This window comes from Brassica napus, chromosome C3 (genome assembly GCF_020379485.1).
Source record: "Brassica napus cultivar Da-Ae chromosome C3, Da-Ae, whole genome shotgun sequence".
Lineage (NCBI taxonomy): Eukaryota > Viridiplantae > Streptophyta > Magnoliopsida > Brassicales > Brassicaceae > Brassica > Brassica napus.
In genome coordinates, this window is record NC_063446.1 from 42,684,096 (window position 1) to 42,756,184 (window position 72,089).

General features: G+C 39.2%; 3 protein-coding genes and 1 non-coding gene across 4 annotated transcripts; 2 read left to right on the forward strand and 2 right to left on the reverse strand.

Moving 5' to 3' along the window:
- Positions 1 to 22,487: 22,487 nt before the first annotated feature.
- Positions 22,488 to 29,234, forward strand: LOC106436530 (wax ester synthase/diacylglycerol acyltransferase 5-like). The gene is made up of 7 exons (XM_048751652.1): positions 22,488 to 23,455; positions 26,832 to 27,392; positions 27,808 to 27,874; positions 27,980 to 28,077; positions 28,200 to 28,409; positions 28,749 to 28,886; positions 28,962 to 29,234. Exons 1-7 carry the CDS (start codon positions 23,243 to 23,245, stop codon positions 29,118 to 29,120), a joined length of 1,446 nt encoding a protein of 481 aa, XP_048607609.1. The 5' UTR covers positions 22,488 to 23,242; the 3' UTR covers positions 29,121 to 29,234.
- A 17,468-nt stretch (positions 29,235 to 46,702) lies between these two features.
- On the reverse strand, positions 46,703 to 47,220 carry LOC106436526. The gene is given in 3 exon segments (XM_048749652.1): positions 46,703 to 46,872; positions 46,875 to 47,049; positions 47,140 to 47,220. Coding segments are annotated over 3 exon segments (426 nt in total).
- Positions 47,221 to 49,332: 2,112 nt separating this feature from the next.
- LOC106436528 lies at positions 49,333 to 50,609 on the forward strand. The gene is made up of 2 exons (XM_013877491.1): positions 49,333 to 49,736; positions 49,799 to 50,609. Exons 1-2 carry the CDS (start codon positions 49,333 to 49,335, stop codon positions 50,607 to 50,609), a joined length of 1,215 nt encoding a protein of 404 aa, XP_013732945.1.
- Positions 50,610 to 59,190: 8,581 nt separating this feature from the next.
- On the reverse strand, positions 59,191 to 59,298 carry LOC125584839. Its single transcript, XR_007321746.1, has one exon. It is a non-coding gene; the product is annotated as a small nucleolar RNA R71 (small nucleolar RNA).
- Positions 59,299 to 72,089: the final 12,791 nt, after the last annotated feature.

The following is a 72,089-nucleotide window of genomic DNA, read 5'->3' on the forward strand; positions in this document are numbered from 1 at the left end:
TTAGCCGCTTGCAAACCCGATAGGAAGCAGACGCGTCTCGTCCCGTTCAGCTCGCATCCGACGACAGCCAGCTCGCGTCCATCCGTGTGCAGCTCGAGGTTCATCCGTTCTCTTTGGTGGTCCGGTTTCAACCCTACAAACAAAGGTATACCGATTAATCTAAGAACATAATGATCAAACCCTAAAACCCTAATCCATTATTATGGAAATCCAATGTTCTTGATAAACCCTAAAAATTGGTATAACCTAAAACTGATCATCTTAAAATCACTAGATTGAAATCGATTCCATTAGAACATGTTGATTGATTGTTCTGATCTGAATTATGAAAACCCTAAATCTTGGAATCGAAAACCCTAAAACCCTAAAGCTTGAAATCGATTTCAAATTGTTCTTGCTTGATTGAATGATTGATGATCTGAGTTTTAAGATTAATAGATTGATTGAATCTCGAAACTAAAATCTTAAGGCCTTGAAACCCTTAACCTCATGTTGATAAAATTGGCCACTTAAATGTTTAAAACCCTAAATCTCGTTTTAAATTCCTAAAGGCCTTGAAACCTTAATCTCACATTGCTTAAAATTTGAATGATTGATTTGAGGTTTAGGATTGATTACATATTGCATGAGAGTTAGGTTGCTAGATTACTCTGATTCTGAAACCCTAAAATCTAGCCGCATATTACCAACCTTGAAATTGGTAAACCCTAATTGATATGCAATTGAATGATAAGATTGAATGCATCTAAATTGATTATCCTTGTTTGCATTATATTCTGTTGTGGCCGTGTGATTTTGCTATGAACCATACCGAACGGCCGTGTGGCCTAACCATTCCGATGCATTGTTCATACTCGCGGCCTTGTGCCCTTGATAGATCACATTGTTTGCATCATGTGATTGAAAGTCGTGTGGCTTAATGCATCATAGCTTGGCCATGTGGCCTAGAGAGACATCATATCTGAATGGTCGTGTGACCTTGCTTGCATATCTCATGAACCGATCTCTAGGATCGTTGTATCACATTACATGGCCGTGTGGCCTAAGCATCACATATAGACCTAGCATTCTCGACTTGTTTCGCACCATGATCGAGTAGTAAAGTGTTTTGGTCGAGAGACTTATGAAATCATATGCACTGATTATTTTGAATTGGTTGCATCCTAAATCATGAATTGATTAATAATATGGTTTCAGATGCCGAGATTTGAGCCTTTGGATTATGCCATTCTAAATCCCTCTGGAGAAAATTATCTAGAATGGGCAATGCACACTTCAGTTGTCCTGAAATCAAGAGGACTTTGAAGGAGTATCATTCAGGGTGATTATGCAACTAAAAGTGAAAAGTTAAGAGCCATAACAATTATACGCCATCATCTCACTGAGGATCTAAGAAATCAGTACCTAAATATTGAGAATCCTCGTGACCTTTGGACAAAATTAAAATCCAGATACACAATGGTGTTATTACCAAAGGTCAGGCATGAATGGATGAGTCTCAGATTCCAGGACTTTGAGTCTGTGGATGAATATCATTTTGCTTTGTCCAAAATCGTTTACAAACTGAGACTATGTGGTGAAGTGGTAACAGAGGAGGATTTACTGGAAAAGACCTTCCTCACAGCCTATCCAAGAGATCTATTGTTACAACATATCTATAGAGAAAAAGGTTTCACCACCTATAATGATCTGCTCTCATGCCTATTACTAACTGAGCAGAGTAATCAGTTGCTCAAAAGAAATAGTGAGATGAGATATCCTGAAGCAAATTAGACTGATATGGATCTGGATGAATCCAAGACAGCCGTGTCCAATGTAACTGATGGTGTGGCCGACATGTCTATTGACTAAAGAAAGATCTCGACATGCTAATTGTGTTTTAAGTCTTTGATTTGTGTTTTACTTTAAACCTAATGGTTATTCACGATTTTATATATAATAATAGAATTGATTAGAGTTCATTACTATTATATCTTACCTGATCTTACTTGATAATGTGAATGATTGATAAGGAAATCGCCTAAAAGGCATTATGGTACGGTATAGTAGCCTAGTAAGAAATCTATGGCTAAGGCATTGCCTAAAGGGCATTATATACACCCAAGAATATATGACCCATTGAGTTAATATGGTTTCCAAATAGAAACAATGGGCAAAAGGAAACAAGTTCCTTCAGATTTAAGAAAGAAAGAAAACGCCTAAGACCCTTTTAAGAAAGTGGTCAAGACTATACCTATGTAATCTACTTATCAAAACTATGCTACAAATCAGTATGATAAGAGGACAAACTTGATGCAAAGATTGATATTGAGAAGGCACAAAGAGTTATCCCATAAGATCTCACGTTGTGAAACATGTACACAAAGGGAAACTCAATAGGCTTTATTGTCCTAAGCATCACAAAATTATAGTATGTTCATGAGTGAGAGAGAGGATAAACCCATGATACATGATCAATACTACAAATTCGTGAACACATTCGTGAACCATGGTCTATGACCATGATATAAACGGCTTGGCCGTGCAGTCCATTACCTATAAGGATCGGACATCCATCCTAAAGCTTAGGGACATCATGGATTTACATGTATATAAAGTAAAAATATATCAGGCCATATAAGTGAGCATAGATATTCCCATATCAGATTGAATACGGGTCATAAACCAGACATACACCATCTTAAAAGACTTTGAATAAACCACCACAAACATATGTGCCGTCTAAGATGGAACCTCAGAAGAGGATTGAAAATATATGTTGGATAAGAGTATGAATTTCTCCCACGAATTCTAAGAGACCTTGAGCCAAATATGGGTGATCAGAAAGTGGCCAGATACACTGATTGCATGGTCAATGAATCAGACTATCCAACATTAAAAGGAGAAAGCTATAAGCTGGTAAAGAGTAAAGAATGATAAGAAACAGAATGGTATCAACCATCATTGTCTTGGCAAAGATCCTCGGATTAGAATTATAGATGTCCAAAGAAAGAAAAGATTATACATAGCTAGCTAATCGAGATGCCAGACACTGACCCGAAAAGAAAAGAAAAGAATGACTAAGTCATAACCAGCTTAGCACCAAACGAAATCTGATGTCCTAGAAAGAGACACAGTCAAGTTGCTACAGAGTCTATACAAGATAGACCAAAGTGTTCCATAAGATAAGGAACCTCGGAAAGAAAAAGAAAAAGGTGCATAGAATACAAATCCGAGGTCATAAGGAAACAGACCAGACATTGAGAAAAGGCTGCACAACTAAACATCTAAGGTACCAAACCATGTAGTTTTGGACGCCAAGCTACTAGGTAACAAAGGTCTTGGATAATGAAATCTCAAATCGATTAGATCATGTCTGGAACACAATGGAACCACATATATAAGTGTCGACACATAAAGATATATTTGTACATAAGAGAGTAGCACTTGAACATAAAGATATAAACGAGGATCAGAACCCACGAAAGAGTACTCATAAAGAATAAAGATTAGATTGAAAAGATAAACGTGGGGTTTAAAAGTATCTACAGAGAAAGATAGGCGTATTGGCCACATACATATATACAGAAACACCATCTGATATAAACCAGTGAAATAGATGGGTCTTGTGAGGGAAAAGAAACCGTGAGATATGGTACATGATCACGAGATCTAAAGGTGTTCATGTTTCCTACTAACAACATTCGATCATAGCTTGTTACACAATGATACTCACAGAGACCATGGAACGGATTATAAGGAGATAAACTCCTATGTGGTGGATGGTGCTACACAATTTCGAAATTGACAAAGGTCTGGTCATAAGAATGAAATTAGATTGACATATAAAGATGTAGTAAGCAGCATATGGATCACTAGATAAAGGACAACATTGTTCCTAAGTTGTTCATGGACTGAAACAAAGCAGCTGCATATAGTATGTAATACTAGTAAAGGAGTTCTATAAGAACGATCAAATTCAGTCCATATGTAAACTAATAAAGAAATTTGAATTCCTTGTGTTTATACTAAACCAACCTAAAGAGAGGTTAAAAGGTTTATAGAGATCTGTGACACTAGCATGGACCGACTAGATTGTAGTACGGGCTAGTGGAAAAGAAAGATCAGCCCAAAGAAAGGTAATTCGGATTGCCTCAGCTTGCTACCTCGGATAGCATGTTCTCCGGATAGACCAATCCAACATCAGATCCCTTAGATAAGGATATGGCATAGCAGAACAGTCTGCTGCTGCTGTGAGGCTGAGAGGAGACATTTAATCTATCCTTCTCGATCGGATACCAATAGGTTGCAGTCCATAAGAATGTGTGATCGAAGTCCATGACCTAATGTATATTCAGTGTGTGATATGATCCACGGCAGAGAGGTCATGGGACGCCATCAAGATATGGATAAAGGACTGCAATGTCTGATATATATGGCATTACTGAATGCAAGAGAGATTGATAACCGAGGTCCACGAATGTATTTGGCCGCAGAGCCATAGTTTGATAAGACTGTAAAATCGTTGCAGCAATGATCTTGGACGCTCATGGAACGAGTTGCGGACATATATAGACAATGTCTATAATTCAAAACATGAATCGATCAAAATATAGTATGGTCGATGGTAGTCCGCACTTTATCATCATAACCAATCATAATAGCCAAGGTATTCGAGAGTTTATGTGGTTGAGATCTATGACTCAACATGATAATAGAGAAAGATTAATGGACAAGATATTAGTACACATCCGTGTAGAAGATACACCGGATCATAGGTTTACAACCTGAGATTATTAATTCATGCAACCATGCTCGGTATATTGTCTATATACACACGATTTGCAAAGACTCATGCACACATGAGTTTGCAAAGAACCGACAGTGATCTTCGAGTACAATGCAATCTGCATTGCTCAGCTTATCTACTTTACTAAGACACACGATGTCAAAGGACATGAGAAAAGGCCGAAGAGGTCGAAGTGGTCCAATTACGGTTCAGTAATAACCTGACCGATTTGTTTACTTCCCACCTGCACGTTCAGGAAGATCACGCATCAGATGCGTAGACTAAAGAACTTCCACTGAGGTTCACATCAGGGGGAGTAGTACGTGTTGTACTCTTTTTCCTTCATCATGGTTTTGTCCCACTGGGTTTTCCTGATAATGTTTTAATGAGGCAACGTGAAGCGTATTACAATCATGTATGGTTTTGGCATCCAAGGAGGAGTGTTATAAATCAAGTGATGAATGTCCATAACCGGCCCGGTCCATAACCGGCCTAAACCCTAGAAGAAAGAGACATAGCCGAAACCCTTGAGAGAGGAGAGAGATGCGGCCACCTGCCTTAGAGGAGAGAGAGAGGTGGCCACAAGCTTTAGAGGAAAGTAAACCCTATTTCCTTTTCTTGTATATGTAATATTTTCATTTATGTATTTAGTAGTTATCCTAAATCTAGTTGGATTAGAATTTGTACTTTTTCCTTTTATCTCTATCTTGTAACCCTTATATAAGGGATGTCTTATTCATTAATGAAATACACTGAACTATTCAGTCTTCAATCTTCTAATTACAACAAACGGGTTTAAACTATTACAACCGGGTGAATCTTTATCTGCTAATTTAATGGACTTATGGCTGATCTCTAAGTTTTGTTTCTTCTTTGTCTATCAGTTTTACCCAATTTTTTTACCATGTTAAGTGTTGGATGTTAACTAAAAATAAACATAATATAAGTAAACAATTTAAATGATAATAATATTTTAAAATATATTTATTAAATTTTTCTCTTTTTATATAATTTTCATTATCGTTTATTTTTGAAAAATGAACGCTATTCAATTTTTTTTTTTTTGATAACTTTGGTGTGATCCCAAAGGCTTTCTAGGCTCAAGGACAAATCACCAAGAGGCCCATAGAAATCCGGGTTTTCTTGCCACTTAAGACGTCTACGGGTGGCCAAGAGGAATCGAACCCCGGGCGGAAGCTCCAGCTGGAACCCTTTACCACTAGACCAAGACCACTTGGTTAACGCTTTTCAATTCATTGCATGTCATTTACACAAGGAAAATTCTTGGAATAAGACACATTCATTCTAAATTGACATTTAGGTCATGGAAGACCAAAAGAGAGATCATATTTTGAGCAGCATCAGTGGCGATCTACGAGTTAGCCCGCAAAACCGATTAGCCATACAAAATAGATATGGACATATTTTATATGAACTGCAACCTGCGGCATGTCAGCCTGCATGAGCCGTTTAGAAATAGAGTCCTTTATAGATTTTTTTTTTTGATGAAATGTTAAATTTATTGATCATCTCAAAAGAATAGTATATGTACAACTATAATGAGTTTTTAGAGACTTAAGAAAATGAACTAGCCAAAGCCTAAACTGCACTAGCATGAGTTTCAAACCAACGTATCATCAGTCTCTGTAGCTTGGGATTGAGGACATAGTTGGTGGAGGAGATACAATTCCTCACGGACTTGTCAATTAACCGTGCTAGCTGATCCACTGACTGGTTACTGGAGTTGTGCTTCCTCTCATTTCGGTCGCGCCAGATAAAATATACGGTGGCTTGCAGGGCCAGTCTCAAAAGAATGAAAGTCAAACGATCATACGAACCCGTAAGAAGCCTAGACAGCGTCGTCTCCCAATCCGGGTCAGGTTCCAAACCAAATAGATTTCCTGCCAACTTCAGCCAGACCATAAAAGTGTATGGGCAAGCAAAGAACAGGTGATCCCTAGTCTCATCAGGTTCACCACAGAAAATGTAGCACTGCGGTTGGCCCCAGCAACTCGTACGATGTCCTGTAGACAACCTATCCCGAATGGCAAGCCAGGTAATGAATGCATAGCAAGGAACCCCTTTGTGAGAACCATATCAGCTTACTCCATGCTACTCTATCTTTGGGCTGTCTGATTTGATTCCAAGTTGCAGATGACACAAACTTTGAACCAAAGTCATCAGCCCCGCGCTTCCATAACACCTCATCTCTTCCATCAGTTAATGTAAGATTGAAAGCTTCAATCTCGACAATCATTGAGCGAACCAGGGGGTCGCGACATCTTCGAAATCTCCACTCACCATCATGTAGTACCTCACGGATCCTCACATCTCTTCTAAGACCCAGCCTCTGCGTGCCAATTTCGCCAACAAATTCAATAAGCTTGCCCAACGGGTGCCATAGGTCCGTCCAGAACCTAGCTGTATTTCCATCCTTAACCTCAAAGTGTAAAAACTCTTGCGCCCTAGATCGAACACGCAATAGCTTACGCCACAGCCATGACCCTAGACCTGAGTCTCTTGCATCCCAGAGCGTCTCATCCCGAAGTAAGTACTGCTTGACCCACTGAACCCAAAGGAAAGAGGAATTGGCAAATAGACGCCAAATAAGCTTCAACTGGAAGACCTGACTTACATCTACCACCCGACGAATGCCCAAACCACCTTCATCATACGGACAACATACCTCCTCCCAAGAGACATTGGCCCTCGTTGTGATGTTTGGTGACCCACTCCAGAGAAAGGCAGAGCACATGCTCTCAATCTCGTCGATACAGCCTTGCGGAAGACAGAACGCAGCAAACCAGAAGTTAGTGATGCTGGCAATAACAGACTTTATAAGCACCAGTCTCCCTGCATAAGACAAGGCTTTACTAGACCAAGAGAGGAGCCGGTTCCTGATCTTCGCGATAAGTGGCTCATAATCACTTCTGGTCATGATTTTTGTTGTGAGGAGAAACCCAAGATACTTGATAGGTAGAGAAGAGACGGAGAGACCCGAGGTCGCTGCAACACCGTCTAGTACCTGCTTCCCTCTCCCAGCAGAGAAAACCGTAGACTTTGCTACATTTATCCGCAATCCTGACATTGTAGCAAAGTCATCGAAGACTTGAAGAGTGCCATGAAGAGACTCTGGTGTACCATCCGTAAAAACCACGATATCATCAGCGAAACTCAAGTGGGAAAGATTCACCTCCTTGCACTGAGGATGAAAACCAATTCTCCTTTCCACCATCGCTTTATTAAGGAGCTTTGAAAGCACATTACTAACAATGACATAGAGGTATGGGGACAGTGAGCAGCCCTGCCTTATGCCTCTGCTGCTAGTGAAGAAACCTTCTAATTCCCCATTGACGGAGACAGAGAAGGCTGCAGTACTAATACATGTCATTATCCAGGTGACAAACAGATCAGGTTAGTTCATAGCTCGCAAGGTGTTCTCAATGAAGGACCAGCTTCCTGTATCAAAAGCTTTTGAGATATCCAACTTCATGGCTGACCTTGAAGAGACTGAAGTCTTGCGGTAATCCTTAACAATCTCAGTAGCTAACAGAACATTTTCCAGCAACAGCCTACCCTCCACGAAAGCACACTGATTCATCTCGATTGCTTCCGAAAGTGTGGCTTTAAGCCTCCTCGCTAGTATCTTGGAGATAACCTTGTATATGACATTGCAGCAAGCAATTGGGCGAAAATCAAACATCTTCTCAGCATCCGTAGTCTTTGGAATCAAGGACAACAAGGTGGCGTTAATGCTAAGGGGCATGAACCCGAAGTGAAAGAAGGAATGTACTGCTGTAACGAAATCCTTCCTGATCACTGACCATGCCGCTCGATAAAATTCCATTGGATAACCATCTGGCCCTGGCGCTTTGTTGGCAGGCATAGAGAAGAGAGTTTCTGTGATTTCAGCCTCCTCCACCGGTTTCATAAGAAGTGCTTTGGCTTCATTTGAGCACCGGTGATCAACCAGTTCCGTTAGCTCCTCTAGCGGAATCTCAGAATAAACCTGAGGTTCAAGAAGTTTTCAAAATGAACAGCAACTTCAAGTTTTATGTCAGCAGGTGATGTGAGAATTCTACCATCTTCTGTCACAATGCGCCTTATGGTATTTTGCGCATTCCAGTCCTTTATAGATTGGTTATTTAGATGATGGTTGACCGTATGACATCTCTACTAACTAACATGAGAAAGGAATAAGAATAAAGGCCATACCTTTACACACAAAAAACTAGCAAATGAAAAACTCTTATCTGTAATCTGTCCCAAAGGTTTATCGAAAAAGAGTTGTGCACGTGCGCTCTCAAATGAGAATGGGCCGAGAGCGGATAAGCTAAGAGACGTATGTTTGGTAAATGGTAATCCCCTATATTTTATTTTATGGACAATTTTCCCAACTAGACATTTTTAAAAAAAAATTATCGCAAAAAACTTTCAAAAAAAAAGACCAAAGTATGCGTTTCATTAGTGACCAAAATACTCTTATAATATATATATATATATATATATATATATATATATATATATATATATATATAACAAATAAAAGAATAAAAAATAAAAAAATATATTTTTAATAGTTTCGAATTAGATGTTTCAAATTCAAATTTTTTTATAAATATTTTTTTCAATTTTTTTTTTTATTTTCAAATTTTCTTTTTAAAATTCGATAAATGCTTTTTGAAATTAATTTTAAAATTTTTATTTTTAAACTTTAATTTTTAATTTTGAAAATTTTAAACCCCACCCCAAAACCTCAAAACCCCAATCTTTAACTCTAGACCCTAAGATCTAGATTAGTTAACCCTAAATGTATAATTATATGTTTAATTTTTTAATGAAATATTTTGGTCATTTTAATTTTTAGGAGTTATATTTGTGACAAAAACTTTTTTAGAGCTATCTAAAGATATTTCTCTTATTTTATTTGTAAAACATTTAACAAATAAACTTTACTTTCATATGTTATTTTTCTTGTGTTACCTTAGATCTTTTCACAACATTTATCAGCAAGTCTTTATTCAATAGGAAAATTACAAAATGTCACTTACGATAATAAAGATTGTCATGCATTATTTTTTTCTTTTTTTGGAAAAAAGTCATGCACTAATTATAGCTAAGATATCCCACACCCCCAACCAAATACATTTTCTTTTCAGACACAATAATCTCCGGTATATTCGTCTATAATTTTAACCGTTGACTAACGTAATTACGTAACCATCATTAAGCATACTTGATAATTGATATACTAATTATTCATCATAGATAGTTTCTATTAATCAAAAATAATGGCAACCATGTTTACACATGATTTTCTTCTTTTGTTGTTCCATGTTCTTCATTGGCACAAATTTGAGAATATTCTCAATCATATCCGAAAGGATTTATTTCATTTTCATATGTTGTATATATATATATGTACTAATTATATATATATATATATATTTATCTTTTAGTTTGGCATAAAAATGTTAAAAGTAGTCGTTTTGAAGTAATCATAACCACTATATATTAGTAGAGGAAAAGCTGGTTCTGAGGGAAGGCGACATAATCAAGCGACATAATACAACTTGAAGAAAAAATTTTCATTTTTTTTATATGAAATTTTCTTATTAGTATTATCAATAAATATAATTAATATTTTTAATAGCAATATGTAAGAAATTTTATCATTGTTTATAAAAATTAATTAGTAAATATATTGAATTAGTGTATTATAAAATAATATTTTTTAAATGTAAAATTTGTATCAACAAATAATTTTAGTAAACTATGATTTGGTATAGTCAAAATTTTATGATTAACTAGCATTTCTATACATTTAATTTTGTTAAATTATTTTTTCTAGTCACTGATGAAGTTAAATTAGTTTATAAGGTTTCAATGTGATTTTATACTAAGATATATGTTATTATGTAATATTACTAGCTTAAGTGACTCGCGGTTAAATCTCTTTCTTCATCTATATCCTTTTGTGTTATTGGTGTTTCCTTTGTAGATGGTGGTCGAGCTCAGAGGGTGAGTGTTTGAGTTGGTTGCGTTTGAGTCATTTTGCTTTCTTCTAGCTTTTAATAGTGGTTGTGTTAATCGCGGGTGAGGTGTCAGAGCTAGTGGTGGCCGGTGCTTCGTCGTTTTCTCCCCTTCCTCTGTCGTCCTCTTATCAGATTTATTTGAGGGTGGTATGGCTCATGTGCGCCTGTTTTGAATCAAGTATGTTGGGGTCAAAATTGCCAATCTCGAAATCAACGGCTAGGAACGTTACTTATGTAAAACTTCTCCGGATATTTTCGAGAAGGTCGAAATTTACAAGGACGTTACTTCTTTAGAACAATCTCCGGGAAAGAAAGCAACGAAACGAGAAGAAGGATCTACCGGTGTCCCGATGCATTCCAGCCGTCCCAGCTAGTCAGTCCTGGTAAGTCTTTGATGCGCCCTTGAGTAGCACACCGGACAAAACAGACATGCATGGCTTGATCATGGAAAGCAGTAATGATATATGTTCATTGTTTGACTCATATCTTCCAACAAACGAGTCCTCTTCGCATGAAATTACTTGGAGAATGTTCTCAACTCAATTACGGAGCTCCTCGAAGAAGAATCAGATCAAACGGAGTTCAGATGTGGGAGTTATGCAATTTGCAAATCAGGAGACCTTCCGTTCTCGCGAATTTGGGCCGTATGGATCGTCCAGCCCACATCTTGATCCTTACCGCGAATGAACCACTTGGTTCAGACGAACCTGGACGTTAGCCGAAGAGTCTCTTTGACCAGATCTGAGATCCAAGAGTTTTAATACATTGTCTTTAAATTTCTCATCTAGATTCAATTTACTAAGTTTGTCTTTAATACATTCTTAAGTCTTTTTCTATTCCTAAAGTAGTATAAATATGTAAACACTTCTCATAATAAAATCAGTCTAAGTTTGAGTTTATTTTTGTTTTTCTTCTTTTCTCTGAGTGAGAGAGAGAGAGTTCTTTAGCTAGTTCATTGGTGTGAACCGGCTTGTTGATTTGGTGGTCAGCCAATTCATTTTTGTGTGTTGTTTGGTGGTTAGCCAACACATTCATTCATTCTTGGGTGGTTAGCCTTAGATCGTGGGTATATCAAGAGCCATTCCGCATCTCTTGACGTTTCTTTCAATCCATATCAGTTCCAGAAGTGCCGTTTGCCTTCTCGGATCATATCCAACATCCAGCTAAAGTGATCTTTCTCGATTTAGGGCGTATCAAGTGGTATCAGAGCCACTTTGGCTGGTTTGTTTTCTTTCCTCTTTCATCTTCTCATCTCTCCACGTTTTTCTTTTTCTTATTTCTTGGATCCGGGCTGTTCCTTTACTCCCTTGTGATCGCCTATTATATAAAAAAAAAAAAAAAAAAAAAAAATCGAGAAAAAAAAAAACAAAAAAAAAGAGTTTTGGTTTGAATCACTTCTGAAGAGAAATCCAGGGGGAGTGGTGGAAGAGAAACCCCGCTGGCTGAAGAGAAACCCAGCCTTAGGACAGTTAAAGCGGATCCATATCAAAATTCTCTTCATCTTTCTTTCTCTTTTCTTTTCCCACAAAAGTTTGTTTTGGGTTTTGATTACTGAATTTTGACTGCCTATCATCCTTTGAACCAGTGGAAAGAACTCTGAGTGATCACCTAAAAATCGTGAGCTAAACACTTTGAGAGTGTGAGGATTTTTTTTGCTAACTCTTTTGTTAAGTGTTTTCAGGATGTTTGGACTTCACAAGAAATCAAATCAGGCTTCAAAACTACAACAAGATGTTTATTATCCTTTTAAAACCGTGCTTGAAAAAAAGCAATTGATTTTTGGAGATAAGAAACATTTTTCTCCTAATGAGTTTGATTCTGTGCAGAAACAAAGAAACCAAAGAAAGAGGCAAAACAGGTTCGATGATGATGAGAAGAGGGTCAGAAATGGTGATCGTCCCTTCACCAAGGCCAAGAGAAGCAACTGTGATGTGCTTGACCGGAACGAGCTTCAGACTTATGCCAGCTTGGAAAAGATGTTGCATAAGGCGATTCATGTTGTCCGACAACTTAAAAAGAAGGGAAACACCAACACTTCTTCTGCACCAAAACAACAAAGTAATTCTTCCTCTCTTTCAAATTGTGATTTGAAAACTAATGTGTTGTCTTCTGATAAAAGCAAGGCTGTGAAACCCACAAGCAAAGCTCATTCTACCAGGTGCTTCAAATGCCATAGGATCGGTCATTATGCTAACAAGTGCCAAAACCAGAAACCGTTGGTGACTTTGGAGAATGAAAACGTTGAAACCGAGCCAGAAAAGGAAGAATTTTCAGATCCATTGCCAATTTTCGATGACTACACACATGAGCCAATGGCAGGTTTGAAATCTTGTGAACATAAGAAATTATTTTCTTCTCAATCTGAATCAGTTCCTGATGAATCTTGCTTGCATTTAACTGTTTTACAACCAGAGAATCCAAGTAATTTTGAATTAATTTATGAGTTTGAAAAGGATTCTGAAAACGTTTTGAACAAGGATGAATTTTCTGGTCCTTTGAATGCTCTTGGTATTGGTGCATATGACTTTGGTCTTGGAAGCTTTGTGTCAATGCAGGAATGGCCAGATGAAGAACAAAACTGTGGTCATCAAGCAAACCAAGAAAGCTCTTCTTCCATAAAAAATCGGACCAAACTCAAGGTGAGCAATGTTCTGATTATGATTCATTTGCTTATAACTCTTTTCCTTTTAATGTTCCAGATTTGAGGACAAATCTTTTTGAAGAGGAAGGGAATGATGCGCCCTTGAGTGGCATACCAGACAAAACAGACATGCATGGCTTGATCATGGAAAGCAGTAATGATATATGTTCATTGTTTGACTCATATCTTCCAACAAACGAGTCCTCTTCGTATGAAATCACTTGGAGAATGTTCTCAACTCAATTACGGAGCTCCTCGAAGAAGAATCAGATCAAACGGAGTTCAGATGTGGGAGTTATGCAATTTGCAAATCAGGAGACCTTCAGTTCTCGCGAATTTGGGCCGTATGGATCGTCCAGCCCACATCTTGATCCTTACCGCGAATGAACCACTTGGTTCAGACGAACCTGGACGTTAGCCGAAGAGTCTCTTTGACCAGATCTGAGATCCAAGAGTTTTAATACATTGTCTTTAAATTTCTCATCTAGATTCAATTTACTAAGTTTGTCTTTAATACATTCTTAAGTCTTTTTCTATTCCTAAAGTAGTATAAATATGTAAACACTTCTCATAATAAAATCAGTCTAAGTTTGAGTTTATTTTTGTTTTTCTTCTTTTCTCTGAGTGAGAGAGAGAGAGTTCTTTAGCTAGTTCATTGGTGTGAACCGGCTTGTTGATTTGGTGGTCAGCCAATTCATCTTTGTGTGTTGTTTGGTGGTTAGCCAACACATTCATTCATTCTTGGGTGGTTAGCCTTAGATCGTGGGTATATCAAGAGTCATTCCGCATCTCTTGACGATCCTTTCAATCCATATCAGTTCCAGAAGTGCCGTTTGCCTTCTCGGATCATATCCAACATCCAGCTAAAGTGATCCTTCTCGATTTAGGGCGTATCAGTCTTGGCCAGCCCGTCCCGGAGCAACTCGGCTAACCCGTCCTGGTGCGTCTCGGCCAGCCCATCCCGGAGCGACCCGGCCAATCCGTCTCGGTCCGTCCCGGCCCGCTCGCCGCGTCCGTCCTGACCCGCTCGCCATATGGCGAGCGCGTCCGTCCCGACCCGCTTGCCATATGGCGAGGGTGTCCTGTCACGGCCTGCTCGCCAATTGGTGATCGCGTCCCGTCCCGGCCCGCTCGCCAATTGGCGAGCGCGTCCCGTCCCTGCGCGTTCGCCATATGGCGAGCGCGTCCCGTCCCGGCCCGTTTGCCATATGGCGAGCGCGTCCTGTCCCGGCTCGATCCAAAACGTCAATGCCATGCACCCTCTTAGCTCTACCCTCTGAACCCGTGGTTTCCCTTGCTTCATCTCAATCGGAGTTACCGTTGAAACTTTACTAAAAAATCGCAAAAGCTTGTTTTCTCGTATAGGTCGAAATCGATCGTATAAAACGGCAACGGTTGACCAAAAACACTGATTGCCTCGTCTATATGATTGATTTGAATTCTTTTAAACCGTCATCATACCAAAAAGTGACGTCTCAAAGAAATTGTAAAACGGCCCAAATAGGCCTAGAGACGCAGCTAAAGAGCCCACAAGTGATTTTAGACGAGAATTAGCCCAAGACTACTATGACGGTTTATCTTTTACCAGCATGAGAGGATAAATGTCAAGATTCGAGGATAAATGTCAAGTTGCCGAAGATAACTACGAAGATGAGAGAAAAATGTGATATGTCCACAAAAGGATAAACTTGGGCCCAGAGGCAAAAAGGAAAGAGGCCACCGATCTTGGATATATAAGGAGAGCTGGAGCAAAGGCGCATGGATCCGAGATTTTGAGACCTAGAGAATTCTTGCTAGCTTAGAATACTTAGGATTTTGGTGGCTCGACTAACGAAGTGATACTTAGAACGTTTTTTCCGCTTTGTTCTAGGGTTCTATTGTTAGCAATTCTCTGTTCATCTTTTTGTCGGCGAAATTATGTAACTATACTCTTATTTATCAATAAAACGCCTCTGAGCGACATTCTACCGACATCTTGTTATTCATCTTTTTTCGATTTCGTGTGATTACGCAGATAGTCCGGACCTCCAAGGAAAATTAGGTTTACTTGACTTTTCTTCATTAACTAAATCTCGACGGTGTGATTTCGGTTCCCATAAAGTTCAGTTTTGTTTTAAAGGATTGAATTCTGTGATGAGTCTAGCGTCAGATGTCAGATTGATATCTGTTAACGGCAGAGGCGGACCCACATGCATTATTGGTGGGTCAGCTGACACCCTTTAAATTATAAAAAGCGGAACTTTAATATGTAATGTATTAGGATTCTGTAGTTCTGGTGGTTAAATTTGTTCATCTGACCCCCCTAAACCAGGCTTCAAAACCTACCTGACACCATCTTTTTTCTTTTTTTTTTTCTCAGACTAAAGCCCATTTAAAATTTGACCCATGTTAAAACTGAGTCTGGGTCCGCCACTGGTTAACGGTGCGATGTAGCTACTGAAGGTAGTGCAAGTGTTTTTGCGGATGTCGCCTTAGAGCTTTCTTCATCCCTAGTTTGTTTGCTTATAGCCCATTATTCAGAGTGCTTTATGCTTGGTTGTGTTGTTGGTTTGACTGTTTTTTTGTTGGCGCGGTCATAATGTCCTTTTCTCGAGTTAGGTGGCCCTCTTGTCGCCAATTGGTTTTGGTTCATTTTGGAGAGTTTGGTTTCTTGTTCTTTAATTAGCAACTGTGAATCGTCTCGAGGATTCTAAATTGTTATTGACTTCTTTTAGGTGAAAAGTGTGATATTGAAACATTATACTGGCTTCTCTTCATCCTGGCATGTTGTATGATAATCTTTCTATTTCTGCTTTTTGAATTGGTTATCAAACTTATCACTTTATCATGTGGTTTCTCCGTGTTAGATGCTCGTTCTCAAATCGTCTGGTTGTCCCTTCGTAAATCTCTGGTGAATTGTGGCTCATTAATCCTTTTCTTCTTCTTTTATAATTTAGAACTTCGCTGTTTATATTCGGGTTTAATTTCTGGAGATATCTTTATTTTCCACCAACTGATATATCCTTCGTTTTATTTCACTTCTAAATCAAGTATCTAATCAGATGCGGGAAAAAATAAACAATATCTCATCATGTGCTAATTACTACCTAGTAAAGAATTAAAACCCAGGTAGTCAACGTCATCTACTTTATTAAGTAGGACCCAATCCTCGTGTCATCTTCTGTTGCCCCATCTGATCACCCAAACGGCAGATAAATATATTTCTCCTGGGCGTTGAATTCGTCCAGACTTGTTTAAAAACGTGTCAGAAAAATATTTAAAATCCCCAATTCGTCATTTCTATAATTTTATTATTTTAATTATGTATTATAAAATAAATGTTTTCAACTCTTTACATAACAAAAATATTATTAATATATATAATGATAGATATATGTTCTTAATTATCTGTATATTATATAATTTACAATAATTATGTAGTCTTTGATCAAAACAATATCTAGTCTTATAGACTATTATAAACTATCATTTTATATATATAAAGATTTGTCAGTGATTACGGTTTTACCAATGTTTTCGACTACCATAAAACGTAATAAAGAAGTTGACATGTGTAATGGCATAATTTTGATAGAATTCAAAAAGAAACACAAAAAAATGCATTGAAAATCATGAGACAAGTTATATCACCATGTGAATGAAGGAGGACTAAAGTTTAAAGATCTAATAGATTTCAATACATCAATGTTGAGAAAACAATTTTGGCGTTTAATGGAGAAGCCTATAACCTTATTCTCTCAACTCTTCAAAAGACGACATTTAAAGAACACATCTCTCTTGGAACCGACTAGATTATACTCATTGTATATGGATGTCACAGTATTGTATCTGCTAGATCTCTAGTTAACAAATGGCTAATCAAAAAGGTGGGATTAAGATCATCTATTTCCGTATGAAATGATCCTTGGTTCCTAACCACTCCCCAGAGACCAGCAAACATTAATCAACAAAATCATTACCCTGATATTCTCTAATCAATGCAACATCACGAGCATGAAATTCACAGCCAATCTGGTCTTTGGTGAATCCATAGGATGCGAATATTATAGAAAGTATACCATTGAGTCAGAATCAGATGGTCGATAAAGATGGATGGCACTTCAATAATAGAAATGTACAATGAAATATGGTTATCAAGTGGTACGAATATATCCTGACAGAGAAAAAATGCTGCCAGTGTATGGACCCACTGTCCTTCCTTTAAAGGTTTATTGGAAAATACTATGTCCAAAAAAATAAAACATTCCTTATGGCAAATAGTGTTATGATGTATATCAGTGAAGAAACATTTACGAGTAAGAGGGATTCATGGTGATACACAATGCTAAAAATGTGGAGAAACCAAAGAATCAATGAACCATGTGTTTTTTGAACGTTCCCAAGGGGTCCAAATATGGGCTCTCTCACAGATTCCATCGAATCTAGATATTTTTCTTTGCAATCACTTTTCGACAATATGGATCATCTGTACTAGAGAGTTTTTTCCGTATACGGAAGATCATCAATTTACATGGATTTTATGGTACATTTGGAAATGACGCAACAATAAGATTTTCAGTAACCTAAATATTGATCCTATAGATACTCTAGATTGGTAGAAACTGAATCATTACTTTGGTCTGAGACATATGCTACAGTAACACAAAGGGTCAACCAATCTAGGAATCTGGAGGTAAGAAGCTTACCTTCCGTACCGGGAAGATGGTGTATTATGGATGGGTCATAGAAATATTAAGATGATCATTTGGGGCAATGATGGTATACTACGTTAGAAGGTTTAGATGGACTGATGGGGCAAGGAATACGAGAGCCAGCGTATCATCTTTCATACGAAAATAGAAGCGCCCATCTGGATACTGGAATATATGAGAACTTTACGACAGTTTCATGTTTTATTTTTAATGGATTTCTCCCAATTGATGAAGATGGTTTCAGAATTAGAAGAATGAGATGCTTTTGCAAGTTATTTGAAAAATATTAAAATCCTGAAAAGAAGTTTTAATCATTCAGAACTCATTCATATACTTCGAATACAGAATACAAGGGTGGAAAGTCTTGCATCCAATTCCAAGAAACAAATATCTTTTATCGTTCATTAGGAAGTTACCAATTTAGTTTGCAAAGTATTAGTTGAGTATGTTTATGTTGATGACAAAAAAAAATGTATTTATTTTCGATTATAAACTGAGTCGAATCCTCGCTTGCGGGTTATTTTAGCGAATACCTATTTTCTCACTATCTGTTTTTTTCTAAATCTCTTACGGGTACCAAAATAAATCTATTACTCATAAGAGTCGAACCAAAAATTAGATATCCCAAAAGTTTAAAGCACATACATATTTTTGTTGGTTAATATGTGTGTTTAACGTCCATACAAAAGCTAGGAATAAAAAACTCTTCAAGGGAATAGATAGAGATCCTTCGGAACTAGTTAGACATGCAGAGAGTGAATGCCAAGCCTGGTTTGATGCTAATGAAGTGGCACAAGCAGTGACACAAGATAATATAAATGATGAACCCCAAGTCGCAAGCTTGAGAAACCTTTGCTTGTTATATGGATCTTGGACATCTTCTGCTAACTTTAGTGGAAGCGGATGGGCATGGATGGATAGTTCTGGGAACACTCAACTTATGGGGACAAGAAACTTCCCCCGACGTGAATCCGCCTTGCACTCGGAAGTAGAAGCACTGCGGTGGGCGATGGAGAATATGCTGTAACATTCGACCTGCGAGAGCTTTGGGACAGACTGTAAGGAACTAATTGCAATGGTAAAGGACCCTCAGGCGTGGCCAAGCACTACAAGAAAACATAATCTTAACGAGGGCGGTTTTCCTCGTTATTTCGTCGTAAAAGAGGCTTTACGACGAATTAGCGAGGAAACGCGTTTGCCCGTTACACGTCCGTCGTAACACATATTTCCTTGCTAATTCGTCGTAACTTAGCGAAGAATATATTTCGTCGTAAAGACGAAGTAGAACGATTCGTCGTAAAGACGTCGCTACAATTCCTCGTAAGGACGTCGCTACAATTCCTCGTAAATAACTCGAAAACAGTTCCTCGTAATCTACACGTAAATACCTTGAAAGATTTTCCTCGCAAAATACACGTAACAACCACGAAATGATTTCCTCGTAAAATGGTCGTAAACATTTCCTCGTTATTTCCTCGTAAATACTTCCTCGTAAAATACTCGTAAACTGTTTCTCGTCATTTCCTCGTAAGATTTCCACGTAAAGAGGTCGTACATTAGCTACGAATTTACTTCGTTTTTATTATTTTACAGAATTTTAAAATATAATAAAAAATAATTAAAATTATTTAATTTAATAATAAATTAAAATTCAAAATAAAAATAAATTCATATGAAAATATTTTATAAATAAATAAGTTTTGAATTTATATAATACAACAACAAAAAAAACTAAGGGTCGTTCATCGCCCGGTAGAATTCATCACTCCTCCTCGTAACATCCGCCTCGTTATGTACGTCGCCGGATGACTCGCCATGAATGGGATGTTGTTGTCGCATGTTCCTCAACATGGACTCCCATTCCGGATTTGTGGCCGCAATAACGTCTAAGAAGCCCTCGACTCCACCCATACGAGATTTTGTCGCGGTCAACTCGTTACGCAGCTGAGCGGACTCTCTACGCAGCTCCGTGACTTCATCATCCCGTCGCTGACCATAAGACGATGTCGCTCTCGGAACATCGTTGACGGAACCAATACCCAATGTCCGTCCCTTTTTTTTAGGGACAACCTTAAAAACAAAAAAATAAATATTGTAAGTAAATATTTAAAGTTAAATTAAATGAATAATTAAAAATTAATTTTTTTGAAAATTTACCTCCTCGTAAATCTTATCCACTTCAAGTGTGGATAAGGTGACGGGTAATCCGTCGGTAGACTGCTGGGTCAGCTGAGTCTGGCGGTCTTCAACCCGAGCAACTACGTCGTTGTAGATTTGCTCGGACATGCCAATTACCACCCCAACGAACTGTTTCGTTAGCTCCGTAGTAGTCGATTTGCGCTTCAATTTGTTCTCCAGTTAGATATGGAGGAGGAGTGTCTCTCACAACCCTTTTGTGCCTAAACAAATTCTTGTTTCTTCGGTAAGGATGGCCAATGGGAAGAAATCGACGGTGACAATCAAACCAACTTGTCTTCCTACCATTCTTCAGTTGAAACGCATCTGTCGTTCCATTACAATATGGACAAGCTAATCTCCCATGTGTAGTCCATCCAGACAACATCCCATAGGCAGGGAAATCACTTATGGTCCACAAAAGCATCGCTCGCATCGTAAAATTCGTCTTCGTTGAACAGTCATACGTCCTCACCCCTGTTGACCACAAATCCTTCAACTCTTTTATCAGTGGTTGTAGGAAAACATCCAGGGACCTTTTTGGATGGTTCGGACCAGGTATTAATATGGTCAAGAATGGTAACTCTCGTTGCATGCACATCTCCGGTGGCAGGTTGTATGGAGTAAGAAAGACTGGCCACAATGAATATTGTCTCCCTGACATTCCGAACGGACTAAATCCATCTGTGCATAATCCGAGATACACATTCCGGATATTGCTAGCGAAATCTGGATGTACTTTGTTGAAATGTTTCCAGGCTCTTGCATCTGATGGATGAGTCATCTCACCATCCGTCTGAGTATGCTCGGCATGCCATCTCATCTTTCCAGCAGTCTGCTCTGATTGATACAATCTTTTCAATCTGTCTGTAATTGGTAGGTACCACATCCTTTGGTATGGTACCCTATTACGTCCCCGTCCTTGCGGCTTGAATCGTGGCTTCTTGCAGAATCGACATTCTTCTAGCTTCTCATCATCTCCCCAATAGATCATGCAGTTGTCGATGCAAACATCTATCATCTCAGAAGGTAACCCAAGACTATAAATCAGTTTCTGAATCTCATAATAAGAATCAGCAGACACATTGTCTTCCGGCAAATACTCTTTAAACAAGTCCGCCCATTCGTTCATGCAACATTCAGGTAGATTGTGATCAGTTTTAATATTCATCATTCTAGCAGCTAACGACAATTTAGAGAGACCTTCTCTACAACCACTGTAAAGTGGTTGATTCGCCGCGTTTAACATTTCGTAAAACTTTTTTGCATCTATATTAGGTTCTTCATCTCCATCATGAGCTACGAATGCATCAGCTACCATATCATGAACCCTATCATAATCTACCATCTCCTCTTGCTGGTAACTATGTTTATTATGCAAATGATGATCAACCGGTTCTTTTTCCTGAAAATTGCTATTACTACTACTAGCTTCATTCTGATCATAATTAAAACCTTCTCCATGTTGAAACCAGATATAGTAATTTGCCGTGAAACCTCTATTTATTAAATGCTTCCAAACATTTTCACGGTTTGCCAGTTTCGAATTGTTGCATTTCCGACAAGGACAGAACATCTTACCACTTTCTTGGGCGAGCGGTGTTGAATCTGCTTGATGCATAAATGTCTCCAGACCCGCAAGGTATTCTTTCGTCACTCTCCCGTTAGCATCTATATGCATATACATCCACTTCCGCAACTCGTAAATATTCCCGGAGCCAGCCATTTTTTTTTCTTTCACGTTTTTTGTTGTTGGTGTGTTTAAAATGATGTTTAAACATCCATATTTATAGGAAAATTCGAATCTGGTAGTTGTAATTTTGCTATGAATTTACGACGAAAATTAATTAGGTGGGCAAAAAAAACGTGTAACACCTATAAAGTTGGTGGATTCAAAAATTTCCTCGCTAAATACACGTAAACTATTCCCTCGTAAATACCACGCAAAGTTTACGTCGTATTTACGAGGAAATAGTTTTTCCTCGTAAAATACTCGTAAAGTTACATCCACTTTACGACGAAACAGTTTTGTCGTTACGTTACGAGGAAATAACGATGACTTTAGTTTTTCACGTAAATTCGTCGTAAACTCGACGCAAATTTACGAGGATTGTTTTTCCTCGTTAATTTTCGTCGTTAAGCATGTGTTTTCTTGTAGTGAAGATTTTCGACGGAATTGGAGAGGTTAAAGACGCTATAGATATGCTTCCCGAAGTTCAACATCACTCACGTTCCACGGGCGCACAATCAGATTGCTGATTTTTTGGCTAAGACTGCTAGATCTTTCCATATGGAGTTACATTTTGTTGGTTGTTTATTCCGGTTTGGTTACCTAGACCACCTCAAGTTTGAGTAATAGAATGTTTTTTTGACGTTAAAAAAAAAAAAAAACGTCCATATACACATTTAATGGACAGTTTCCGAGACGGGAGAAATAATAAATAATAAAACGTGAAAATTTCCAACGATTAATAAAAAAGTAGCACACACGATTGAAGGCTATGAAAATTGAGGATTAAGATATATATGAATGTTAATTTTGTTATTAAAATAAAGAACAAAGAGTGTTAAAAATTTACAAATATGCTTAGCTAATACTTTTTAACCTATATTTGCTTACCTAATTATTATCTACTACTAGATCAAATATATAAACTGTGGATAAGAAACTGAAAGTTTCAAACGATTAGAAAGGAAAATGTTGCACACACGCTATAACCTATGGAGAGGATAAAATTATTTATTGAGTCGAGATCCAAGACAAACGATTTTATAAAAAAATATTGAATATTTCCAACGATTATAAAGGATTTTAAAACTATCAATAAAAGAGAAAATGGCATGCACGATTGGAGGCGGCTATACACTATATATAAAGAGGATGAGCCATTTTAAAGTCGAGATTGAAAGAGTGAAAAACACAAACTAAACTATGAAGATTAAGACAGGAAGACAGGAACCAGCGGGAAACAAGGGAGAACATGATGATCAACCGCTTACTCCAACGGCGCGTTTGTTTACCGCGCCGGAGTTCAACTGCTACATCACTGCGGTGATTGGTTTAAAGAGCAAGATCAAACGAGATGTGTTTATCGAAGGATTAGAGCAAACTTTGCTTAAACATCCACGTTTCTCCAGCATACTGGTCAGAAATAATATGTATATGTCTATATAAAATGTTTCATTCACCAAATATATTGGTTTATTGGGGGTTTAGTTAAGTTGTGTCTTTACTTCATTTCATAGTAAAATGGATATTCTAGGCCATGACAAAAATATATTAGCAGAATTATATGCCATGTAATAAAAGAATGAATCTTCCACATAAATAATATGTCGATTTTATCCTTTAGTGTGTAAGGAAAACATGTTTGATAGTGCTTAGCACTAGCCCAAAACCGTAATACCCGAGAACCCGAAAGAAACAAGAAAACTTCCAAGTATGAAGAATAATATGGAAGAACTCTCAAAAAGATTTAGAAAATTTTGAGTAGAACACTCTTTCTTTAAGAAAACTTTCTTATACTTTACTTGTTCAACTTCTTGTGTTGTTACAAATGAAAGGATGAAGAGGTATTTATAGCCGTCTAAACTATCTTACAAATATCTAGATTATTTTACTATAACCTCCTTACTTCCTAGATATTTTTTTCATATTCTCTAGATTTTTCTACTACAATATCTAGATTTTTTCTTCTTGAGGAGATGATGATAATTCTAGAAAGATTCTAGAACTTGAGCTTAATTTTGGGTTCAGTCCAATAAGAGTTTATTGGCCCATAATTAAGCATAGCCCAAAATCAAGTTTAACTTCAATACTCCCCCTTAAACTTGATTTTGTCCACCATTCCGAGCTTGGAGCGGAGTATCTCGAACTGACCTTTAGGTAACGACTTGGTGAAGATATCAGCAATGTTGTCCTCGCTTCGAACCTCAAATACTTCAATTGTTCCATCAAGCACCTTCTCTCTTATGAAATGATGTTCCAATTCAATGTGCTTCGTTCTTCCATGGAACACTGGATTATTAGCCAGCTTGATAGCACTTTGATTATCTCCATAGATGGTAATCGATTTATTGATTGGCTCGAATAAGTCTTCAAAGAGTCTTCGAAGCCATATACATTCTTGGGCTGCGAGTGTTGAAGCTTTATACTCTGCTTCGGTAGTAGACATTGAAACCGTTGCTTGCTTCTTACTGCACCATGAAATGCTTGTGTCTCCACATAAGAACACAAAACCCGAAGTTGATTTTCGATCATCTAAATCTCCACCAAAGTCTCTGTGAAACCATGAAGAGAAACCTTGACATTATACTTGTACATCAGTCCAAGAGTTGTCTTCACATACTTCAGTATCTTCTTTGCCGCTTCTAGATGTGGCTTTCTTGGTTCCTGCATGAACCGGCTTACAGGACCAACCGCAAAGGCAATATCTGGCTTGTAATGGTTAAGTATAGAAGACTTCCAACAAGAGAGCGATAAGGTCGAGGATTGGCTAACAAGGATCGGCTAGCAAGGATCCTTCATCGCGTTTGAGCCTTATGTTAGTATCAAGTGGAGTAGAACGTACCTTTCCTTGGTGTACTCCAAACCTGTCAACAATCCTTTTTGCATAACCTTGTTGACCGATGAATATTCCATCCTTTACCCTCTCGACCTCTAGACCAAGAAAGTGATTCAGCTTGCCTAACTTCTTCATCTCAAACCTTACTGACATATCCTCTTGTAGACGAGCAATTTCAGCATCGTCATTTCCAGTAATGATCATATCATCCACATAGAGGAGAACTACTACATGAACTATTCCACTTCTCTTGAAGAATAGACTTGGATCAGCACTTGATGCCATATACCCGCAAAACTAAAGAAATGGAGCAAGCTTTCCATACCAAGCTCGTGGAGCTTGTTTTAATCCATACAAGGCCTTCTTTAGCTTGCACACATGGTTAGGATACTCTTGTGACTCAAAACCAGGTGGTTGCTCCATAAAAATTTCCTTATCAAGCTCGCCATAGAGAAAAGCATTCTTCACATCTAACTGCCATAATTTCCATCTAAAGCTTGCAGCTAGTGTTAAGAATGAGCGTACCGTAGTCATCTTTGCTACTGGACTGAAGGTCTCATCATAATCTTCTCCGTACTTCTGAGAGAATCCTCGAGCAACCAACCTTTCTTTGTATCTATCAATGCTCCCATCTGCCTTTCTCTTTAGTCGATACACCCATTTACAAGAAACATGTTGAGGATCCTTTGGTTTCGGAACCAAATCCCATGTTTCATTTTTCATGAGAGCATCAATCTCCTCTTTCACTGTGATCACCCACTCCTGAAGTCCTTTTGCTTCTTCATAAGATGATGGCTCATCTTCATCTAGAGGAGCTGCAAAATAACAAGAGTAAGTGGTGACAAACCCTTCATCTCTGAACCGAGCGGGTTTGACAATGTTCCTTTTTGGTCGTTGAACAGTTGATCTAAAGCTTGCCAAATGGAACTAGCGAAAGTACATCTTGAGACATGCTCAAATATGCTTGAAGATATGGATCTCTTTAAAGCAAACTCCGCCTTGGCATTCTTCCGTGTCCACTCCTTTTTTGCTTCCGTGGTTGCAGCATTTCCCCTTGGTGGTGTTGTGCTATTACCACCGACGACATCCCATAAGTCCTCACTCACCAAGTATGACTCCATGCATGACTTCCATAACCGATAGTTAGATTGGTTTAAGATTTCCATTCCCAATCCAACAACACGACCCATTGATTCCATACTTAGAATAAACCCGAGCTCTTTTTAAAACCCGATCTTGATGAGCAAAAGATTAGAATAGCTCTGATACCATGTAAGGAAAACACCCTTGATAGTGCTTAGCACTAGCCCAAGACCGTAATACCCTAGAACCCGAAAGAAACAAGAAAACTTCCAAGTACGAAGAATAATATGGAAAAACTCTCAAAGAGATTTAGAGAACTTTGCGTAGAACACTCTTTCTTTAAGAAAATTTTCTTATACTTTACTTGTTCACCTTCTTGTGTTGTTACAAATGAAAGGATGAAGAGGTATCTATAGCCTTCTAAACTATCTTACAAATATCTAGATTATTCTATTATAACCTCCTTCCTTCCTAGATTTTTTTTTCATATTCTCTAGATTTTTCTACTAAATATCTAGATTTTTTCTTCTTGAGGAAGTGATAGGTGATGATAATTCTAGAAAGATTCTAGAACTTGAGCTTAATTTTGGGTTTAGTCCAATAAGAATTTATTGGCCCATAATTAAACATAGCCTAAAATCAAGTTTAACTTCAATATAGTGGAAAGATTCATTTTATTATTAAATTATATATGTTGATTTTATCGTTAAGGAAAAATATTTTGAGAATCGACATATAATTTTGTATAATTATTTTCAGATTGACATATTCTTAGAAGGTTTTTATATAGTTTTAGTTAGCAATTTCAAGAAAAATAGGTTTAGTATTTTAACATTTTATCTTAATATTTCTATTTAAACAAAATTAATGAAGATGAACGACAATAGCCAAGAACAAAAATGGGTTCGAACGAAGGTGGTGGCCGAGGATCACGTCATCATTCCCAAAATCGAACTAGAGAACGCAAACGCAGACGCTTTTCTGGAGAGTTATGTCTCTGACCTCACTACAATCCCGTTGGATACCTCGAAGCCTTTATGGGAAGTTCACTTAGTTGACTTAAAAACATCAGACGCTCAAAATGTCGTCGTTTTAAAGATTCATCACTCGGTCGGTGATGGTATGTCTCTAATGTCTCTAGTCCACGCTTGTACGCGAAAAACATCAAACCACGAAGAGCTCCCGAGTTTACCGAACGAGAACCGGCTGTCATCAAAATCAATGGCCGGTTATTCCCGGTTAATATGGATGGTTATGTTGGTTTGGAATACCCTTTGTGATGCATTGAAGTTTATTGCTACGACAATGTTTCTTAAGGACACTGACACACCCATCAAAGGCGATTTCCGGTTAAGTAAGAGTAAGCGGATGTGTTTGGTTCATCGTACCGTAGATCTTGAAGACATTAAGCTCATCAAGAACGCCATGAAGATGGTAAACTTTCGACCATAAAATTCCCTAGGATAGACCTAAAAAGTTTTTGTCACAAATATAGATCTCAAAAATACAAAAATAAAAATGATCAAAAATAGACTTAAATGTTTTATCAAAAGAAGTAAATATATACTTATACCCTTAGAGTTAATTAATCTAGACATTAGGATTTAGAGTTAAGGAGGTGGGGTTTAGGGTTTAGGGTTTAAAAATAAAAAAAAAAGTTAAAATTTTCAAAATAAAAAATACTATTTTGGTCATTTTAGTTTTTGAGATCTATTTTTGTGACAAAAACTTAAAAATGTCTAGTTAAGAGAATTGCCTAAACTTTATATTAGTGATATTAATTATTATACTCTACCATATTACGTTTTCATATTTGATCTTATTTTTATTTATTTATCTGTTCTGGCAGACCGTCAACGATGTATTACTTGGAGTAGCTCAAGCTGCTCTCTCGGAGTACTTAGAAAGAAGATACGGTAAATTGTTATGATTTGTCTTTTAAGGAGCAATAGTTATGATTATAACATGTGAAATTTAATAATATTATAACAAGATTGTAGGTGAGAAGGAGAAGAAAGCAGGAGAACACGAATCTAAAAGGAATTCAAGTAATATGCTTAAAGAAATAAGGCTAAGGGCATGTCTGCTTGTAAACATAAGACCTACTACTGGAGTTCAGGCAAATTAAGCTTTTATTCTTACAAAACTATATAACTATATATATATATATACACTACACAAATTATATCTTGACTACAAACAGATTTTCAATATTGTCATTTTCTTGATTAAGAAGTGCAGGATCTAGCTAATATGATGGCTAAAGGATCTAAGTGTAAATGGGGAAACTGGATTGGCTATATGCTCTTTCCATTGTCTCTTGCGTTACACGATGACCCGTTGGAACATCTTCGACGAGTCAAGTCGATCATTCACAGGAAGAAGAACTCGTTAGAAGCTTTGCTAACCTTCACCTCTACTAAAATCCTAATAAAAATGCTTGGAGTTGTGGTCAGTCTAATGATACATAACTCCTCTTTGTTTTAGTTAAAATATCAACCATAGTCATATCTGAAAATTTTATTAACCATTGTCATATCTGAAAATTTTATTATAAGTAGCTAGATAATAATTTTTCGCCTAACAAAATCACAATATATAACCTAGTGGGTTGTATTAATATTATTGTTAAGTCAGTCGCCACGGTGTATAAATACATGTTTTATATGTTGTTGACAAAGAAAAAAAAACTACAAAAGTTCCATCAAACAAACATTAAAAGACTAACCCCGTTCATTTATTGTTTTAAATTAGTATAACAATTAATCTTATGAATTTAAAATATTGCAGTGGGCGGCTAGTTTAACAAGCAGAACAATATCAAACACAACGATGTCGTTTTCAAACTTGGTGGGTCCTACTGAAGAAGTTAGCTTATATGGGCATCCCATCACCTACATAGCCCCGAGTGCTTATGGACACCCCCACGTAAAATCGTTAGCCATGATCTATTTCATATTAACTAGTGATTACTATTTGACGATATCATTGGTCTTTGATCAGGCTTTGACGATGCATTTTCAAAGTTATATGAACAAGATGACTATTTCTTTAACCGTGGATCCAACGGCCATTTGTGATCCTCATCAGCTATGTGACGATTTGGAGGAATCTCTAAGAAGCATCAAAGCTGCTGTCCAAGAAAGAAATGCTACTCAATAGTTTGAAATATTTTCTTCTGATTCAGGTCAAGAAATAATAATCAAAACTTGAAATGAGACAAAGAAACCATTAGAAAATTTCTAAAAATGAAGGCTATAAAGGGTGCTTTATCAACTTTGTTTTGGCTCTTTTGTTCAGAAAAAGTTATGTACAAACTTTTTTCCAAAGAAAAAAAAAAATCTTTAGCCAAGAATAAAACATGTAAAAAATGGACCTTAGTCAGTAACTTTAGAAGGTGGAAGACGAGTCTATTACAATGAAGGTTTATCTTTACATAGATAAATTGCTTACTAGCTCCCTTCCGAGTTGACTAACATGTCACAATTAGACAAAGACACCAGTCTAACACGTTTCTAGATCTACTCAATCCAAGAATCCCTCTAATCCCTTCATGACCCCTAGCCCTTATGTTTCTGTGTCTACTCTCATTAGACACCAAAACCCTTCTACTTACGGTCTTCTCTTGAGGTGGTACCTAATTCTAGGCACGTCTTTCACTACTTATACTTGTATATTTCGTGACTTGCCTTAGCCAGCTTCCCAAGAAATGATATTACCATATCTTCTTTTATGGAATATTTCCAAACCTTCTTCAAAATCTTTTAGAAACCTTCCCTTGATGATTTACCTTTTCTCCGAGATAAATCATAGCTTGCTTAGCCTCTAAGTAGTCTTACTCCAACTCTAAGTCGACTCCAGTTCCAGTCTTCAAGTTAGCTACACAGCTTCACTCCAGCTTCAATTCACGGAGCACTTCTTGTACAACTTCATGTAGTACTTTATAACTGGTACATGGACACCTTAAGGAGTTGTTTTTTCTTCAGTTTCTATAACTCAGTCATCGCTGCACTAACAATCTCCCAATTATCGCTACATTTTTTAAGGTTTGCTATCCAAAATCATTTTAAGAATTACGTCAGTTGGAAGAAACTAGACGTGAATATGCTTATAAAAAGTAGAAGATGGCTCAATGAAGATCTAACATAAATAAAGTTCACTGCCTCAATGGCAGAAAGAGAGCTATAAAACCTTGCAGAATAGGAGAAAGCAAGAGACTAATAAACAGAAAAAAAAAACAAGAGAATAAAATATAGAAAAAGAAAAATTAACCTCCATAGATAAGTGAGCTTGGGTCTCCAACTTAAGTTCCTTCCTTTTTTTGTTCTCGTCTTTGTTATTTGTTTTGTCCAGATCTTATACCTGAAACATAAAGAAAGCGCGGGTTAGAGCATTATGTAAATCTTTGATTGATATTGGATTTTTGTGTGAGAAGGTTCCCAGAAAAGATGTATCCTCACAGAAGAGAAGTCGTTAATTCTTGTTGTCAAATTTACTTTTAAAGTGTGCTTGATCCATGAAGAATCAACTTGGTAAAGTATGATTCAAATTTAAGATCCTAACAACTCAGGCGATACACTGTATCAGTGGAGGTAAGCTCAAGGAAGAGGAAGGTTCTTTCGTGCAACTAACCGTGAGATTCGTTTTGTGATGGAATATATTACAAGGTCTTAGAGCGGTCTCTTATAAAGTAACACATGAGTCGTATGTTATTTATTTTGCCAACGGCGTGTTAATCTTTCACCAACCGCTTGTGTTATAAAACGATTATAGTGTGTTACACACTAGTACGACAGAAAGAATAAGATAAACGTTTCAGGCTTATTCCAGAACAGTTTCGACTTTACTAACATGTCTGAAATTACTTTGATATTATTGAGATTCTTAGATATTGTTTACATTTTATAATTGATATTTATATAGATATTGAAACATTACAAGTATAAGAGACACAACTTCATACTAAAATACACACATGAAGAGTTACAATTCTTTGTGTAATAACAAACTATTGTGAATGCATTAAGGAGAGATTAGATTATATAGTTTAACACTCCTCCTTAATCATATCTCGACTTCACTCCAAGCTGCTTCCTGAATTATTCAAACCTTAAACTGCCTAATGCCTTTGTGAGAATGTCTGCGAGTTGATCATCCCCTTTGCAGTACTCCAGTTCAATGATTCTTTTTTTTTCTCAGCTTCCCTCACGAAATGGTATTTGATCTTTATGTGCTTTGTTCTTCTGTGTTGCACCGGATTCTTTCCAATTGATATTGCTGATTTGTTGTCACATAAGATCAGAATTCCTCCTTCAAACTTTTGACCAAAATCTTCAAACAGTCTTTGTAACCACACAGTTTGATTTGCTGCTGCACACACGGCTATGTACTCTGCCTCAGCCGTTGAATGTGCCAATGTGTGTTGATTGCTTGACTGCCAACAAAACATGGCTGAACCAAAAGTAAACACATAACCTGAAGTGCTTCTCTTGTCTTCCTTAGAATCACCCCAATCGCTTTCCGAGTAGCCTACAAGTCTTGGTTCTTTCACACTTGTAAAGTACTCTCCAAAGCTTGATGTTCCTTTAACATATCTTAACACCCTTTTGGCTTCTTGGTAATGCTTCATGCGAGGTGATGAAGCACACAAGTATAAAAGCCCTCCAACAATGCTTCTATACTTATTTGGATCTCCATACTCCTTGTAATCCTCAACTCCTTTTCCTCGTGGTGTAAATGGAGTGCTTACACTCTTGCTGTCTCGCATCCTAAACTTATAAACAAGTTTGTTTGCATATTTTTTTGTGAAAGAAATATGCCTTCCTTGTCTTGAATTACTTCCATTCCAAAAAAGTAATTCAACAATCCAAGATCCACCATCTCGGATTCTTTCTTCATATTCTCCTTGAATGTGTTGATGATCTGAATGTTGCTTCGTGTGATGATTATATCAGCCACATATAGACTCACGATCAACACATCTCCTCCTTGCTTCATGATGTATAAGACCACATCATTGATACTCCTCTCAAAACCGTTTTGAAGAAAGTATGAATCTATCCTTCCATACCATGACATTGAGGCTTGCTTTAAACCGTATAAAGCCTTGTGTAGCCTTAACACCTTTTGTTCATTTCCTTGTGTTACATTCCCAGGCGGTTATGTGACATACACTTCTTCCTTTCGTTCTCCATTGAGAAAGACTGACTTCAGATCCATCTGATACAAACACCACCTCATCTGAGCCTCATATGCGAGTATGGCTCTTATTGTATCATGTCTTGAGACAGGGGAAAACGTCTCAAAGTATCCAACACCATATTATTGAGAGAATCCTCTTGCAACTAGCTGCACCTTATGCTTGATGTGATTATGTTTGCATCAGATTTGATCTTGTAGATCTACTTCACACTTATCACATTCTTCTTCTCTGACTTGTCCACTAGTTCATATGTCTTGTTCTTCTCAATCATGGCTATTTCCTCATTCATCGCCTCTATCCATTCCTTGTTATCACACACTTCATCATAAGTGTATGGTTTTTCATGTGCATGATGACAAGCTTCTATCGTTTGAGCCGCCTCTTCAATCTCTACTCTTGGTGAATTTTCCATGATTTCAACCATGGACTTGAACTTCTTTGGTGGCTTAGAAGCTTCGTCATCTTCATCACTAGTATCTTGATCATCATTTTGTAAGAAAACATGGCTGTAAATACCTTCGGTTTGTTCCTTAGGCGATTGAGTGTCTTCCATAGACAACTCTAATGTCTTCCTGAATTCTTCTTGCCTTCTCCAATCCCATTTCTTGTTTTCTTCACATTTTCATCTCTTGATACTTCAATCTTCTCATTCTCCAAAATGAGAACTCTATAGCACTTGGAATGGTTGTTATATTCACTAAAAATTTCATGTTTTGCCTTGGAATCTAGCTTTCTCTTCTTTTGATCCGAGACATGTACGTAGCATAGAGAAGTAGTGTGGACACAACCAATGATGGAAAATGGTTCTGAAGATATGAGGCAGTGTATACCGCTTCTGCCCATAACTTGAGCGGTAAGCCTTGCTTAGCCAACATCGTTCTAGCCATCTCCACCAAGGACCTATTCATGCGATCCGCTACACCATTTTGTTGTGGTAAATAAGACAAGGTAACTTGCTTATTGATTCCTTCTTCTTCGTAAAACCGGTTGAATTCTTGTGAAGTTAACTCACCACCTCCATCTGATCTCAACATCTTGATGGTACAACCCGATTGCTTCTCCACCATTGCTTTGAACTTCTGGAACAATGAGAAGGTTTCTGATTTTTGCTACATAAAGTATACCCTACACATGTGAGTATAGTCATCCAAGAATAGCAAAAAGTATCGGATTCCATCAATAGATTGGTGCTGCATCGGCTCACATACATCAGTATGCACAATCTCAAGCTTTCCTCTTGTCTTAGTTTGAGATTCTTTTGGGAAGCTTTTGCGTGATTACTTTCCAAGTCTACACGTTTCACATGCTTCCTTCCTGACTTTAAACTTTGGTAACCCGTTTACCAAGTCTTTGTCTTGTATTTGTTGCAAACTTTTGTCACCTACATGACCAAGTCTCTTGTACCATATCTCCATTCTGGCTTGCTCACTTGCGCTCATGGCCTCTTCTTGAGCCGAGCTCATCCTGATTCTGTAGTTCTTGTGAGTCATTGGGATATCCATTATCCTCATGCCTTTTGCTTCCTCTATGATGCATATCTTCTCTTGGAAACTCACCCGGTATCCGCTTGAAACAATTTGTGAAACACTCAATAAATTCTTCGCCAAATCCGAAACCAAGAACACATTCTTGATGGTCCTCTTGCCACCATTTGTCATGACATTAATATCTCCTTTACCGGCTGTCATGACTACGCTTCTATTTCCGATCTTTATCGGAACCTTGATACTCCTATCAAGCCTTGAGAAGTAATTCTCCTCCTTTGTCATATGGTTAGTGTATCCACTGTCTACTATCCAAAACATCTTCCATTAATGTTATTGTTGCTTCACTTGTACTGAACATCATATGGTCTTCATTCAAGTCTTCTTCTTCGAGACTTACATGTGTCTTCTCCTTTTCTTGAGTAGCACTGACTTGCAAAATGGCCTAACTTGCCACAATTGTAACATTCCTTGTTACTTTTGTAATCCTTCATAGGATCATCCTTCTTCTGTTTCCTCAGACACTCATTCTCTATATGGTTGTTCTTTTTTCAGTAACCACACCACTTGTTGCCTCCACGGTGCTTTAAGTTTTCTTGTGTGAAGCCAGAGTTTCTCTGTTTAACACGAGCATCAAATGCTCCTTCACTTGTGTTGTCTTCTCTTGCAGCCAGCCTTGTTTCATGAGCCTTTTTTTTGTTAAAGTCAAATCGCTTGTTTGCTCCAAGACGCTAACTATGCTATCGAACTTGGCTGGAAGAGAAATGAGTATCTTCTGTATGAGTTGAAATTTTGTCTTCTTTTCACCATGATAAGTTATTGATTTGTCAAAGCAACTAACTTATATGTGAAGTCCTTAATGTTTTCATTCTCATACATCGTCAGATTTTCATACTCCCTACGTAATGTTCGAAGTCGAATCAAACAGACTTGAGGAGAACCTTGATACTCTGCCTTCAAAGCATCCCACGCCTCTTTGGATGTTGATGCTACTGCAATCCGTGAGAAGATATGATCAGATACAACAATTTTTAAAATCTGCAAAGCCAACATATCGTTTGCCATCGCTTCTTCTCTAAGCGATCTTTTTCTTGCTGTTTCAGGGGTCTCATCCACTATCCCGGGGCACCTACGCCTTCTTCAACCACAGACCATAATTTCCTAGTTTTGAAAATTGTTGACATCTTAATGCTCCAGAAGTCATACATTTCCCCATTGAATATGAGAATCACTTGATTCTACATCGTTTCATGTCCTTCCGATTAATCGTATGCCAAAATCCTCTAGCCTCCTTTTCTCCATTCAAAGTATTTCTCATACTAGTGCTTTCTTCTTTGTCCTCTTAAACGTAAAGTTCTGATATCATGTTAGTCTTTTACCAACCGCTTGTGTTACACAACGATCACAGTGTGTTACATACGAGTACGAGAGAAAGAATAAGATAAACTTATTCCAGAACAGTTTTGACTTTACTAACTTGTCTGGAATTACTTTGATATTATTGAGATTCTTAAATATTGTTTACAACTTATGATTGACCTTTATATAAAGATCGAATTATTACAAGTATAAGAGACACAACTCTTCATACTAAAAGATACAACATGAAAAGTTACAACTCTTTGTGTAATAACTAACTAATGAAAATGTATTAAGGAGACATTAGACTATATAGTTTAACACGGCCAACTTTTCAAAACCTATCATCAACTTATTGCAGTAAGTGTAACAAGTTTTGAATGGAATCCATCATCGGTGATGAGGCCTCGTCTACCTAACCTCTATCTTCTTTCTAACCTGGAGTGCTATCCCAATGCACATGCTATCTGAGATTTTTCTTGTGGCCGTATAACTATGGTGGACTTATCGCTTCGCTCTACGCTTGGGATCCTGTTGTAATGGCACTTATTGGTTTCTTCTCATTTTGTTTTAAATATCATTTTGGAACTCTATCTCAACCTCCCAATCCTCTATTTTTTTACGTGTGTGTTGCTTTTTGGAGGCTTGTTGTGCACTTAACATTTTCAAATAAAATCAGCGCAGAACAAAAAAACCATGTCAAAAGTAAACAAATTAACAAACAACTGAAAAATATATCGAAAGGATGCACAAAGTAAGTTTGAAGCTGGAGCAATGGGGTCAACATCACATATCTTTAACCAAATTCTCAACATCTTATATAAAGATCAAACATGCATGTAGAAGATATTTTGTAGAAGTCATAGGGGTCATTGTTTTGAACGTAGTTTCCAACTTTTAGAAATGAAATAAGTGTTAGTTTATAATTGAGTTTGATATAATTTACATAACTAACTTATAGAGTAATGTGTAAATTCAACAGATACATTTGTAAGCGTTGTGACTTGTTATACAAGAAATGATAGTTAGTTATTTGTGAAAAGTCACGTATCATTACATGTTCGTTCATGTAAATAATCTATTTAAGTTGGATGTTGTCATAATGTTAAAGTAGTCGAGAAAATAAATATAAAGAGTTTTGCAGATTTTATCTCTCAATCTCTCGTCCAAGTCTCTTTTATATCAAGTCTTCACAATTAAATTATATCCAGTTTGATCAAGCAGAAATAATTTTAACAATTAGACTAGCTGAATCTGGAGGTGGATGATATGGAAAATGACCAGTCTAATAGCTTCATCCTCCCAACTTTAAGGTAGCAACTGTACAAGGGAGGGAGATAATCACCTCAGAAAATCAGTGGCAGCTTTGGAAAGCATTGGACAATTTCCGACAACAAATTATCTCAGGTTTGGAAGAGTCGGAGGATCCCAGAAAATTCTCTTAAGTTCTTTCAGACGACTAACTTTAAGGAACTCGAACTTCCCAAAGGTATACCAATATCTGGATGCACATTGATAATACTCTCACCCTTCTCTTTGTTTATAATTTCTTCTATACTTGATGACCAGATCTCTAAGATTTTGAGCAAATAACAACCACAATCTCTTGGACCTTCCATATTGACTATTTCAACAGCGACGAGATGCTTGAAGCCTGGAGAATTTGTACATGGAATAATGTTCACTGGTTACATTTTTTTCTTTCGTTTCCCAATCTACCATTGTCTTGAATATGTTGGAGTTTACGATTCTAACTTGTTGAAGACCAGCCAGAGCTACGGTGTTTAATTGGACAACTGGTGCTGTCACATTTCTGAGACATAAATCTCGAGTACCACTCACCAACCGTCTTTTTGTATCCGTTCCAAAAATCAAGGCATCCTTTATAGTTACTGTTTAAACCTTCAAGTGATCCAAGAGATTCAAATTTTCCATTAATATGTCATCGACGCAAACACGTGAGTACAATAATTTCAATAAGATTGGGTAAACTTGTTGCTATCCCAACAATACTCCGATGTTCATGACAAAACTCGAGATTCAAGTCGGTTAGTTGCCTCAGCTCCTTAAAACCAACTGTAACTATTTTGTTCCAGAATGTAATAAGTTGAGATTTGCAAAGAACTCAAGTTAATAATTCTTCTGGAAATCCGATAAGCCTTTTTGTTCTGCGAAAGATCCAACACCCGAAGTGTTGGAATATGTCGAAAGAGTTCATCTGAAATATCTGCCAGCTTGTTTTTCCGGAGTAATAAGGTTGAAATTTTGGGGCAGTTTAGACTGCATGATATCCCTAGTTACTAACTAAAGGCATCTTTCTCACAAGTTTCCAATTGATTTTAGCTGGTATTTGGCGTAGCTGTGCACCAGATCTCACACACATATTTTCTGGAGATTAACTCAAGATGCCCCTATTGAAAAAAAACTAAATACCCTTTTGTGTTTGCACTTACTAAATTAGCCCTCCATTTATTACACTTTACATTTTTTTAACGCTGCTTTATTAGGATATTACAATTATAAGAAAGATTACATAGACGATTTGACAACCGATAATACTACATGCCTTAGGAGGATCTACGCCTAACTGAATCACCATAGCCGCCCTCACAAGTTTCCAGTTGATTTTATCTGGTATTTGGCGTAACTGTGCACCAGATCTCACACACAGATTTTCTGGAGATCAACTCAAGATGCCCCTATTGAAAAAAAACTATTCTCACTGCCCCTCTCTGTTCTCAATATCCTTTTGTGTGTGCACTTACTAAATTAGCCCTCTATTTATTACACTTCACATTTTTTAAAGCTGATTTATTAGGATATTACAATTATGAGAAAGATTACATAGACGATTCAACAACCGATAATACTACCTGCCTTAGGAGGATCTATGCCTAACTGCATCACCAGAGCCGCCCTATGAAGATCTCTTGTAAGCCTTTCCTCTGTAGCCTGCATAATTATTTGATAAATCGTCTTTTCTTGGAATTAAAACATGGATCTGCTGGTGTAGAAGCATTAATGAACACTTAGTCAAACCACTGGATTAATGGGGCTTCCACTTACACTTCACCTTTACTAATAAATTTAATTCTTCATTTAAATAAATTAACAATAAATCTCAACCACCTGACTCCACTAGACAACTTTAACCAATGAAATCACACTAGGTCTACTTTTTTTCTTTTTCCCTAATCGTACTCATTCTCTTCATCCTCCATTGAAAAGTTTTGAAGTTCAAATAAGAGGTATTTTGTGTCCATTTTTGATGATTTTTAAAAATAAATATCATTAAATGAAGTTTCTATCATGTGTAATAGAAAAAAATAAGTTTTGAAGTAAATTTTGAGAGAGTAAAAACGTTTTTCATAACTGTGTTTTTGGGTTTCGGGTTCATTTTATGTCCATTTTCATTGATTTTCTTTTGTAGAATATCATTAAAATGAAGTATATATCATGGGTAATGTAAATAATGTAAAATTAGATACTAATTGAAAGAGAAATTGAAAACGATTGTTAGGTTTAAGCTTGACTTTTTTTTTCTAACACAAGATTGGCTTAAAAACTGTATTTGATATTTTAAAGAAAAATGTATCTTGAACTGACATTTTTTTTTCCAACTTGATGTATATTTATAAACCAAACGAAATCACCACAATTTACAAAGATTTCCACAATAGCTATAAAATGAAAAACCAGAGCAACAAACAACCAACAGTCATCAGCGGTAAACAACAGCCTAAACCCAAAAAATCAAACAGAGGAAAGCATACGTTCATCCTCCAGCAATGTTGACAGCCAGACTGGGCGAGCTTAAGAACACTTAGAGCAATAAACATAGCTCCTCTGTTTGATGACAGAATTTCAGACCCTAACCTCCAATCCAAAAAATAATCAAGCGAGCGATTTGTAAGTAAACTATACAGCCAATATAAGAATTCACAGTAAAAATGATCTGACCAAAAAATAACTAGTTTGGTTCAGTGGTTATAATATTTCATAGTGACCTCACTTATGGAGTTTTTTTTTTTAAATATTTATGGAGTTATGGTTGATTATTTACAAAAGTTTTAACTATGTTACATACTGAATATTATATGAGTTCTTCTATGGAGTCTCATGTCATGAATATATGCCACACTATTGTGGTAAAGAAATCAATGGAGGAGGTCACGTACTCTTGATTGGTTGAACGTATTCAGAAAGATTAAAAAACATGGAAGAAGTTATACGTACACTAAAAGTATTTCCTCTAGATTTTGAAACGAAGAAAGGGAAACTGCAACAAGTAGGGTTTCCATCAGTTGGAGAATCTCGTGGAAGAGAAAAAGACGCAGAGCCATAGCAAGAGGAAGAGGTATGGGAGAGTGGTTTGAATGAGGAAATGGTTCATGTTAAGTTGTTTTGTGTTTTGTACTTGGTTTATTATGTGTAATATGTATTACTAGGACTACTAGTCTTATTATGTGTAATTTGAACAACTAGGAATACTAGTTTTTACTATGTGTAATTTGGACTACTAGGACTACTAGTTTTACTATGTGTAATTTGAAACTCATATATATTTAAGTAGTACATATATTTAGTGTATATGACTCATAACAATTTCTATTGGTAGACTATGTATATAGTAAATATGTCTATTTATACTATTTAGATGATTATTTTACATAATTTTAGGAAAAATCATCATTTTCCCAAAATGATTCCTTAACTTTAATGGTTAGTATGCGAATAGTAAGGCTATAATAAGGAGAATCAAGAAAATATGTATTTCTTGTAAATTGTTTATTGTGTAAAATCTTTGGGTTTACTACAAAAACTTGTTTTCTGTCACGGTTTAAGTAAATAAATTTAAAATTTGTCAAAATATTACTATGTGTAAGATAGTATTACTACTACATTGGAGATTACTATATATTAATAAATGTAAATAATATATTCAATATATGTATATAACGGTTGCATGTTTTACATGTATAATTTTTTATTATTAGTTTATCCTAAGGTGTTTTAATGTGTTATCCGTTTTTGGTATATCTTCTTATAGTATTTTTTTTAGTGTTTGTCATCTTAGTAAACAGTTATCTAATTTACACATCTTCTTAGTATTTAAACATCTAAAATACTTAGATAACATCCTAAAATAATTAAATATAACATAAACATAAACCTATTAAGCCTTTGTTTTACACTTTTTCGGTTTTCTCCTCAATTTTTTCTCAGTTTCTACCCTTCTTTCTCTGTTTTTTCAGTTCTCTTCCTCAGAAATTTTCAACAACTTTTTCACCTTCTTCATCTTTTAATTCTCTTCTTCCACAATTTCTTTATCAGCTTCATCAGTTTTATCCTCTGTCTCCACGAGATTCTCCTCACTTTTTTCAGGTTCTTGTTTAGAATACACAGCTTGTTTATCAGTTCTACCTCTTCTTCCATAATTCCTATCAGCTTCTTCAGCATTTTCTTCTTCTACTTTTACAGATGGGAAACATATACTAACTTTAATGATATCATTAGCAAAATGCAGGCTCTGGACCACAAGTGTGTGGGATATCGTATTAATAGAAAGGCATCATGTGAACAAAAATATCTGCTGTTTCCATAGCACCCCAACTCTGACGCCAATTATATTCCAGATTCTTATGCAGGGCAAGCTCTTTCTTGAGCTCGTAATGTGAATTAGCCTGCACACAACATCAAAGAAGTAACTTAGTTCATCTCAACATAGTTCTTTTTCATATCAAAGCACGTCACAGAAACATACCTCATCATTCATCACCCAGCCACCTCCAACGATCTCTAACTGCATGTCAATTGGTGACAACTCATCCTGGAGGAGTGTTGTTAAAGGGTGAGGTCCTGGGTTCGAGACTCACCAACAACCTAGTTATGGAGTTAGAGAGAACTCATAATGGAGGGGTTGGGGCCAGTGCCCTACAGGGCTGTGAGCCGGATTCCGAGTGAGCGGGATGGGCTGTCACAAGAACGATGAGGAAGAAGTTGGTGGAGAGGAACACAAAGTGGTCATGTTTATTGTCTGATGTATTTCGCTTGTGGACGATGAATGGAGTTAGTTGAAGAGGTCTGGTTTGGTTTCCCCCAGTGACCCGGTTCAACTTCAAAACCCGGTTCTAAGGAAATCAACATATAACTAATGTCTTTTCAATTTTTATTAAAATTTAATATTTCATAATCAATGTTTAACTTTTACTATTTAATTGGTTTTCTTTTAATTTCTATTTTTCAAAGAAAAATGTTTAAAAGATCTCTTTTTAATTCTCATATTCTATTCTTATTTTGCTATACTCAAATTTTTTTAAAAAATTAGCTGTAAAGATATATAAATACGTAATTTAAACAGTCAATCATTTGTTTTTGTTTTATCAATTTCAGTTGATATAATATTCACTTGTTAACTATATATATAACTAAACTTATGGTTACTGTATATTATCTAATTAATAAAAAAGAACATAGAACATATTATATGTAAAATTACATTTAGGTCCACATAGTGTAAATATATGATTGTATTTATTTATTTTAAATAGAAAAACCCGGTTTGACCAGTTGAACCTGTCCGACCACTCAACCAGTAGCTATACCGAGTCGGTATCCAGTCCGGTTTTTAAAACATTGGTTTCTACGTTCCAAGAGTGGGAGAGAGAGATAGAGTTGGATGAGAGAAGTGAGAGAGATATTGACGATTGGGAGGAAATACCGTAGTTTAGGTTAGGATCGAGGTTAAATCGGGTAAGGTTTGGGTCGGTCAGATCTATAGGATTGGATCCTTGTAATCAAGCTACTTCATTAAGGGTTATTTCAGCTTTAACCACATTTTTCATTTGAAAAACTTCAAAAAGAAAATATCCCTATATATCAAAAGAAAAACATTGCAACATTAATTTGAGGTACGCACATGTCATCACCACAATGATTCTTGAAATCCTTAAAAAAAGAGGTTGGTCCATCTAAATATATAATAACCTTTTAATTAACTAACTACTAGGATAAGACGTGTGAGTTTATTTGTATATATTATCGATAGTTTCTTTTATATATTTGATCATTTTATTTATATATATAAAATATTTTTTGTTGTTATTATATAATTTCTTTCCGATGGATCGGATCAATTTTTATTAAAAATAATGGAACAAAACTATAATTAATACATCATGGGTTGATCGGATTGGACATTAAACAAATTATGACATAAAAACCTTATTTTTTCCATCGAACACATTCTTGAAAAAAGTGAACAGTATTGTTTTCACAGTTGAATTCTTTTGACTTTTATCTTCCATATGGTTTTGAAAGCTTTCAAATCAACCATCGAATTGATACATGTCATTTTAATGTTTTTAGCCGTATACTTAAGGAAAACTTACATTTTTGTAATTTAAAGTCGTTTTAAAAAATTCAAAATATAACATATAAGAAAAAATTTAACATATAAGAAAAATATAACATATAAGGCGTCCTCATTTTTGTATTTTAAAGTCGTTTAAAAAAATATATAACATATAAGGTTTCCTGATTTTTGTAATTTAAAGTCATTTAAAAAATTCAAAATATAACATATAAGAAAAAATCTAATTTTTTATTATATGGTTAATCTGATTGTTTATTTTTTTTAATAATATAAAATTAAACAAAATGAAGAAGGATGCAAAAATTGTTATCAAATCTTTATTATTCATAATCATTAATTTCCATATATATGTAAATCATTTTAGGTAATTTCGTAACTTTTATTTAGGGAAAGAATACACACTTCTTATATTTTAGGTTAATATAATGTTCTCTAGTGGACATTAAACAAATTATGACATAAAAACCTTATTTTTTCTCTCGAACACATTCTTGAAAAAATGAACAATATTGTTTTCACAGTTGAATTATTTTGACTTTTATCTTACATATGGTTTTGAAAGCTTTCAAATTAACCATCGAACTGATACATGTTATTTTAATGTTTTTAGTCGTATACTTAAGGAAAACTTACATTTTTGAAATTTAAAGTCGTTTTAAAAAATTCAAAATATAACATATAAGAAAAAATCTAACATATAAGAAAAATATAACATATAAGGTGTCCTCATTTTTGTATTTTAAAATTGTTTTAAAAAAAATATAACATATAAGGTTTCTTCACTTTTGTAATTTAAAGTCATTTTAAAAAATTCAAAATATAACATATAAGAAAAAATCTAAAATTTTTATTATATGGTTAATGTGATTGTTTATTTTTTTTAATAATATGAAATTAAAAAAAAAAATGAAGAATGATGCAAAAATTGTTATCAAATCTTTATTATTCATAATCATTAATTGTCATATATATGTAAATCATATTAGGTAATTCTGTAGCTTTTATTTAAGGAAAGAATACACACTTCTTATATTTTAGGTTAATATAATGTTCTTTACTGGACATTAAATAAATTATGACATACAAAACCTTATTTTTTCCATCGAACACATTCTTGAAAAAAATGAACAGTATTGTTTCCACAGTTAAATTATTTTGACTTTTATCTTCCATATGGTTTTGAAAGCTTTCAAATCAACCATCGAATTGATACATGTCATTTTAATATTTTTAGTCGTATACTTAAGGAAAACTTACATTTTTGTAATTTAAAGTCGTTTTAAAAAAATTCAAAATATAACATATAAGAAAATTCTAACATATAAGAAAAATATAACATATAAGGTATCCTCATTTTTGTATTTTAAAGTCGTTTTAAAATATATATATAACATATAAGGTTTCCTCATTTTTGTAATTTAAAGTCATTTTAAAAAATTCAAAATATAACATATAAGAAAAAATCTAATAGTTTTACTATATGGTTAATGTGATTGTTTAATTTGTTTTAATAATATAAATTTAAACAAAAATGAAGAATGATGCAAAAATTGTTATCAAATCTTTATTATTCATAATCATTAATTGCCATATATATGTAAATCATATTAGGTAATTCCGTAGCTTTTATTTAAGGAAATAATACACAGTTCCTATGTTTTAGGTTAATATAATGTTCTCTAGTGTTATATAATTATGGAATAATGTGACACCATTAGATTAAACTATACTTTATATTAGATGCTTTAGAATTCTTTGAAATGGAATTTAGAGTGCCACCTAGGATTTGAGGTTTTTTTTAATTAATACAAAATTAAGGTTCTAATTTTTCAAATGCTTCTCAATTAATATATAGGGGATAAACTAATTATTAATGTTCTTCATTCTTTCCTAAAATAAAAATAATAGAATTGCCTAATTAGGCTAAAGAATATATGACAATTAATGATTTTGAATAATAAAGATTTGATAAAAATTATTGTATCTTTTATCATTTTTCTAAATTTAACTTATATTAAAATAAATTAAACAACCACATTAGCTATATAATAAAAAACTTAGATTTTCAGTACATGTTATATTTGAATTTTAAAAAACGACTATAAATTAGTAAAAGTTAAACCAAATAAAAATAAATATGATTATATTTATGGATTTTTCCAAACAAGTGAAGTTAAAATATAAAAATAATAATGTCAAAATTTAAACTTAAAAATAATATATTTAAAATTATTATTCATGTGCATGCGAAGGAAAACTCCTAGTTAGTAAGTAAACATAAAATAAAAGTCTATACAAAACTCTAAACTAAGTCTAATGGCAATTAGAAAGAGTCCCCGACAACAGCGCCAAATTTTGATATGCTCAAATTATTCCTTTAAGCTACTGTCTCAAATAACAGGTCCAAAGTAGTATTTAAAAGTCACATCCACGGAGACTCTAGGATAAAAAAAAATAGACTATCGATTTTGAATTAAGCTAAACAATAGAGAATGAAATGCAGTAAGCGAGAATTAAAAGTAAATTGGTTGTAAATTTCAGAGATGAGAGGCGCTAGGTTCAGGGAAACTCGCATGTATTTCATTATTACAGACCATATTGATTATGAGGGGTTTAATTAGGAGTTCAGGGAAACTCGCATGTATTTCATTATTACAGACCATATAGATTATCAGGGGTTTAACTAGGAATCATTTTTGAACTCAAAACTCAAGACAATAATTAATCAACTCCTGTTCAAGAGACGATCTAATTTATAATTTCTATAATTCCAACTCTTGATGTGCAGTCAATCAATTCAGACGAGCAATAAAATCAAGTTTGAATAGTTCACTAAATACCAACACCAATTGGAGTTGCGAATGAGTGTATTTAAACAATCTAAGTTCAGTTCATGTAATTAATCATGCTGTCACATCTATCAATTATCCTAGGATCTAGATTCAAGGTGATCTAGATTCAAGGTGATCAGTCAAGAACTAGAACTTAGACGAAGAACTAATGGATTTCCCTAACGATTCTATCCAGTCTTAGAAATTCATTCGATACTTTTGAGGAACCATAAATCCAACAATAGAATTACTAAGATATGATAAAGAAAACACAGATCAATATCTGAATAAACTGCATAATAATAAGAGTAAAGTAATAAACATGATTTCAAAATCGTCTCTCGATAGGTATGATTTTAGATTTCTCTCCAAAAAGCTCTATCTCTAATCTCCAAGTATAGAACTGTAAGTTACAAAAACTCTAAAAATCCTAAGATAAAGTTTAAAACACGAATTAACTCTTTTTGCAATTAAATAAAATTCATGGACCTTTCTTCAATATTCTTCAAAGTTGGAAAGCCTCGTGAAAAAGGAAGGGTGTCAATCGACACCATACTTAGAAATCGACTCCAACTTGATCTTTTCAGGTTCATGCTTTTTCAGTTTCCAAATTACTCCAACTTCTAACAGATTCGAAATAGTTTACCAACTTACAAAATATACACAAATGACAACTCTACAAAGAGATGATCCCTTTATTGTAGTCTTTTAATTTGGTTCACTATGCAGGTGCAAAAGAAACCCGTTACTGACGTTTATTAGATCTATTCATCTATATATCGTTTCTTATGCATGAATAAGAAACTAAAGTTTCCATAACTCTAATGCCATCTTCTAGAAATCTGGATTCCTGCTGTTGGACATGTCAACTGGAAACGACATGGAGCCAAAGTATCCGAGGTGAGGTATGTATTTCATTACTCTTCATTTTCATGATGACTCAAAAGAAGTCACGCGAGAACGAGCTTTGCAGACTTATGTCACCGTCCCCCACTATTGTTAACTATTGACTAAACCACAAGTTTCTTTTTATAAAGTAGCATATTTGTCCATAATTTTCTCCAAAAGATAAAGGGATCTCGTATCTTTTTCACTTTTGGAAATTTACTTCTAGTGATATTAGACCACGTCCATTTGAAATAATTAACCCCTCACAAGGTGTAAATACAGAAGCAGTTGTCTTCATTTCATACAAACAAAGATAAAGCTGTGCTTTTCAACACAACAGAAAATTAGTTATTTTCAATGTATATCTTCCTTGTATGAGGCTTATGCTCTTTCGTTTAATTTCTCTACATGCTCTTGTGCTCTCCTGTCAGGCTTCCAAATTTAACAATGAGACGGACAAGCAAGCACTGGTAGAATTCCAGTCTCATCTATCAGAGAACAGCTTGGCTTCATGGAATGACTCTTTTGCTTTCTGCAAGTGGACGGGAGTAACATGTGGCAGGAGACACAAGAGAGTCACTGGTTTGGACCTTAGCGGGATGAAACTAAGCGGTGCTATCTCGCCCTCTATCGGTAACCTGTCTTTCCTTACATCTCTTAGCCTCTCAGGCAACTCTTTCCATGGTAGTATCCCTCTTGAGGTAGGGAAATTGTTTTGGCTTCAACACTTGAACATGAGCAGTAACGTTCTAGGAGGTGGGATTCCAGTAAGCAAATCCAACTGTTCTACCCTTTGGACCATCGATCTATCCTCCAACAATCTTGAACATGAAGTTCCTTCTGAATTAGGCTCACTTTCTTCACTTGTGCTTCTGTCTCTCCGAGTAAACAATCTGACAGGGAAGTTCCTGTTGGATATGGACCTGACCCTCCCAAAAAGCCCACAAGATAGCTGCTCAAACAGATAATTGAAACAGGGAAGGCTTGGCACGCCGACTGGCGAGTCGACGATCGACTTGACTCCAGACTGCTTTTAGCCGACCGAACGAGCGACTGAAAGCAGCCGACTCGACGATCCAAGATAGCAGTCCGACAGCTCGGCCCAATCAACGAAGAGGCCCATTAGGTCAAGACGAATTAGGTCAACAAGCAACCATCTATAAAAGGAGGAGTGGAGGAAATGATGAAAGGATCCGCAAATCTCTACATCACTTACTTTCGGCTAGAAACTAGGGTTTCATTTCTCTATTCTCGTCGACTTGTATTCTCCGGCGAACCAGCTTTCGCCGGTTCACTTCCTTGTTTTCCCCTCCTTGTAATACGACTGAGCAATCTCTTGATCTAATAAAACACATCTTTGTCTTGACGCACCGACGAGAACTCGTCCCTATCTCTTTACTAGTTTATCGACAGTCTTGGTTCAAACAGTTGGCGCCCACCGTGGGGCAGACAGAGTAGCGTCAGCAAAGATCATGGCTCGCTCAGACTTGCCGTCCGGCGACGAGTCACCACCGACAGAAGCTGCTCCGACAGCAGCAGCTTTCGAAGACACTATACTAGAACGGATGTCTCAGCAAGACGCCATTCAGAAGGCGAAGAACGAGCAGTCAGCTGCTATCGCCGCAATCTTAGTTCCCTTGGCCGGAAACTCAGCAGATCCGGCCACGACGGTTCGGAGACAGCTGTTCGACACCTATCGAACAGCCGGCGTCAAGACAACAGCAAATACAAATGCCGTCCAGGCCCAAACACCCAGCGGCGTAGATCTCGTCACTGTCCGGGAACTTGCCGAGCTTAAGCAGTCGTTCCTGGATATGAAAGACCGGATGCTCGAAGGACCCAACTCCGCGCCGTTAATCAAACACGTCCTAGCCGAAACCCTAAAAACCTCATTTTCCCGGCGAATCACCGATGCACGGTACCGACCAGCGGAGAAAATCCACCTTCCGACTTTCGCTGGAAAGGCCGACCCCACTGACCATATCACCGCTTTCAATATCGTAATGGGTCGAACCAACTTTTCCGATGAGGAAAGAGACGCAGGCTATTGTTGGCTCTTCGTCGAGAGTCTTCAAGGACCAGCCCTCGGATGGTTCACTGGATTGAAACGAGATGCCATCAACGATTTTCACGACCTATCGGCCGCTTTCCTCAAGTAGTACAGAATGTTCACGAGACAGGGAGCGACCCTATCCGACCTGTAGAATCTATCCCAGGGAGCAAACCAGAGCCTCCGCGACTACATGAAAAAGTTCAAAGCTGTCGCTTCAAAGGTGCATGTCCCCAACAGCATCGCCGTTGATGCGTTGATGAACACCCTCTACTTCAAGTCCCTGTTTCGCGAGGATCTCTACAGAAATCCCACCAAGTCGCTTCAGGATGCTATCGCCAGATCGAACAACTTCATCCGAATGGAAGAAGACACAGCAGCGATACTCAAGAAGATGAATGCGACCGCTAAACCAGCAGCTCCAAAAGCTCCCGAGGCACGCCAAGAACCTCGACAGCACGCCACAGGCAACAAATCCAACCAGCCGAAAAACTTCGTCTATGTCGTCGAAGATAAAAATACCTTGGGATCGACTGTCGTCGTGCGCGAGAAGGGTTGGAACGTCTGGGAGAACGACGAGAAGCTGCAAACCCCATCGGCGCCTTCAACTTCGAATCCTGGGTCGACCGAGCCAAACCTATGGTGCAGCTACCATAAATCCAAGGCGCACGATACGAGAAATTGCAGGCATCTAGTCGATGCCCTCTTCTCATCCTACGAAAACGGAACAGCAAACGTCGAGCTTCCCAAGCCTAGGCCAAACAACGCCAAGAGCTGGAGCAAGAACAATGAAAAGAAAGCTCAGAAGAATCAAGACAAGGCCGGAGCCTGACCCAAACACGCAGAGGACGACAAACAAGAAGAGGAAGACGAGGACGAGAGCGAAGCACAAGTCGAAGAAGAGCAGCCTCGTAATCGTCGACGTGTCCAAGTCATCCTCGCACGACCAAGTTCCCCCTCAGACGAAGAGGAGGACAACAAAATCCACGACTCGTACGAACACTCCCGCCAGCGACCGAGTGAGAACAGCAGACCTGAAGGGTCGAATGACTTGAGAAACAAGCTCATGTGAAAGTCGCAGACAATCGACTGTGTGCTGGAAGAGACAAAAGCCAAGAACGGCGAAAAACATGATCCTATCGTCGAAGACTCGTCTAGCGACCTGAGGATCAAACTACAAAACAAATGGGTCGAGCGCGCTCCTTTATCAAACGTAATTATGGGAGGCTCGCCTCCTTGTGGCGACTCGGTTCGTCAGTCAAAGACCATCGACGACAGGCAATAACCTCGAAGAAATGGCCATCGAAACCTGAGAATGATCCCCCGATCACTTTCTCACCTGACGATGCCATCGGCGTCCACCTACCTCATAATGACCCCCTACTCGTCGAAGTAGGAATCGCGAAGTGTGACGTCGCCAAAGTTCTGGTCGATACCGACAGTTCGGTCGATCTCATCATTCGTGATACACTCGATAAGATGGGAGTCGACCTGCGCGATATGAATCCATCATCTCGCTCCCTCACGGGATTCAACGTAGCTTCCGAAATGATGATCGGAACAATCAAGCTCCGGTCTACGCATGCCGGGTAACACGCACAGTCAAATTTTTCGTTATCCAAACAAAGGCTCCATATAACGTGATCCTCAGGACCCCCTGGTTACATTCGATAAAGGCAATATCATTGACGTATCACCAGTGCGTGAAGTTCCCTCGACAAAGTGGTCAAGTACAAACGCTTCAAGGAGACCAGCAGGCCGCGCGTGACCTACTAATTACAACGGTGAAGCTGCGACAATCGACTCCTCGAATCAACGCAATAGCAAAGCAAATCCAATCTCAAAAAGATGAGATTCTAGTAGTAACGATTGACGAATCCGACCAAAGCAAAGTAGTCCGAGTCTACGCTTTCCTCTCCGAAGAAATGCAACGCGCGATCATCGACTTCCTGAAGCAGAACGCATCGACATTCGCTTGGACAACATCAGATATGAAGGGAATAAATCCCGCCATAACGTCTCATGTGTTGAATGTAGATCCAAACATCAAGCCTATTCGCCAGAAAAGACGCAAGCTTGGCCCTGAACGAAGCAAGGCCATCAACGAGGAAGTCGAGCGACTGCTCGCAGCCGGTTCAATCACCGAGGTGCGCTGCCTGGAGTGGTTGGCTAACCCGGTTGTCGTCAAGAAGAAGAACGGAAAATGGCGTGTATGCGTCGACTTTACCGATTTAAACAAGGCTTGCCCCAAAGACAGTTACCTGCTTCCGCAGATCGATAGATTAGTCGAATCGACTGCTGGAAACGAGCTCCTGACCTTCATGGATGCTTTCTCGGGCTACAATCAGATCATGATGTACCCGGATGATCGAGAGAAGACAGCGTTCATTACTGATAGAGGGACGTACTGCAACAAAGTGATGCCATTCGGTCTTAAGAACGCCTGTGCGACTTACCAATGACTCGTCAATCGAATGTTCGCCGACAAACTGGGGAACACAATGGAGGTCTACATCGACGAACGGGGAGAAGTTCAGAGACTAACGGGGAGGATTGCAGCGTTGGACCGCTTCATCTCCAGGTCCACAGATAAATTCCTCCCTTTTTACGAGCTGCTGCGTGGAAACAAGCGTTTCATCTGGGACGAAAAGTGCGAAGAAGCGTTCGGACAGCTCAAACAGTATCTTATGACTCCTCTCGTGCTATCTAAACCCGAAGCCGGTGATACACTCTCTCTCTATATCGCAGTATCCTCTACGGCGGTCAGCAGTGTCCTCATCCGAGAGGATCGAGGCAAACAGAAACCTATCTTCTACACGAGCAAGCGAATGATCGACCCAGAAACTCGATACCCCACCCTCGAGAAGATGGCTCTCGCCGTCATCACATCAGCAAGGAAACTGCGTCCTTACTTCCAATCGAACACGATCGAAATACTGACGAATCAACCGCTCCGCACAGTAATGCAGAACACCAATCAGTCCGGACGATTATCGAAGTGGGCTATCGATCTCAGCGAGCACGACATTGTGTTCAAAAATTGAATGGCAGCAAAATCGCAAGTCCTCGCCGACTTCCTAATCGAGCTCGCACCAGAGCTAGAGGAGGACTTGATCTTTCCAAGTCAAAATTGGATACTCCATGGCGACGGATAGTCAACAAACAAAGGATCGGGAGCAGGAGTCCAACTGCAGTCACCACTAGGCGAGTTAATCAAACATTCGTTCAGTTCCGTCTTCACTGCTTCGAACAACGAAGCAGAATACGAGTCATTGATAGCAGGTCTGCGACACGTTAAGGCGGTCAAAGCAAAACGGCTCAGTGCGTATTATGACTCGCAACTCGTCACCAGTCAATTTAGCGGCGACTACAATGCCCGCAACGAATGAATGGACACATACCTTAAAGTCGTTCAAGCACTCGCTAAAGACTTTGAATTCTTCAAACTCACCAAAGTCTCCAGAGGAGAAAACGTGTGCGCCGACGCTCTCGCTGCCTTGGGCAGCAGGCTGCGCGATCAAGTGAAATGGACCATTCCTATCCACAAGATCGACAAACCAAGCATCGTGCTCCCGCCTAGCGAAACGACCATCGTAGCACCCATAACCGAAGCTGTCCCCATGGATGAAGACACCGCAAATGAACGAATCGAAGTCACTGACTGGAGGACATAATTCATCGACTATCTTGTCGATGGAAAGCTACCTCCCGAGAAGTGGGTTGCGCGACGACTCAAAACACGAAGTGCTCACTACGTCGTCCTAGACGGAGAGCTCCATCGATGGACCGCGACCAAAGTGCTCTTGAAGTGCATCCACGGCGAGGAAACGCACCTTGTCATGGCCGAAACGCCTGAAGGCGCTGCAGGAAATCACTCTGGAGGACGAGCACTCGCCCTAAAAGTAAAAAGCCTTGGCTTTTATGGCCAACGATGAACGCAGATTGCGAAGCATACGCTCAACGATGCGCCCAGTGCCAACAACATGTCTCAACAATCCACAGCCCAACGGAGCTACTACGAACGATGACAGCTCCATACCCTTTCATGCGGTGGAGAATGGACATAATCGGCCCTATGCCGAGCTCTCGACAGAAGCGGTTCATCCTGGTCTTAACCGACTACTTCACGAAATGGATCGAGGCGGAAGCCTTCGCCAACATAACAGAAAAATAAGTCCAACGGTTCGTAGAGAAAAACATCATCTGTCGCCATGGCCTGCCTTACGAAATAGTGACCGACAACGGTTCCCAGTTCATATCAAAAAAGTTTCGGAAATTCTGCGAAAGGTGGAGGATTCGACTCAACACGTCGAGTCCGCGGTACCCGCAGAGCAACGGTCAAGCCGAGGCATCGAACAAGATCATAATAGACAGATCGAAGAAATGCCTCGACTTGAAAAAAGGATGTTGGACCGATGAACTCGACGGTGTTCTTTGGTCGCATAGAACGACTCCTCGAGGAGCGACGAAATCGACTCCTTTCTCAATGGCCCACGGAGTCGAGGCTATGGCTCCCGCTGAAGTGAACATAACCAGCCTACATCGATCAAAAATGCGACGAAACATCGAGCTTAACAGTGACATGCTGTTCGACGCTTTTGACGCTATCGAAGAAAGACGCGACCAAGCTCTGCTCCGCATCCAGAATTATCAGCATCAGATCGAGAACCACTACAACAAGAAGGTCAGGTCTCGACCTCTCGAGCTGGGCGATATCGTACTCCGCAAAGTGTTCGAAAACACTGAGGAGCTGAACGCAGGCAAGCTCGGGACAAGCTGGGAAGGACCATACAAAATCGCCCAAGTCATCAAACCGGGAGTCTACAGACTCGAGACGTCGACTGGCGAACCCATTCCCAGAGCATGGAACTCCATGCATCGCCGAAGATATTACTCTTGAGAACATATCTAACAAGTAACTGCCAGTTTTACTCGATCAAACCTCAAAACCGATGAGTGAATGACATTCAGTCACTTTCACCCGTCCAAAAAAAAACGAGTGAATGCGCATCCATTGCCACTTTCGCTCACCAAAAAGGAACTACGAATGGCTTGATCCACCCCCCGAGGTACGTAGGCTAACCGGTCCAGCTATAACAAAAAAAAAAAAAAATCTTTTCAACGAGAGGAAGTACGAAATTGTTCTTGTGATGCTTACGCACGAGCATGACTCCGTCTCTCGAACTAACATACTATCACTCGCACCCACTAGCGAGCATGTCCTGATCAAACACATGCCCGGGGGACTTTCGGTCGTGTCACGGCTTCAGCCGATACGATCGAGACGATAGCTTTCAACCGTCATAAAATTCTTTAAAAGTCAGGTTTGGCCAACCGAGTACCCTAGGATTACTTTAAGATAGACTGAGAACCGCTGTCGCTCGCAAAAATGGACGATTTTCTTCGAAGTCGAAAGTTTAAACGTTTTGATGACTCGAACTGTTAGAACAACGCATCTAAATTCGATAAACCATCTGATCAATCTTCAGGTTTACTTCGAAATACTGACCACATTGCCAGATCAAAATCGTTAAAATTTAAAGTCAGAAACAAAAATCGACGACTCGTCAAAAAGCCTTTCGGCAGTTCCGAGTCCAAGAAACCTCGTTTCGCAGATAAGGCAAACTTCATTTGAAAAACTTCTAAGTCCAAAAAAAACAATCACAAGGCTTACTAAAGTTCAGACGAAAGACAAAGCCGCAAAATAAAACCAAAGGGGTTCAGAGTTACAACAACGAAAGCCTCGCAAGGCTGAAAGCAAAAGTCTAAAGAAAACAACAACAACATATATAATCATTCTCCCGTAGCACCATCGGGAATACTGGTTCCTTCGGGAACCTCCGACGAAGCGATAGCTGTCTCATCACCGTCCTTTTCGGTAGGAAGCACCTCCTCGATCGGGGTTGGCTCCACTTCGAAGGATCTCCTAGTTGTCGGCTCGATCTGCTTCTCGGTAGAAACCGCCTCCTCGTTCACAGCTATTCCCAACTCTGTCGGTTCCATGCCCGCATCATCGCCAGCTGGCTCTATGTCTCGCCTTTCGTCAGCAGAGCCACTTTGGTCTTCTTGAGAAGAGTCAGAGATTTCAAGAACTCCTTCATGATCTCGTCTGCTCTCTCCGAGAGTATAGAGTCCTTATCACCAGACTAACGAGAAACCCCGAGGCCTCTTTGGAAGTACCACCGGAAGTTCGCGGGGGCTCGAACTCAGCGTCCTTCGAACGACTCTCCGATTGATCACCAAGAGAACTGCTTGGAGTCCGAAAGAAGACCGCGGTTCAAGAATCAACGATGGCAGCATTCGATTCGTAAGGATCTATTCCCGCTAAGACATGTTTGTTGAGGAACGGCGACTCGAGCTGAAGCGGGGATAAAGATAGATCAGTCTCCGGGATCTCGCCAATCTTAAGCTTCTCAGCCTCCAACTCGAAATGCTTCTCCTGTTCGAGGAACAGGTCTATAGCTTCCTGAGGAATATCGCGCCCATTCGCCTTTAGCGACTCAAGACATTTCCTGGTCCCAAACGCTTGACTATGAAGATGGCGAGCATTGTCGAAGTCTTCACGACGAGCTTCCCGATCGCGGATGTTATTGAATCGACGATTACATTTCGCGATCATGGCAGTTTTGACACGGACCCGCTCGTGAGTAACCTCGAAACTCCGAGAATCCTTCAAACTCCGAGAATCCTTCATGCCTCAGAGATGCAACTCTCTTCTCTTCCTCCAACGCGGCTTTCTCTGCCTCCAAAGTAGCCATCTCTCGCTCAAGCTCCTCAACCCGTTCACGAGAAGATTGGAATTTACCCTTCAATTCCTCTAACTTCTCAGTAAACTTGCCTTTTGGGCTGTTCTCTCTTCGAGTAACCGATTATGCTCCTTCGCGGTCTTGTCAGTGACCGCTTTGAATTCACCCGTCTTACGGTTGAGGGCCAATTCCTTCACTCGGGCGAGTTTCTTGTCTTTCTTCAGTTTAGCGATGGTCTCTTTCAGAGCCGAGTCATACTTCTCGATAACATAGTTCATACTACCATCGCTCTGCACAAACACAATTTAAAGTCACTAAATCGACAAAGGAAAAACGACCAGAAAAGAGCCTGATCCTTACCATGACTTTGGTCCTCGCCTCGTCGATATAGACATCTTTGAAGATTAGATCCTTCACCTTTGGCATGTTCTTCGCGCCTCCTCGCATCTGACGGATTAATTCGGCGCATTCATCGGGTGCATAGGAAAGTGGTGTATCACCGTCATATTTAAACTCGACTTGATCGGGAAAATTGATTCGCCCCTTTTTCGAGTTGAACCACTACCACTGGACGAAGGAGCGGTCTGTGAGTATTACCGACGGACGGAGGTGGGATTTCTTCCCCGCTCTTCTCCCCTTGCTCTGTAACGACTAAGGCATTGGAAGCAGCCCAATTGTCCGCACGCTTCTCTTTCTTCTTCCTTGTTAGAGGAGTGATCGGCGAGCCGTCTTGGTCCCCGCCAGTACGAGCACCGTCGCTAGAGTCCTCTTGGACAGCGACCACCCGATCCTGCACGCCCCCAACATGATCAATATGTTCCCCGTCGGGACCTGTCTGATCCTCGGTGACGTTGTCTTCGACGATCTTCTTCTTCTTCTTCGGCTTCTTAGTCTTTTTCTTGGGAGGCTCATCAGACTGAGTCCCAGCAACAACAGCTTCTGATGACCCTTCTCGGCCCGTCGCAGCGGAAGAATCGGAAGCAGGCCTCTACTTCCCCTTTCCCATCTTTGTCGAAGGACCAGCAGGCTTCTTCGTGACGACTTCTCCCAAAGGAACAATGCTCGTAGACTCGGGGATTGACACCGAAGACTCAACTGCGGTCCGAGGCTCCTCTCGTATTACAGGAGCAGTCGGCGGCCTATTACTCGATGATCCGCCCAATCGAGATCCCAACAATGCACTCAGATCTGGCAAGTTCCTCGCTTCGCAAATCAGCCTCTGCTCCGCTCGGGAAAATAGAGAGAATCGTCGCTTCTTGCCTGTAATGACAGGCAGTAGATCGGATCTCCAGTCTCCTATAAAAGGACGAGTGCTCGAGTTTGAATACGTCAAAACAAAAAAAAATATACGAAAGAACACTTACTTCAGGAAATTCTGTCAGAAAATTGCCGAATCTTCTCGACGGTGATGTTCTGCCACCGATCTTAAGGGAGCAAAGCGACTGCTCGAGCACCCGCTATGAACTCTTCAGGATAAGTGGCTGTGTCGGGATGATCAACTGTACAAATAGAGAAAAGGAAAGAAGATACAGAACGGAAGATCAGAAACGTCACTTGCTAACAATCGTGATCTACCAAGATTAGAGTTCCATAAAACTCGAAAATCGTCGCTAGGCGGGTCCTCGAAGGCAAATTCATCCGACTTGACGAAGAAATAAAAACGCTGCCAGTCGTTTGTCTTGTTAGGATGCCCAGCCATCACGTTGTAATTCGGCCTCATCTGAATCGAGAAAAGCCCTTCCCCCATCGACTTAATGTATGTCAGCTCCTCGAAAACTAGAACACTCATTGACACGTCGATCTCCGCCGGTTTAACCATCATCGCGATTGCGAGGTGAAGGGAACCATTAAGAAAATGAGAGATCGCCGCGTCATGACGTCTCGCATAAGAAATCACAAGTCGAGGAATCGGGAACTAGAGTCTCGTCTCATCTTGGAAATACGACTCGTACACGCACTGGAACCCAACCGGTAGAGACCACGGCCTTTGAGCTTTCGTCGGGATGAGAAAGGTCACCCCGTGACCACTACATCTCCTGAGCAGAATCTTCACACTACTCGGGGTTGAACGAGTGATATACCATGGATTTGACCAATTTTTACCCATGGTATATAAGTATTTTACTATCTATATACTATATATTATATCCTATTAGGTATGTTTTCAGGTTCAGAAGTATCTTGGAGTAAAGTGATGATTATGGAGCATTTAAGAGCTTAAAAGAGATTTCATCCGAGCTGACCATAAGAGATCGATACGAAGAATAAACAATCGATCGATGCACATCCAATGACGTCGATCGATACATAAGAGAAGCCTCGACGACTGAAGATTATTATCGATCGATGTACATCCTGTACCATCGATCGATGTCGAGACGCAGAAGCACGACTAGGTTTCAGCCGACTTTAAACCCAAGACTTCAGCAAATTACAAGATTACCCCTGGCGAGTTTTTAACCTAATAGTTATATACTTGCCTAAGTGTTAGGAGGCAAGAGAAATTTTGGCCACCTTTGTATTCTTATTTTCAGCAAAGAGTTTTAGGAGAGAAGATCATAGAGAGATTTGTGATTGGAACTCCATTGATTCATCTATTCTATTCTATGCAGTTTTATTTATATTTTGTGTCATGAATTGCTTAGCTATGTCTGAGTAGTTTACCTGTTAGATTCAGGGTTCAAATAGGTTAGAGAGATTAGCCCCAACTATAGATTGCTAAGTTGTGTTATTCATTGAATGATTGTTCTTAATGCTTGTTCTAGATTAGCTAACTAGAATATTGAATCTAGGAATCTGCATGAGTCAAGCATCCTTGACCGTCCAGTCCTGAAACTAATATGTCATACTAGACAACTGGAAAAAGGCTACCGCTAAACTAGAAAGCTAGTGAGCATTATCAACTTACGCTTAAGGCTTAACTAGAAGCATCGATCGACATTGTCTTCAAACAATCGATGGATATTTGTGAAAGGTGTATCGATCGATAGGACCATCGATCGACACTTTCTTGTGATCAACAAACGACAGTTGAGATTTAAGATCTAGTTAGTTAACCAGTGAAACATTGCCTTCGCTGATCACTGTGTTCACGGGGTTGAGCTATAATATATCATGCATGCAACTGATAGGCATCTATAGGATTATAATCTCCAACACTTGAATAGAAACCATGCATCTATTACCTTTCCAATAAGTTACACCCCAAATCATTTTGTTAGTCGAGCAATAGACTTGCTCAATTAGGATTGCTATTTACATTTAAACCATAAAACAACAAACACTTAGAATTAATAAATTACTAGATTTAATAGGTTCCTTTGCTCCATGTAGATTTGATCCCTAAGTACTACAATTGAACCTCTTATTTGAGAGAGTAATTCACTCCTTAGGGCAATTTGAGTGGTATCAAATTTGGCGCCGTTGCCGGGGAGCTTTGATCGCCTTTAGATTTAGTGTTATTAATTCTTTTCTTTTCTTTGCCCCCATTCTGACACAAAATTTTTTCTTGTCTTTTCAGGTACATGCCCAGCAGTACCAGAAGCAACAAGGAAACACACCTGCTATTCTCAGAAGATCCTGCTTACTTGGAACGCTCGATCCGCAAAGACCAACGTTCCACATCGTTCGACGCAGCATCTTTCACGTCGACTGATTCTCGCACCCACCCATCGACCGACACCCGACCTTCATCGTCGACCGATCCACATAGTTCGACATCGATCGATCCTACACCGCGTACATCGATTGATCCTCAGTCGCGAAGCATGGTTGCGATTGTTATTCTCAGACAGGATGAGAATGGAAACCTGTATGACCAGGATGGTCATCTGTGTAATGCAACAGGTCAGAAACTAGACGCTCAGGGGAATGTAATCCCTGATGCTGATGCTACAGGAGCTGCTCAACCTGTAGAAGAGGCTGCTCCACCAAAGGCACTGGCTGACTACAATCTTCCAGACGAGTACTACACCAATAGATCAGCTATTCGACTTCCAGAGATTCAGAAGAAGAATTTCGAGCTGAAGCCTTAGTACTACACACTCGTGTCGCAGATACCCTACTCTGGGTTACCGCACGAGCATCCTATGGACCATCTGGAGAGGTTTGAGGATCTTATCGCTGCTATTCGTATGGATGGAGTCCCTGAGGACTACCTATTGTACAAGCTCTTCAAGTATACTCTGACTGGAGAAGCGATGCACTGGCTTAAGCAGCTACCCACAAGATCTCTAAAATCTTGGGCCGACATCAAGAATGCTTTCTTGCGAAACTTCTTTGATGAGTCACGCGCTGAAGACTTGAGGAGCAAAATTGCTAAATTCGCACAGGAGACTGGAGAGTCTTTCAAAGATGCGTGGATCAGATTCAATTTCTTCCAGCGAGACTGTCCACACCACGGATTCAATGAAGTGTAACTGCTGAGCACTTTCTTCAGAGGTATCGCCTTGAGGTATCAGATGGCTCTTGATACAACTAGTGAGGGAAACTTCAACACAAGCAACACCAAGAACACTGACTTTGAGAGGAAGAAGTCTGATAGAAAATCTAGCAAACAGCAGCAGCACCAAGAACACTGACTTTGAGAGGAAGAAGTCTGTTGCATCCCTAGGGAAGGGACAGATGGACAAAGTTAGAGAAAAGTTAGATGTAGTTCATGAGCTTCTTAGAAAGCAGGTCTGCTCAGCTGAAGAAGAAGTAGTTGTAGACAATGAAGGAGAAGAAGATGTGAATTACATTGGAGGAACTGGATTTCAGAGGTCTGGAAACAAGGGTGGAAACCGAAACTTCTATGGCAATGGTCAGAGAAGTAACCAGAGTTCACAGTTCTAGAAACCCTTCAGCAACAACAGCAGAGGCTATGGAAACTCATAGTACCAGAATCCACCACCACAAACTCAGGAAAGCAAGATCGAAGCAATGCTTGACAGAGTTCTGGAAAGACAACAACAAGTCACTGTGGATTTCAATGGGAAAATAGATTCAGCCTACAACAGTCTGAACACAAGAATTGAGACCTTAGGGACTCAAGTGAGGAAGCTTGAAATGCAAGTGGTTCAGACTGGAGACACTGTAAAGAGGCAAGAAGCCTTGGCTAGAGAGGTTGGAGTTGAGAAATCAAAACACCACGTGAATGCCACCCTAGATGATGATTTCTGGCAAGTGGTGCAGCATGAGAAGCTTAGAGAAGGAGATTTCAAAGTTGAAAGCTCCATGAGTTTCAAGCGGATCACATTGGTGTCGACCGATGTCAATGGATGCACATCGCTCGACAGCCCAGGACGAAGATCGATACTCTGGACATCGATCGACGTCATCTGCTAAATCGACTGCGGAGTGTAGTGCAGTTCGAATCATGACTCATGAGAAATTCAGAGAGACCGACATCGATCGACCCCCCTCACCTCCCATCGATCGACATGAACCTCTCACCTACCGAGTGCGATTACCTTCTATTGATAGTAACCGAATCAACGCACTCAGACCACCACCTATACCTTTAGCAAACCCACCATAACCTACAACCAACCCTTCAGACACTACACCAGAGCCTATGCAAGTTGATGAGGCAACTGAGGGGAGATTGTTAAGGAAAAGGAAGGAGAAGATTCCTAAACACCTTAAGAGGGAAGCTAATGAGAAGGAGATGGATGGTTTCACTAAGAGAGTCATCGGAATCCCAGTGGAGAAACATTTTGATGAAGTTTATTACACACACCGGTTGTGGATGTTCTTCAGAGAAACTAAGGAGACTGAGGAGGACATTAGGAGAATGTTTCATTACATCAGGGAAAAGATGAAACTAAGGATCACATTGAAGAAGAAGAGTGATCCTGGGAAGTTTGCAATACCATGTATGGTAAAAGGTATTGAATTTCCCCATGCACTTTGTGACACAAGAGCATTAGTCAGTATTCTACCTAAGGTTATGGCAGACCAGCTGGGTCTGGAAATAGAGCCTTCATCAGAATCTTTCACCTTTGTGGATCTTTCAGAAAGGAGCTTAGGAGGCATCATAAGAGACCTAGAGGTACAGATTGGTAATGCCCTTGTCCCAGTAGCTTTTCATGTCCTGGACATCAAGCTTAACTGGAACTCTTCACTTCTGCTTGGAAGAGCTTTCCTAGCTACAGTAGGAGCTGTATGTGACATGAACACCAACAGATTGTGTCTGACACTGATAGATCCAGACGTCCACTATCACCTAGTTCGAGTTATGAGACAACAGGTCAATGTCGTGGAGCTTGGAAATGATCTTGGCTACATTGCAGCATGACATTGTGGAGCAGAGTACGAAACCAAGTACTCGGAATCGATCGACACTCATACTATCACATCGATCGATTCCAATGAGTCACCGACGACCGATGAACGCTATTCCACGTCGCTCGACGGAAGCAACCGGTAGACCACTCCACATTACCAGATCAGTACTATCCAGACTTTGCCTTTCAACAACCCAACAAGAACGGACGAGATGACTATTCCATAAGCAGTTGGGCAGATAGTGGATTCCATGAAAGTTTTGCAGTGGAGACTGTGATTCTTTCATCCAATGAGGATCCTACTGAGGAGTATGATGAGGATTACTGGAAGGAAAGAGCTACAGAGATTGCTATGCAGGATGAAAGATATTCAACCCATTCCTTCAACAACACGCCTCCACCATCGATCGACAACATCTACTCAGCATCGGTCGATACCCACCCTCATCCAGCAAAACGATCTTCTGCATCGATCGATACCACACCTAGTACGCCGATCGATATTAAAGCCGCCGCCTTAGAAAAGGAAAAAGAGAATATTCCAATTCCAAATAGGTTTACCAATACCTATATAAGGAGTTTTGCACCCCAAATTACTTCTCACGAAACAGAAGCAGAAAAGATGAATGCACCCACAAACCAATCAGAAGGAACATCCAGGGAGAGCATTCGATCCAAAAACCCTAATTCAGCAGACAAACGTCTACCATCCATCGATACACCAGTATCAACATCGATCGATTCTCATTCTAAACCTAAACTTTCTTTATCTACTACGAAGAATATGAATATTGATTACGACTTTCTATTGCCTGATGAATTTGGTATTTTCAGGGACCAAGATGGCCGTGCAAGAGCTATGGATGGAAGGATTCTACAAGTATCCAGAGAGGACATAGCAGATATTCTTCAGTTGGCCAATGGACCAGACAACTTTTTTATGCAGCAACGCAGCATTCCAGACAACATTAAAGCTGTTCCCGACGAACATCCAAGGGCCACCACAACAGGAATTGGTTCACATCAAACGTGCAGACCTGTTGGCCAAGCATCGATCGACAAGGTTTCTTCTACATCGTTCGACAGGGTAACACCAACGTCGATCGATAAGGTACCTTTACCATCGATCGATAGAAGTTACGAATGTGGACATCGCGCTTATGACAGCTATGGAGCCAGAAAGTTCAGATGGGAACAGAAGGACGAATATGGTGTCTACAGAGATGAGTCTGGACATGCAAGAAGCGTAGCTGGTGAGATGATTCATGTTACCAAGAACAACATCAGAAAAATTCTGGAGAGAGTATCCCTATTTGAAGAGTCACATATGTCTTCCAGAACATGCCACTTCCTTCACACCTGCAAAACTGGCACCAGAGATCTACACCAAGGATGAGATCAATAGGATGGTGACTGGTATTTGTGGAGCTCAAGAAAAGCTAGGAGATGAACTCAAGATATTGGTAGATGACACCTATCAACCTTTGGACAGAGGTTACAATGAGCTTTTCAGAAGTATGACAGAGATGAGGACAGAGATGGAGAGTATGCAGCACCGCCTTGAGAAGGAAGCTACGACATCACCATCGATCGACGCTAGAAAAGCCACATCGATCGACGTCAGGCCACAGACATCCCAGATTCCTGCAGAACCGGAAAGTTTGGCAGAGAAGAAGGATGAATGGGAGATCGCATACATCAACACGATGATTAACGATGTATACAACCCTCTCAACAACAACGTGGACTGGTTGAGCACGAGAATTGATCTACAACAGCAAGATTTGGATACCATTCGCATGAATGATCCACAGCCAGCCACATCGATCGATATCTGCAACATCACATCGATCGACAAAAGGTCCGCAACCATGGAGGATAGGTTAAAATCTTATGAGTATATGCACGACCGTTTCACCTCACCTATCATGTGATACTTGGACACCTTGTCTACACAGATGATGAATGTCCAGAAGGACATTGGTAAGCTTAATGATCAGCATGATTTTCAGGAAGAAGGTTTAACATCGATCGATAGGTTCTGAAGGACATTGCTCGACGGCAAGAAACCTACATAACATCTTCCCTACGCAGCAGCAGAAATTGATCAGATCACACGAAGCTTTACACAGCTATAGACACCTTGGAGGAACGACTTGAGAAGCGATGTGATGACATTTATTTTCCATTCGACGTCAAACTCAGTGGACTAGATAGCCAAGCAGAATGGCTACAAAAGGAAGTCAAAGCCATTCAGAGGTAAATCGCATCTCAACACCAGATATCAGCATCGATCGACAGAGCACACTCTAAATCGATCGACAATAAAGCACCAGCAACGATCGACAGACACTTGGTCGCATCGATCGACACCACGTCTACACCAGACAACTTCCAGCTGATACCGAATAACATGGAGTCAATGCAGGAGCAACTGAACGAGCTATCAGAATACGCCTACAACAATGTATGATGGTATCAGTTCAGCATTGAAGACATCCTAGAAAGGCTACAGAACATCTCAAATGCAGTACAAAAGATGGATGAGAGAAGGACCAGAAATGATGAGGCCACAAGAAGTTTCATTGCAACTTGGTCCCGAATGTGCAGAGATGAAGTGGATGCTTGTTTCCCAACAAGTAGTTGTTTTTCCACCAACTAGCCACATACCTCCAAAGTCAAGCTAAATGACTATAACAAAGCGCTGAGTGGGAGGAAACCCAATATTAGGTAATTTTAATTGGTTTTCTTAGTTATTAGTATTTATATTCGTTTTTATTCTTTCAGATTTATTGCAAGACCTAAGTAGGATAATTACCAACATATCGACCGTGGACGAGACGTCGACATCGATCGACATACACACACACACAACGATCGATGCATACCTATGCACATCGATCGATTCCCACTCCGGTCAGGTTTATCTTCCTAACTTGTTCCATTTGTACTTATGATTTATTTCCACCATAACAACGACTGTGTTACACTGGGACAGTGTAATTTAAGTCTGGGGAGAAGTTTACTGATATAATTTATTTTGATTCTTATAAAAAGATTTTTATAAATTATGCTTAGCTATGTGAAAGGGACTATGACCTTATTTATACTTGAATATCAACCACTCTTTAGCTCCATTCTAGATTTAATGATTGCTGATAGTACTAAGATGCTAAAGTGGATCAACTTGTCAACTATACACACTTGCCTTGATTGTTTGAAGGAACCAAAGCTGACCTCCAATACTAAACCTGACATAAACGCTTGTCTTGGGGCTTGGTATACATGGGATCAGATTCTTCAGACAAGTCTGGAAGGTAAAGCCTTATGTAGATTTATTTATCACAATTTTCTCTATCTATTTCGACCCTAGAGTAGTTAGTTTTTATTTTTTAAAAAAAATCCGAAAATTATTATTTAAATAGAACTTATGATTTAGTTAGGAGGAATCTGAACAGGATTTGGTGGCTAAAACCATTAAGGCTTGCTTCATAAAGATTCCAAATAAAGAATTCAAATGGGACTTGGAGGCGGCAATCTTCAAGGCTCGCTTCACAAAGAATTCTTGGATATAGGTCAAAAAGAAGTGAACAGGGCTTGGTGGCAACCACCATTAAGACTTGATTCATGGAAGCCTGTCCAATCTTGGTCACTTATCCTGCAATGGAAGCAGACTTTGACTCAAGAGAGAAATTAGGAACTAACTTTTACTTGCAGTTCCAGATACTTGTCTGAAATCCTTGCATCATGTAATCGATAATCCCAAGGTAAAGCATGCACTTTTATATTTATGCTAAGAAATGAGGTTAGTAGAGGGGAATGCCAGACAGGATTTGCTAAGTTCTAGACTAGTTGAATTTGGTTGCTAAGCTAAGATATTGCATAATGTGCTTTTGTGATTAGGACTTTAGATGTGGTTTGCGAAATTGTAGAGGTGATGATTTCTATGTTTCATATCTATAAGTCCCTGCTGTTTTTCAAACCTTTTTCAGAGAGACTGTATGTTTGTTTTGCTTGAGGACAAGCAAAATGGTAAGTATGGGGGAGTTGATATACCATGGATTTGACCCATTTTTACCTATGTATATAAGTATTTTACTATCTATATACTATATATTATATCCTATTAGGTATGTTTTCAGGTTCATAAGTATCTTGGAGTAAAGTGATGATTATGGAGCATTTAGGAGCTTAAAAGTGATTTCATCCGAGCTGACCATAAGAGATCGATACAAAGAAGAAACAATCGATCGATGCACATCCAGTGACGTCGATCGATACAGAAGAAAAGCCTCGGCGATTGAAGATTATTATCGATCGATGTACATCATGTACCATCGATCGATGTCGAGACGCGGAAGCACGACTAGGTTTCAGCCGACTTTAAACCCAAGAATTCACCAAATTACAAGATTACTCCTAACGAGTTTTTAACCTAATAGTTATATATTTGCCTAAGTGTTAGGAGGCAAGAGAGCTTTTGGCCACCATTGTATTCTTATTTTCAGCAGAGAGTTTTAGGAGAGAAGATCATATAGAGATTTGTGATTGGAACTCCATTGATTCATCTATTCTATTCTATGCAGTTTTTATTTATATTTTGTATCATGAATTGCTTAGCTATGTCTGAGTAGTTTACCTGTTAGATTCAGGGTTCAAATAGGTTAGAGGGATTATCCCTAACTATAGATAGCTAAGTTGTGGTATTCATTGATTGATTGTTCTTAATGCTTGTTCTAGATTAGCTAACCAGAATATTAAATCAAGGAATCTGCATGAGTCAAGCATCCTTGACCATCCAGTCCTGAAACTAATCTGTCATACTAGACAACTGGAAAAAGGCTACCGTTGAACTAGAAAGCTAGTGAGCATTATCAACTTACGCCTAAGGCCTAACTAGAAGCATCGATCGATATTGTCTTCTGACAATCGATCGATATTTGTGAAAGGTGTATCAATCGATATCCCTATAGGACCATCGATCGACACTTTCTTGTGATCGACAAACGACAGTTGAGATCCAAGATCTAGTTAGTTAACCAGTGAAATATTTCCATCGTTGATCACTGTGTTCAAGGGGTTGAGTTCTAATATATCATGCATGCAATTGATAGGCATCTATAGGATTATTTTCTCCAACACCTGAATAGAAACCCTGCATCTAATACCTTTCCAATAAGTTACACCCCAAATCATCTTGTTAGTCGTGCAATTGACTTGCTCAATTAGGATTGCTATTTACATTTAAACCATAAAACAACAAACACTTAGAATTAATAAATTACTAGATTTAATAGGTTCCCTAGCTCTTTGTGGATTTGATCCCCAAGTACTACAATTGAACCTCTTATTTGAGAGAGTAATTCACTCTTTAGGGTAATTGAGTGGTATCAACGAGTCTGCTCGACACTCTCCCACGACTGCCCCTCTGCAATAGAAGAACGCATCAATCCCGGCGCGAGTGCCGGAAGATCCTCGAAGATCCCTCCAGGATGGTAACACGTCGGAGTGAAGTCAGGGGGATCCTCTCCTTCACTCGCTCCACCCCGACCGTCCCTCGTGCCAGTTTGAGCGTCGAACGAGGCCCTTTCTTCTTGAAGCTGCCGTGCCAACTCGGCAACCAAAGTTTGTTGCGGCGTATCCATATTCTCAGTATCCATCATAGCCTCGCGATAGATCGATTCAGTTGTATCCCTCGCAGGACTCGAACGAGGACTCGAGCTAGCCGCAACCGCCTTGCCTTTCTGTTCACGAGACAATCTACCGCCCGACGACATGAAGATTATCGGGAGAAACCCGTGCACTACTTAAAATCTATGATCAGAAGCTAGAGAGAGAAACTAGAGAGAAGAGAGAAAAAGTACATGAGTCGGCAGCGAAATGAAAATAATGAGAAGCGAAGGGGGGTATATATAGGATGGAGAGGCGCCTCGTCTTCCGAGGCGTCATCATTAAAGCTACTTGGGCCTAGATGGACCTAATAAAGCGCGTGAACAACCATACCGCTTCGCTATGCTTCGACTTCTCGAGGCAAACCGGGACCGGTTTAGACCAAGATTGGCGGTTATAACATGAACCGGAAGAACCGCCGGTTAGGACCGATCAACGTACCCGACGACTCGACGACTGAAAATGGCACGCATCGACCAATCACAAATGAACGAGTCACGAATCTAGTCGAGGAATCGAGCAAGAGTACTAGTCAGAACAGCTATCCCTCAGACCTAATTTCCAAATTCACTGAGTCGGCTACGCTACTCACAAGTGAACTGGGGGGACTTACTGTTGGGTATGGGTATGACCCTCCCAAAAGGCCCACAAGATAGCTGCTCAAACAGATAATCAAAATAGGAAAGGCTTGGCACACCGACTGGCGAGTCGACGATCGGCTCGACTCCAGACTGCTTTTAGCCGACCGAACGAGCGACTGAAAGCAGCCGACTCGACGATCCAAGATAGCGGCCCGACAGCTCGGCCCAATCAACGAAGAGGCCCATTAGGTCAAGACGAATTAGGTCAACAAGCAACCATCTATAAAAGGAGGAGTGGAGGCAACGATAAAAGGATCCGAAAATCTCTACATCACTTACTTTTGGCTAGAAACTAGGGTTTCATTTCTCTATTCTCGTCGACTTGTATTCTCCGGCGAACCAGCTTTCGCCGGTTCACTTCTTTGTTTTCCCCTCCTTGTAATACGACTGAACAATCTCTTGATCTAATAAAACACGTCTTGTCTTAACCCACCGACGAGAACTTGTCCCTATCTTTTTACTAGTTTATCGACAGTTTCCGGCTTCTCTATGGAATTTAACATCACTCGAGAAGCTTGATGTCGCGTATAACCGTATGGAAGCGGAGATCCTGTACAGTATGTCTAGACTGACACGTATGAAGTTTCTCCGAATAGCAGCAAACCACTTTTCTGGCGTCTTTCTGCATCCTATTTGCAACCTATCGTGTTAGGAAATACGCGGTCAAATTTTGCGTAAAACCAGAATTTATGGGAGCGAGAAAAAGGAGCACACACACCAAATTGTTAACGGAGTTCGGCCAATGTTGCCTACGTCTCCAGACCTGCTATAGATCTTTTATTATTAACCAGGGAAATTTTACAAGCTCACTACTCACACCCCGATCCCAAATACACTCAGAAATTACTCGTAATTTCTTAAAGAAGATTTTTTGTGAGAAAAAAAAAGTTTTTTTTTTTTTTTTTTTTCTTTTTTTTCTCTCTCTCACACGTTTTTCTCTTCTTCTTCTCTTCTTCTTCTCTCTGTTTTTCTTGTTTGGGATGATCTTCTTCTTCTCCTTGTGTGGTTATTTATAGGAGATTATGGGGAGTTGGTGAAACTTTTTGTTGCACCTACCAAAAGAACACAAAAGAAATGTGTTGTTGAATTAATCAACAAACACCTTCTTGATACAACTTATTGTTGTACCTACCATTCAAAAACGTGTTTCTTTACAATCTCCCACTTGAAGACTGATTTCAATCTGTCTTCACACCATGATCAATGTAGCAGGTCTTCCCAGCTTGTTACTCCAACAAGCCTACTGAGGTTGCACACAACCTCAGCTTGTCATACGGCACGACCTTCGTCAACATGTCTGCCGGATTCTTGCTTCCTGGGATCTTCTCAAGCACCAACATTTCATCTTCTAACGCTGATCTGATGAAATGATATCGACGATGTATGTGCTTCGTCCGAGCATGGTAAACCGGATTCTTTGCCAAATCGATAGCACTTTTACTGTCACAGTACAACACACCTTTCCCTTGGTCATGGCCTAGCTCTTCTAGAAAAGACTGTAGCCATATCATCTCTTTTGTTGCCTCCGTTACAGCAACATACTCAGCTTTACAGCTTGATAGAGATACAATTTTCTGCAACTTTGAAACCCAACAAATTGCAGTACCACCAAAGGTGTAGACATACCCGGTTGTGCTCTTCGTGCTGTCAATGTCACCTCCATTGTCAGCATCAACATATCCCTGCAATCCCGTCTTAGACTTCGTGAAACATAGCGATAAACTTGGATTTCCTTTTAGATATCTGAAAATCCACTTAACGGCTTCCCAATGTTCCTTTCCTGGATTGCTCATAAATCTGCTAACGACTCCCACTGCATGTGCAATGTCTGGCCTTGTACATATCATCGCGTACATCAAGCTTCCTATAGCAGAAGCATATGGAACTTTATCCATACATGCCATCTCGTCTTCCGTCTTTGGAGATTGTTCTCTGGATAACCGAAAGTGACTTGCTAGGGGAGTACTAACTGGCTTTCTGATGATTCTGCTTGACCGTCGTAACTCCGTGACTGGTGTATATGGGACCACTTCAGAATCATCACTTTCTTCAGCCTCACCACTCTCGTCTTGAGAGATTTCTTCTTCTGCTGTTGCGGTATCCTGTGGCAACTCCGGTGTCAGGATATCTTCTAAGTCAACAGCTCCAGGCTCTTTCTTCTCCGAGCCTTCTCTTAGCTTATCCTTGTACAACGCTTCTTCGTTGAACACAACATTTTTGCTGCGGATGATCTTCCGATTTTCGTCATCCCAAAACCGGTAACCAAACTCCGTGTCACCATAACCGATGAAGTAACACTTTTTAGACTTCGAGTCAAGTTTACTTCTTGCAGCATCGTCAATGTGAACATAAGCTAAGCAACCAAACACCTTTAGATAAGAAAGGTTTACTTTCTTTCTGCTCCAAACTTCTTCAGGGATCTTAAATCCCAATGGTACAGACGGTCCTCTGTTTATTAAGAAGGCTGCAGTATTGATTGCATCTGCCCAAAACGTCTTTGGTAATCGACAGTGCAATCTCATGCTCCTTGCACGCTCATTCAAGGTTCGGTTCATCCTTTCCGTTATTCCATTCTGTTGAGGCGTTCCAGGAATAGTCTTCTCCATCTTGATCCCATTATCAGCGCAATATCTTTTGAACTCGCCGCTGATGTACTCACCACCATTATCAGACCTTAGACACTTCAACTTGAGATTCGTCTCAATCTCAACCATGGCTTTCCAAATTTTGAAAAACGAAAACACTTCATGCTTGTTCTTCATGAAGTAAACCCACACTTTTCTTGTGGAGTCATCAATAAAGGTCACATAGTAGTACGAACCTCCCAGCGATGCAACAGGAGCGGGTCCCCACACGTCAGTGTGCACCAGCTCTAACTTCTCAGATTTTGGCTCTCTTCTTCCTTTAGAGAAACTAACTCGTTTCTGTTTCCCAAGGATGCAGCTTTCACACATCTGATGATCCACCGTCTTCAGATCCGAAAGAGCGCCATTTTCCACCATGAGTTTCATCCCTTTCTCACTCATGTGTCCCAACCTACAATGCCACAACTTGGTCTGTTTGGCATTCTCGACAACAGCAACAGTGTCTTGATAACTTGTCGTCATATAAAGAGTGCCTCTTTTATGACCTCTAGCCACCACCATGGAACCTTTTCTGACCCTCCAGGCTCCACCACCAAAGTTGACATCGTGCCCTGTATCATCAAGTTGACCTACTGAGATCAGATTTCGCATCAACTTTGGCACATGTCTGACCTTCGTAATCTTCCACCCACGTCCGTCTGACATCTTCAGGTTGATATCTCCAATACCAACTATGTCCAAAGGCAATCCATCAGCAAGATATACCTTTCCGTAATTTCCCGCAACATAATTTTCCATAATGTTATGGTGCGGTGTGGTGTGGAATGACGCTCCTGAGTCAAGAACCCATGAATCGACTGGGCTATCAACATAGGATATTAATGCTTTGGTGGTACTTGTAGCTGCATCACGAGCTTCAATTTTCCTCGGGGAATCAACAGACACTACCAATGCATCAGCGATTTCACGTGTCACTACATTGGCTCCGCCTCTAGTGTTGTCTTCCTTCTTCGGTGGTGCTCGGCAATTCTTCTTGATGTGACCTGTCTTTCCACAATTCCAGCACTCTGCAGGCTGTCTGAATTTGGACTGGCCCCATCCATTCCTTGACTTCGATCTGCCATTACTCCGGTTATTTCTATCTGGGTTTCTCCCTCTGTTTTCCACGTTGAAAGCAGAGCTTGTTGATGCCTCCCCAGAGTCTATCCTTCGAACTTCCTCACCAAGGATACGATCTCTAACATCATTGAATTTGAGCTTTTGAGTACCCACAGAATTACTAACCGCTGCCCTCATCGGCTCCCAACTATTTGGCAGAGATGCCAACAAAATCAGTGCTCGCACTTCATCATCAAACTCGATTTCAACCGATGACAGTTGGTTGACAATCGTGTTGAACTCGTTCACATGTGCGGCAACCAGGCCACCTTCTTCCATCTTCAAATGAAAGAGTTTCTTCATGAGAAATACCTTATTGTTTGCTGAAGGTTTCTCATACATGTCAGAGAGAACTTTCATGAGCCCTTCCGTGGTCTTCTCCTTCGCAACGTTGTGAGCAACGTTTTTCGACAGTGTTAACCTTATAACACCCAGAACTTGTCTGTCAAGGAGCTCCCACTCATCCTGATCCATCTTCTCAGGCTTCTTGCTCAGCGGTTGATGAAGCTTCTTTCCGTACAGATAATCTTCAATTTGCATTCTCCAAAATGCATAATCTGTACCGTCAAATTTCCCGATACTATGCGCCAAACCGTCTTCGCCTCCCATCGTTTCTGGAACCACCGTGTATTAGAACACCTTCGTCGACAAACCGATGTTACTGACAAAATTCACTATTCACGAAGTACTGTTCACGTGAATAGTAACCCCACAAAAAATTTGACCGATCACCGTAACTCAGGCTCTGATACCAGTTGTTAGGAAATACGCGGTCAAATTTTGCGTAAAACCAGAATTTATGGGAGCGAGAAAAAGGAGCACACACACCAAATTGTTAACGGAGTTCGGCCAATGTTGCCTACGTCTCCAGACCTG

Excerpts from the sequence above, each read along its gene's own strand:
- LOC106436530 (XM_048751652.1), top strand. The coding sequence starts at position 23,243 with ATGAAGATTAAGACAGGAAGACAGGAACCAGCGGGAAACAAGGGAGAA. Across the intron at positions 23,456-26,831 it reads CACGTTTCTCCAGCATACTG|ATGAACGACAATAGCCAAGA; the intron begins GTCAGAAATAAT and ends AAATTAATGAAG. Across the intron at positions 28,410-28,748 it reads TAAAAATGCTTGGAGTTGTG|TGGGCGGCTAGTTTAACAAG; the intron begins GTCAGTCTAATG and ends AAAATATTGCAG.
- LOC106436528 (XM_013877491.1), top strand. The coding sequence starts at position 49,333 with ATGGGTCGAGCGCGCTCCTTTATCAAACGTAATTATGGGAGGCTCGCC. Across the intron at positions 49,737-49,798 it reads CTCCGGTCTACGCATGCCGG|GACCCCCTGGTTACATTCGA; the intron begins GTAACACGCACA and ends CGTGATCCTCAG.